Here is a 69469-nt window from a genome sequence, read left to right on the forward strand (position 1 = left end):
ATAATTTTATAACTTGATGTAATTGTAATATTCATATATTAACCTATTGATTTTTTTTATTTATTTATTTAAAAATGATTTAATTTTTTACAATATGTTTTTATGAATTATTATTAATTTTATGATATTTGATTTTCTTGAAAATTGTATTGTAGCAGATTAATATATTCTATATATTACAGTTTATGTTTTTATTTTCAGCAAAAAGAAATAACAATTCATCGTAATTAATTTAATTTTTTGATTTTAAATGAAGTGGCAGATTTGTAAATAAGAAAGAAATAAAATGGCTAAATGTGTAAATAAAAAGAAATATTTAATCTGCTATCCATGTTTCCAAACAATTCTCATTTAATCTGCTATCCAAGTTTCCAAACGACAGAATGTGTAAATGAAAAATAAATACAGTGACTAAATATGTAAATAAAAAAAATATTTAATCTGCTATCCTTGTTTCCAAACAACTTTCATTTAATTTACTATCTAAGTTTTTAAATAGTACCAAAAATACTTCAGTCTATATTAATAATATAGACGTTGACTAATAATATAGACGTTGACTCTTCTAGTGGCAACCACCGCATGGTTCACGACTACGAAGGACTGTCACAATTGCGATAATTGCTTTTGATGAGTCCATACTCCATAACCAGCTGAATAAATATATATTGCTACAATAATAAATATAATTTATTGTATAAATATGAATAAGAACAAAAAAGTTTATATCCACAAAAATCTTAAAAATGAAAAGAAAGAGATGAGAATTTTTTTTTAAGAAGAAAGGGACAAAGGGCTAAGATAAAAAAAATTCTTTGTAATTGTGTGACTTTCGTTGTTGTGTGTTTTAGATTTTCATAATACTTTTTGAAAACCCGTGTTATTGTCTTTTGCTTTTTTCAAACATCTTTATTGCTCTGTTAAAAAGTTTTCTAAAAAAAAATCCAATGAAAACTTATAGTCCATACCAAAAAAGTATAACCACACAATTTTTCTTCTCGAATGATAATGATGTATCGCTTAGATCTTGTAAATGCAAACATCTAATGTTATAGACATGCATACTAAACATAATAGTGGGTAGTGATTCTATCAAATAATAGTGTTGCATTATCGCTTTTGATATCCTTTCTTAATTTGAAAAACAAATACAACGTTGTCATTATAAAAAGAGCTAAAAATAGTTAGCTCCGTTGATCTTATTGAGAGATCGGATCGGATGTGTCAGCTTACTAACCTCAGTTATATATTTTTTTTCTATTTTTTTTTTATAGAGTGCAGAATCAGTATGATTTGAAAATGTGGCCACAAAATTCTGATATTAACCACACTATTAAATAATGATTTCTCGCTCGTTTTTCAACTAATACAATATTTTTTGAGTGATTGATTTTCCCAGAGAAAATGGGTTGTAATATTAAATAATATCTATTTTCGATTGTAATTGCTTTGAATGACATGCATGAGAAATACATGAGAGATGAAGCCAGCTTTCTATGCAGTTTATACAATATCTTTGTAACTCGTAAGGATTAAATAAAGAGAAAATAAATCTTACAGTACATATTAGAAAGAGCGCATGGATCAACCACATGTGGGAGGGAGGACCAGCGGAGTTGCAATACGTCCCCAAACAATATCCTATTTTTTATATTCCCTATACAGATGAAGATAGTAAAGATAATAAAGATAATTATGTAAGTCTAGTTTTTGAATCTTGAAGATGTAAATTTCCAACTTTTATTTTTATTTCTCATTGAACAATCACTACTCAAGTTTTCTCTTCATTCATCTAGCAGAACAGAAAGGAACTTGTAGGGATAAAACAACAATGAAAGTAGCGAAATAAAGAAAACACACACCAGCCTTATTAACAATTTTATTCAATCAATATAACTGGCTGGTTTTGTTTTGTTAAGATAATAGAAGGCCTTTTCACTCGGCGGAGGTGATGGGCACGACATAGACTCCAATACTGTGGAGAACATCACTAGCTTGTCCATAAAACCCAACGATCTTGTTGCCATTTTCCCCGAGAGTGAACTTCTCACCGTAATTCAATTCAGACTCACCTGAGTCCCTTTTGTTTGTCTTGACTGCATCGATATAACGAATGGCTCCGCGACTCTTATCAATGTAGCCTCCCAAGCTCAAGAGATATTCATCATCCTCAAGGACTAACTGAACAAACTCAAGAATAACAAAGATAAAATGTAAATATAATTTAGCGAAGCATAATTTAAACAAGAAAAAATCTTGTTGTTTTCAAAAATGACCTCTGAAGCTTCTGGTAATGTCTCCCCATGTTCATCTCCAGATACCAACTCTGTTCCCTTAATGTAATCAAACTTGACATAAGATACAACGTCGTAACATTGTCCTATAGATATCTTCCTTACACCGTCGAAAACACCATCATCCCATTTAACTCCTCCGTTGCCGCCTACCGACGGTAGTTTCTTGGTTGGAATCAAAGGAGTAGGAGCTTGAATAGGTGCAAAATATGCTCCTAGAGCATCAATAGCGTCACCTTCTTTTCCATGGAATCCAACAAGTCGATGATCCTTTTGCTCAAGAACAAACTTCTTACCCACTTTATACCCAAAGAATGATGTTCTCCCACTTGATGTTTGGAAGGTAAGTGACGTGATGACGGTATTTTGGAAAAGTTTTGGCTCATCATAGGTTACTTCCACCGACTTGATGTATTCATTCGGGCAATCAAGCACAAACTGGAACAAGAATCAAAACTTAAGTAAGTAAATATTTATGGTGTAAATCATCTCTCTCAAATTGGTCTGAGGCAACAAGCAACTAACTTAGTTAATGTGGGCTTCTTAAAAAATGAAAATAGTTATATTTGAGCATGCAATCATATTTAATTATTTTTTACAGAATTAAGAATTAACACATTAACTAAGTGAAACATGGCATATGAGTTTTTTTTTTTATATCAAAAGACTATATAATCTCTACTCTTTTTCTTCCTTTTTTTAATTATTTTTATTTATTTTAATTTTGAGAAACTGTATGATAAATTTTCAGAATCACTAGATCACCAACTATTTGGTACTTAATATTTGTGGTTTTACATTTTCACATATAAATATATAGCTTTTTGAGATTATTGAACCAATCGTGTAAAAGAACTAATAGAAATTACCTCAGATGATGTTCCTCCTTTCACCCCATGGTGAAGTTTCTCTGACTTCCCACCTTTGTCATACTCGAACTCTAAGTAAGTGATACGATGATCATCTTGACAAACGCGCACTGCCCTAACGCCATCGAAAGAGCCATCGTCCCAAACACGTCCCTCTGTACCACCTTGAGCATCCAACTTGTAAAGAGGGAAAGGCGTGGTCAGAGAGTCTAGTACAAGGTAAACTCCTAGAGCGTCAATAGCATTATCCGACCGTCCATGGAAACCTACGATCTTCTTTCCCTCGTCCTCAAACTTGAACTTTGTACCATTAACAACTCCGAACAAGTTTGGACCAAACGTTGGAGACGTTCTACCCTTTGAGGTCTTGAAGACGAGAGACGTGATCACCTCCGTGGCTATAAGAGCCACTTTGTTGTAGCTTCCCTCCACTGCTGTGATGTGTTCATCCGGATACTCAATTATAAACTGCACGTGAAAATGCGTTTATACTATTGTTACTTACTTACTTTCATGTTATAACTCCAGATGCACATTAACTTTAATTGATACTATTTGAGAATTTTTCTCTTTATGTAATATTTTTTAGAATAGAAATATATTTTAGTGCTATTATATGGTATTTCTTTAAAACTATTGATGTAGAAAACTAAGAATGTGAAGAATGAAGAGTAAATGCACTAGAGAACCTCTCTAGGGTCTTGAGTTATTGTCCCATATTCACGTGTTACCACTTCACCGTCTTCCTTCACGTACTCGAATTTGATGTAAGTGATACGTGAGAGATCTTGCCCAACATACACTTTCTTTACACCCTCGTATACATCGTCGTCCCATTCACGCCCCCCTTCACCACCGCGAAGTGCCAGCTTCCGGTACATCTTTCCCATTTCGAATTTTTAAATCCTATAATAAAAAGAGGAAAGTAAATTAATATATTTTTATATATCAATACAATATCTTAAAAGATATTCAATTGATTAAAAAAGTCAAAATTCATCTTAAAATAATATAATTGCTACCAATTTAAATATAAACTAAAGAAATCATAAATGATGAAAAGAAAAACGGTGATAACAAATAAGTCTCAAACATCAGCCTCACAATATATATCCAAATCCAATGAAATGTGTCAAGCTTTATTGGCAGTACACTAATATCATGATAACATTATTGCCTATTTTAATACATAGCAAGAACACCAAAATGGTCCAAGATAATCACATATACCATGATAATGATGAAATTAGAGTGTTAATGGTTAGCAAGAAAGGTCCTTTTTTTGTAAAAATTTAGAAAAGTGTTGCTCAAAAAGAGTTTACAAAAGTAAAAGTGTACTATATATATGTAGATTAGTTTGCAGAAACAAAACAAAACAAATCTTCTTACAATCATACGTGGGCAATTAAAAATGGAAAAAAAAAAAGAGAGAGAGAAAGAGGATGTAAGAAGAACAAAAAGAATGAGCGAGAGAGAGATAACCGGTAAAGTCTTGGGATCTGATTTGAGAATAAAGGCGATGAATCGTATCGTTGGTGACATGTGTGTATTTATGGACTCTGCTCGTTAATTGCAAGTTTGCAACCAACACATGTTTCACGACTCACGAAGGACTGTCAACAATAATTGCTTTTAATAGGAGTCCATAACCAGCTTAAGATATCGTTATAATAATAAATATAATTATAATAGAAATAAATATAAATATAATTATAATAGAAATAAATATAAATATAAATAATAACAAATTTTTATATACACAAAAAATATTGAAAATAAAAAGAAAGAGATGAGAAAGAAAAAAAAATAAAAAAATATTATTTCTGTAAACAAATGATATTTATCTACTTATATGCATTTTATGTGAATTTGTTTTGTTGAATGTTTCTGGTTTTATAATACTCTTCTTTGAAAACAATTGTCTTATTAAAATGTTAATCTGTTTAAATTATTTATTAAAAAACTAGTAAAAATTCAATAAAAAAAACAAAAGAGTATAACTATGCAAATTCTCCTTTTAAGTGATCATGATGTACCTCTTAAATCTCTTGGTGGATAATAATTTGGTGAAAAGATTGGTTGTATTATCATACGATCATGTACATATTACTTTTAAAACTTCAGGAGTACCACCGATCGATGTCTAGGCTAATAGTTAAACGCATGGGTTAATTATATTGTGCTCATAATTTGAGCCATGATATGAAGAATATTTTATGCCATTTTGTATTTAACAAAAGCTAGTTCCAAATCAAAGAGAAGATTATGGTTTAAGGTTCAAACTAGTCTTCTAAAAAAATCTCCAGATCGTATTCGTAGATCTCAATTGTCTGTATATGTAATGCCATCATGAGTTTGTTCCAGGCCGTCTCAATTATTTTTTGGACCATGTTCAAAAATAGTAACGATATATTTAAAGCATAATGAAATAGCTTTAGAAATTAATAGTTCTATTTATATATGTTTAACATTTTTTTTATAAATTATAAACTCTAAATTAGTCTGTACTGTATTTAAATTTTGAAGTTTTAGACTATAATTTATGTATATACTAGATAAGGCCCGTGCGTTGCAACGAGTTTTGTTTGATGTTTTAGTAAAAACATAAAAATAATAAATCATTTTATTATAGATTGAGGATTTTTTTTGTTTGCATAAGCTGTGAGATATTTATTTTATAATTACAAACCCATTTACACACATAAATTCCTATTTGTATTTGTATTTATAATCATGGTGAATAGGTAAATTGTTATCAACTTTGTATTTAAGGCTAGAGAAAACACTCATACCTAAAAATTTAAACCAAACTCAACCAAAGTAAAAATTAAAATGAAAAAAATTGAAAGCTAAATAAGGTCAATCTAGTTAGTGACAATATTATACGGGAAATTACCAAAAATACTTTATTCTTAATTCCACTTTTATTCTCACTTTTAAAAAGAAAAAAAACACTTATAATCCTAAGGTTAACTAATCTAGACTAAGAGTTTAAAATTGAGGAGGTGTGGTAGCTTTTATGAATATGGAATTTAGGACTCTAATAAATATATAAATAAATAATTAATTTTAAAAAAAAATTTATGTTAACTAAATATAGTTAACTCATATAAGTTAACATAAATATATATATGTTAACTAATATCGAGCTTCATAAACTTCATTATTCATTTAAGGATTTTCAATCATATGGCCAAGATTAACCGAGCAATCATCGTCATAGCTGAAACTATTGTATATTAAATTTTTTCAACTAATTAGAGTTAACTATTAAAATAAACATCCAAATTTTTTATTAGAATTTAGTTCAGAAGATGCTGATAAAAAAATTACACCTTGATATCTCTTGATAAAAGACTTTCATGATAATAACAATATTATCACATTTCACAGCGATATATACCTTCAAATAGTTCTACTTGTCCAGCTCACAATGTTGCTTGTATTTCAATTTCACTATATAGAATAGAGTTTTTGTAGAAAAAAAAAAAAAAAAACTGAAATTGCTTAATAGAATTGGATTAATAATTCATAGAGAAAAGTGTTGCAGTTATTTATAGAAAAATACCTCCTTAACAATTAAGTTAGAGTAACTATTTGAACATCAGCTTTTTCATATTATTGATATACTAATTACACATTTGTAACAAAAAAGTTATATATATTTATATAAATGCATGAATATTATCATCTAATTAATAGTTTCTTGTATCTTTAAGTTGAGCAAAATCTTTGTAGTTGAAGTCAAAAAAATTTCACAGAGTATTTGAGGTAATGATTGTTTCACACATATGCAGTTGTTGTTTTCTCAATCACTCTTATTTGAAATTTATGATCAGAGACTTTATAGTTCTTACTGCAATCTTGCACATTATAAATAGAAGATATCGATAATAATTCATTCAGATAGTTCATCTCCAAACTTTTCAAGAAGAGAATGAAGCACACAACTTTGATTGTATTTTCCTATATAATAAAAAATCAATTTGAATAAAAAGTTATAAAAGATTTTTTCACAGAGTATTTGAGGTAATGGTTGTTTCACACATATGCAGTTGTTGTTCTCTCAATCACTCTTATTTGAAATTTATGATCGGAGACTTTATAGTTCTTACTCCAATCTTGCACATTATAAATAGAAGATATCGATAATAATTCATTCAGATAGTTCATCTCCAAACTTTTCAAGAAGAGAATGAAGCACACAACTTTGATTGTATTTTCCTATATAATAAAAAATCAATTTGAATAAAAAGTTATAAAAGATTTTTTTTTAAATTACCTTTATTAAGTATGAGATATTCCTTCCTAAAAGTTCATTATTATTTTTTCAAATTTCTTACCTTTTAATATTTTTAACTGATTTAGTGTTAAATAACCTTCTGAATTCATTGTTTTCTTGATAATGCATGATAGCAAATTAAATAAAAATTTCAGTTATAAAATAGTAAATATATTTTTTTCAAAAATAGTCTTATTGAAAATATTTGAAATACTTATTTTACTTTTTTCAGATTTGAAGAAAAAAAAAGAAAACTACAATTAAGCACTCTTTAACAATTTTCTTTTGTAGAAGATTTTATAAACGGATAATTACTATCAAACCAAATTTTCACAATTATATTTTTTTTTTATTTTAGAAAACGAAAATTAGTATTAAGTAAATTATTATACATATTTTTTTAGGAATTGTAAAAAGGAAAACAAAATTATGAAAATGAAATTATTGTCAACTAAAAAAACTATCAAATAATCTTTTGTTGTTATCTTTATTTAGTATTTTAAAAATGATTTTACAAAACGAAAATTAGTATTAAGTAAATTATTATACATATTTTTTTAGGAATTGTAAAAAGGAAAACAAAATTATGAAAATGAAATTATTGTCAACTAAAAAAACTATCAAATAATCTTTTGTTGTTATCTTTATTTAGTATTTTAAAAATGATTTTACAAAACGAAAATTAGTATTAAGTAAATTATTATACATATTTTTTGTTTAGGAATTGTAAAAAGGGAAAAAAATTAGAAAAAGGAAATTATTGTCAACTAAAAACCATCAAATAATCTTTTGCTATTATTATCTTTGTTTAGTATTTAAAAAAAAGAAAAATTACTATTAAATAATTCTTTTGTGTTATTATCTTATTATATTTATATTATTAGTGTCATCATCTTAAATTTTTAATTGCCATGTGTCATCGTCATGTTAATTAGTAATTTTGAAGAACCAAACTTTATATAATAAGATTGTTGAAAATTTCTTTAAAAATTTTATTCTTATATTCGGACCCTATTCAACCGCTCCACATGCACGTATTAGACGGCCCTGGTTTGTTCTTTAAGATCGTCGAAGGTTAGTTACGTAGAAGACGACCATGGATCTCAATCGTCTACAAGACTCTCTAGCTCTACGAGTTGAAGGGTGGATTCGAGGTTGGTGAATCCTCTCATCAAAAAGTCGTAAAATGTAAGTTTTGATTAGAACACTTTTTTCATTATGAGTTTGAGCTGTTTTTTCATTTAAAGATATAGATTAAATAAATCTTAACAAAGGGCTTTGGGTCTTTCTAAACATAGAGCCGAGAAACTATCGGCTAAAATCTCCTACAAAACAATTTTTTTTAATATCCATTTATCATGTTATTGGTCAGTCTTTCATAAAGCTTATAGGAGATCTAAACACCTCTATAATCTGTTCGTTAGACCTAAAATGAACTATTATATGCACATTAATTAATTTATCTAGACTTAATTAATTAGATGTGTGTTACTACAAGATTCATCATACCCTTAAGTGATTTGTCTAAACTTCATCAGTAATATTTAACCTAACATTTACTAGAAAATCTTATAAAAATATATAAATTAACTGTATACTGTACATCAATATCGTCTATATTCATTGTTTTCTTTTAATAAAAAAATGGCAAAATCATATTTTTTTGACTAATAATGATTTTTTCCCATTTTAAAAAAAGATATACTTCCAAATTTGAGGCATAATAAAAAGACCCGACCCGACCTGACAGCGCTAAGCTATCGTTAAAAATTGATTAACCATCGTCTCTCCAGCAGAAACATATTAATTTTCTTTTCGGCAAGATCCCTCGATTATCTCTCCGTGTTCTGTAATCTCCATAGATTCGAAATCTCATCTCTCTCTCTCTCTTTGCCGTGTGCTCTTGCTTTTTCGTTTTGTTTTTTTTTTCTGGTTCAATTCGTTATCTTGTTTTCGTTTAAATCTCAAATCACCTGCTCTACATATACTCGATTCTTCCCCCGGCGAACGAAGAAGACACAAATCGATTCTTCACTGGTACAAATCGTTCATAAATTAGTTTTTTTTTTTTTTTTTTGTTTGTTGTATGCATGTATTGTGAGTTTGATTGAATGGGGATATGATGCAGGAGGGTTGTGTAATGAATCAAGGAGGGAACACTCAGACCGTGGCTCCACTTGACCCTAACCCCATTGAGGTATTAAAAAAGCTTTACCTTTTTCCAATTAAAGATCATTCCTTTACATGCATTAGGCTACTAATGTTGCTGCCTGAATTGGATTTGGTGATTGTTTGCTACTCTATATAGGCTTTATTGATCCTCCATGTTACATTAGTTTGCGTTTGTTAGTTCTCCATTTAATTGTAACGGTTAGGGCAATCTTTGGCCCTATTAGTATGTTTATGCAATGTGACTTTATTATCAGATTTGAGGCTTTTAACATCTCTGAGTTTTAGATATAGTCTTGAGTCTAAGATGACCTTTCTCTTTGTTGCTTGTCTATGTTTCTTTTCACTAAAGAAACTTAGGTCATGATTAACCCCGGTCTCTTTTTCTTAGTTTTTAACTAAGAATTGTCTGTTAGCCAAAAAGTATCAAATCATGAGTTAAGAACCCCAAATAAGAGACCGGGGTTAATCAGCTCTAACTGCCATATGGAGGATAAATATTTAGTCTTGCCACTATTAATGCTTTTTATTTTTGTTTTTGTTTTCGGCAGAAACGATATGGTGTTGAAGGAAGCCAAGTGCAGACATCGCCATATCAATACTCAACTGGGTCTGACGCTGCCTCATGGACAACACATAGCGTAGATAATCAGGCTGTGCAGCAGAATGGGAACTATTCAAACTCTAGCTATTACCATCCACAGCCTCCAGTGCCTGCTACAGGGAACGTGCAAGAGACATCCTCATCGACGTCTGGGACTGTAAACGTCGCTCAAGATTACAGTGCTTATACGCCTTACCAGACCCCTTCCGACCCGCAAAACTACTCCAACACTGGATATACAAATTACTACAGTGGCGGCTATCAACAGCAGCAACCTAGCCAGCCATACCCTCAGCCTGTAGGGGCGTATCAAAACACAGGTGCTCCTTATTCCTCATTTCAGAATCCAGGATCTTATGCTGGGACTGCAAGTTATTCAGGAACTTACTACAATCCTGCTGATTATCAGACTACTACCGGAGGTTACCAAAGTACAGCTTATAACAGCCAAACAGCTGGAGGTTACGTCAATCAGACTCCTACATCATCAAACCAGGGAAACTATACATCAAACCCTTATCAAAACTATACTCCTGACGCTGCTAACATTCATAGCGCCACTGCTGCAACCGCAACACCTGTACATTATCAACAGAGCTACCAACAGTGGCCAGGCTATTACAGTCAAACAGAAGTCCCATGTGCCCCGGGCACGGAAAAGTTGCCTGCCACTAGTACATTTAGTCAGAGCTTTCCAGTTGCCGGTGGTGCTGCTAATGAAATTCCTGCTTCAAATGGTCAGCCTGCTCCGTCTTATGCCCAAACTTGGAGGCAGGAAACTGACTCGTCCCAGCCACCATCTCAGCAGGTTCAGATTTACTTTCAAAAGGGAGTATAACAAATTTGTGTTCTTAAGCTTATTTTGAGTCGGTTACTAGAAATTTTATGTGCATAGTGTTTTAGATATGGTCACGGATTGCTCTCTTTTTATTAGAATACTAAGCAGTCTTTTTTCTATGCTCTCAGCCTGCTGCAGCGGTTAGTGCCTCTAATAATGCTTACTGGATGCATCAAACACCAAGTCAGCAAGCTCATTATCCTGTTCCTCCACAAAATCATTACCAGAGTCCTCTGGAGACAAAACCCTTATACGAGACCCCTATTCAGGGTCATCAGAGGGCTACATATCCTCAAGACCTGAACTCTCAGTCTTCCCTTCATCAGGCACCGTTAGGCTATCGCCAGCCCACTCAGACTACGCCGTCAGTGGATACTCAAAGGGTAAGCAAAATACAGATTCCAACTAACCCTAGAATTGCTTCAAACTTGCCATCAGGTTATACCAAAATGAACAAAGAGAGATCACCAGCCGTTGCAACCCAAACACCTGCGTATGTTAGTGTTTCAATGTCAAATCCGAAAGGTCATACCACTGCTATGCCTGAGGTAATACCCCCATTTAAATTCTTGAACTTTGATTACCTAGCAGGTGACGTAGATATTAAATGTTGGTCACTGTAAATTGGTGTATTGAGTAAATAATATCATGTTTGCTTGTAGCCTGGAACCTTCCCAAAAGCTCTTTGTGGGTTTGTCGAGAGAGCTTTTTCACGCTGCAAAGATGATAAAGAAAAGGCATCTTGCCAGGCCGCCCTGAAGAAGGTAAATGTAGTATGGTTAAAGATGTTTTCATGAACAAGAATAAATCAATTTGCTATTATTACAATACTATGTTAATTTTGTGTTGCTTTGCATGCTGATACTTCTTTTATATTTCTAGATCATAACCCAAGCTACAAATGATGGTACTATTAATACCCGGGACTGGGATACTGAGCCTCTCTCAACTGTCCTGAACACAGATGTGACTAACACTGAGTATGCCCCTACTTTTCTTCCTTACCTCCAGCCTGCATGATCTTTGTTCTTCTTTATTGTATGTTTGGAACATTTACTTCATATGATTTGCTACTAAGTCTTACACTGCGCTGCAGGTCGAGCTCCGATCCTATATCTTCGTTACAAAATAAGAGCTCAACAAGACGGCCCAAAAGCAGATGGGAGCCGTTAGTGGAATCCAAACCATTTGTGAAGCCAGCTTCAACTTTCACCAGTGGTGTTAAGTTTGGAGGTTGGAATCACCAAAATGAAAATAACAAAAAGGTAAACATACTTTTTTTTGTTATTTGCTAGGCATTCTCTGAATGGTTCTGATAAAAAAAATGCAGAACTCTGAGACTTTTCAAAAGGTGGACGCTGTCACTGGCTCCAAGCCCACTTACTTTGCGCAAAATTCTGCAAAAAAGAGTTTCCAGCGGCCTGTGAAGCGACAGCGTTTTGCTGGTGGTGGCATTGACGATGAGGAATCTAGTGATAGCGAGAAGGAACTGACGCCTTACTATTCCAGCGCAATGTCACTTGCTAGTTCTGCCGATGAAAAGAAGCGGCGTGATAGTCGTTCCAAGCGTTTTGAGAAAGTTCAAGGGCACAGCCGAGGGAATGATATTCCTAAACCTACAATTTCAAATGCTAGAAGGGGAACTGCATTGAGACTTGGCCAAGATTTTGATGAAAGTGGAAGCAGAGCTGTGGAAGACATGGACTGGGATGCACTAACCGTTAAAGGAACTTGCCAGGAGATTGAGAAACGTTATCTCCGTCTTACTTCTGCACCGGATCCTACCACCGTAAGTATCACTATATACCTAGTAATCTTTTTGACACACTGACTGATATTTTTAACTGACTCATTTGTGCTTTGCAGGTAAGACCAGAGGATGTACTGGAGAAAGCTCTGTCAATGGTTCAGGATTCTCCAAAGAATTATCTTTATAAATGTGATCAGCTAAAGTCAATTCGCCAGGACCTCACAGTACAGAGGATACACAATCGTCTAACAGCGAAGGTATACGATTGAGTTTCAAATGATGCTGAGCATTGAGCATGTTTATGATGTTTCTATGATCAATGTTTATTGCAGGTCTATGAAACACATGCTAGATTTGCTTTGGAAGCTGGGGATTTAACTGAGTATAATCAGGTAACCATTCAGATTGTCTAGATCTGATTCGGTATTGTAAACAATTGTATCTATTCTCCTAATCAAAAGATTTCTAATCACTGATGGAATCTAGCCTTGTAGGATACATCTATTGTATATTCCTGATGAGACTTAACATAAATCTCAGGGTATTTGTAGTCTTACTGAATTGTTTTTTTGTTGTTGTTGTTACAGTGCCTGTCACAGCTGAAAATCCTTTATGCGGAAGGCATAGAAGGATGCACTCTGGAATTTGCTGCGTACAGTCTACTCTATATTACCTTACACTCGAACAACAATCGAGAACTGCTATCATCTATGTCCAGGTTAGTGCTTTCACTTTTTCTTTTGCATCTCTCTACCTACCAATGTGAAGAGATTACTCCTTTTAATTGGGTTTGTATGCATGAGATTGAGTGATTATATGATATCTGAATCTGTTTTGTAGATTATCCAAAGAAGCTAAGGGTGATGAAGCAGTTAGACATGCTCTCTCAGTTCGTGCAGCCGTTGCATCGGGAAACTATGTTATGTTCTTCAGACTCTACAAGACTGCGCCAAACATGAACAGTTGCCTCATGGGTAAGGGGACATATCACTTATGAGAACTATTTTGATATGTTTGAACAATTGGATAGATGTATAATTTTTATGTTTTGTTTGCAGATCTCTATGTGGAGAAGATGCGTTATAAGGCAGTGACGTTTATCTCACGGAGTTGTCGTCCTAGTATCCCGGTTTCATACTTAGCCCAAGTGCTGGGCTTTGCTGGTACTTCAAGCGAAGGTACTGGTGAAAAGGAGAATGATGGTATGGAGGAGTGTTCTGAATGGCTAAAAGCTCATGGTGCTAGCCTCATAGCCGACAGTAACGGAGATATGCTTCTTGATACCAAGGTAAGTCTTCTTTTGACTTTGCCATAATGTTGGCCTAGCTCAGAGCCATATTCTCAAGATATGCATGTGGACTGAACTTGTGTTAATTTCCTTGTGCAGGCGTCATCAACGAGTCTCTTCATGCCAGAACCTGAAGATGCAGTTGCTCATGGAGATCGATATCTAGATGTCAATGATTTCTTTACGCGTACATGATGAAAAAAAAATTAATGTCTGTTGTGTAGTCTGATGGGGAAAATGAAGTTCATCACATCTTTTGAGACCAACGAAGATGATTGAAGCATCTCTCACCTCGTCATCTTTTTTGCCAAACATAACCTCAGGTATATGACATTTTAGGTCTTATATTACTTTGATAGAAGAGGACCAAATGTTTTGTAATTCGTTTTTGTGAATATGGAAAATCCTTTGTTATTTTTAAAGACTTTGAAAGGGAATCCAGGAAACAATAATGTAAAACCATTTTACATTTAAAGGAATTACAAACAGAAAAAATACAAGTATGTTTTGATTTGGCTCTCTTTTTATCACTTCCTCTTGTTCTTGCTTCCAAGCAACAAACAGAAGTAAAACAAAACCCTAAAGAAGAATTCAAGTTTTAATGTTCAAAATGCAAACTATAGATTATTCATAGATTGATCTATAGTCAAAATGCCTACTTCGGAAAACAAGAGATCGAGCTTTCGGGAAATAATGTACAAATTTTCCAAACTTGCTACCAATTTAATATTTTCTAGGTTTAAAGTACACATACTAATTACAGGCTCATAGGGGTGGGCATTTTATCTACTCTCCAAAAATGAACTTCAAAACTTCAAATTTAGAGTTTTGAATAGTGAAATTTCATATTTTTATTTGCATTTGGTCCTTATAATTAATTACACATCACATTTATAATTCTTAAATATTTTTTTCATTTATCGTTTTAATCTTTAATACTTTTGTATATCTTAAGTATTTCAAATTTATTTTTATAAATTTAAATTTTACACATAGAATTAAATAAAAAAATTGAAATAAGATTTAAAATATTTTAAAACTAGAATTAGATAACAAGAATATTACAAAATAAACTTAATAATTTTTTTTAAAAAAGATACATGAAAACATAATTATTACACAAATTTGAATATTACAACAACACTAATAATCTAGTAAATTTGTTCTAGAACTTCTAAAATATTGTCCAAACAAATTTATAATATTTTAAAACTAGAATTAGATAACAAGAATATTACAAAATAAACTTAATAATTTAAAAAAAAAGATACATGAAGACATAATTATTACACAAATTTGAATATTACAATAAAACTAATAGTCTGGTAAATTTGCTCTAGAACTTCTAAAATATTTTCCAAATCTTTTTTGTGTAACCAAAGATGGAGCATTACGGAAATAATTTTATGTAATAATGTGGTATTTTTCTTGTAGTTAAATATTTAATTAATTATTTCTATTTTTATTTTTATGTTTTTAGTATAAGATTTTATTAATTAATATTTTATGGTATTTTTATATATGTGCTAGTGATTTATAAAAGTTTTATAGATTTATATTAATTATGATAAATATAAGGACCATAGCATAAATTACAAATAATTTTGAGTTAAATATGAAGTTTTGTTTTTGAAAAAGAACACCTTAAAGCTTCAAATATAGAAACTCTAAAATAGACAATTTTAGAAACTACGAAGCATCATTTTTTTATTAACACATTTTTCAAAGAAAAATAAAAATTAATTATCTAAAAGATTTTTCAGAAAATATTGATATATTATTATTTAGATATCCAATTCAACAATTCTACCTTTCATGATGCTCTTACAACTGGACCATGCATTCATCATGGCCATGTTATAATTTACCTTCACTCCTCTGGATAATTCAGGTTGTAAGTTGACCTATTTCAACAGGTTCTATAGCTAGTGTTCTGTATTTTTTTCTTCTTCTTAATTTAGCTAGTGTTTTTATCTGACTGTTCAACTAATACGCCGATTGATGAAATAAATTATCTTAAATTCACCAAAATTTGAAAGTAAGGCACGGTAGCACACGATCCATGCCTTAATTGATAATATTGCAGCTACACATACCCTAAACACCTACTGAAATACTTGGGTTTCCACAATGTAGTGAAGTTTAAAGCATTTTAAACAAATCACCAAAGAACTGTTATGCAAATAAATAGTATGTAACAATAGAAAGTACAATAATCTGTTTAGGACTTTCCAATGTATACAATTTCATATAACAATGGGTCAGAAAAAAAATAAGTATTGTGGTCTATCCTTCTCCCTCATGTACAAACAACACTATAGTAGTTTCTTTTGATCAAGAAACGGGTCCATGATCTCTTCCACCTTCCCTTTCTTCACATTCTTCATCGCCCATTCAATCAAATTCACTTTCTCTCTCGGAAGAGAATGATCAATGACACCAAAAGAGTAAACATCAGATTTCGCAGTCAGTTGTTGTCTGGTCAAATACTCCGGATCAAGATAACTAGGGATGTCAATTGGTTGGGCCACCCATGGGCTAACCCATTCCAAATAAACATGGGTGGATGATGGTCATACCCAAATAATTAATGGTCCAATTGGGTTAAAGACCCATTTTGCTCATGGGTTAACTGGTCCAAACCAAATGGGTGTTGGGCTGGCCCAAAAACTTAATTTCTAGGGTTTAGAGAATTTGGGAAAAAATCAATCAGAAATAATTTTTCCCGATTCTTTTCTTCTCTCCCGCGATTCTTTCTGCAACCAACGATTTTCTCCTCCCAGATTTCTCTTCGTCTACTGTTCTTGTGTTCATCAATCCATACGATTCTCTCTTCCCTCCCATCGATTCCCTTCTTCATTTCTCTACAATTTCAGGTATGATTCGATTTTAGCTCTGATCTCGCGATTTCTCTACTTTCTGTGTTGTGGGTGTTGTGGGTTTTGTGGGTTTTGTGGATGATAATCTTGTTTCCATTGTTTACTCTAGTTCTGATGATGATGATGAATCGTTTAGAATATTGTTTTGTTTTGGGTTCAGAAACGATGCACACTTGAGATTTGGTTTTGGGTTGACGTGTATTGTATTTCTCTTTAAATGCAGGTTTCGTTTCTGCTCGGAGTCATCCCTGTCTTCATAGCATGGATATACTCAGAGTTTCTGGAGTACAAGAGGTCTTCATTGCACTCTAAAGTGTGTATTTAGGGAATATTCTTTGAATTGTGTACTTATTTATACAGCTCTCTTGTTATGTGTGTAACTTGACAGTTATTCTTTACCTGTTACTTGCAGTCATTCAGATAATAATTTGGTTATGGCTTTTTAACTTTGCTTTGTGATTCTTTGCTGGTTATTTGTGTAGGTTATTGAGTTAGACTGTAGCAAAGCAATACTCTGCTCGGCAAAGGATACATCCACCTCCTGAAACTGCAGAAAAACCCTTCAGATGGCTTTAGATCGGCATCCTTCTTGTCGCAGACATGCTTGCATATTGCTACACTTAAATCATTATGTCAAGATTTCTGCCTACTTACGTTAATAAATTACCCACAAGACTTCTCACAACAACCACTGAACACTCCCAAGGCCAAACTGGTTTCTTCCATGGAATTCATTATGCTTCTCCTAACATTTGAAACCGATCCATTATCCATGTAAACTTCTCTTGAAGTTTCAACATTAGATGTAATTAAGTCCACTTGTGGGTTAAACTTCTCTTGAAGTTTCAACATTTGATATTAAAACTCTCTTGAAGTTTCAACATCAGATGTTCCTCCACTTGTGGGTTAACACTTTTGAAATTACCCATAGATGGTCCTGAGCATAATCAAAGTGAAACATTGGCATAAAACCCTCAAATTTTTTTAAAAAAATTATGGAAAAAATTCTTTCTCTGAGTTTTGTCTTGCTCTTAAAGACTGCATTAATCAAAAGCTTTTATATGTTTAGCCTCTTTGCTGCATCACGTTTTTGCTTTTTTTATATAAAAAAGGTGACATAAAACAGAGAGTTATGAAAAACTGAAGTCTATTAAATTTAATTTACATCACATTTGTATTCAGAAATTTTTAATGACATTAAAATTGAGTTTAGATTGAGTTTATACAAATTTTCTATAATTTTTATTTTCTATAAGTATATAAGTTTGTAAATTGAGTTTACAATAATTGATTATGAACAAAATTGAGCTAATTGTTAAAAAGAATAATAATGGGTGGTCTTGGGTTATTTCCAATGGGTATGGGCTAACTTGGCTGTGGGTGTTTTTGGGTATGAGTATTAAATGAGTGTGGGTGTTTTTGGGTATGGGTGTTAAATGGCTCAACTGTACACACTCATTTGGGTGTGGGCCGCCCAACTTGACATCCCTAAAGATAACCAAAGCTTCCTTTAACCGCGGTACTCACATGTGTCTTGTCAAGATCCGGACCAGTCTTGACAATCCAAAGTCCGCAACTTTGGCTGTGAAATTCTCATCCAAGAGAATGTTAGCTGACTTCACATTGCGGTGTATGACCGCTTTTGTGGAGCCTGTGTGGAGATAATGAAGCCCTCTAGCTGCACCAGCACATCTCAAGCCTCTGTCTCCAACTCAATCTAGGGTTATCAGACTCATACAAATGGTCCTTAAGCGTTCCCTTGTGCATATACTCATACACAATGATCATCTCATCAATCTCTTCGCAATACCTTATCAAAGAAGTTGACAAAAAAAATACCCTATCAAAGAAACCAAATGCATGTGTCTGAACTGAGACAGTGTTTCGATCTCTGTCTTGAACTCCACTAGACCTTGGCGAGATTTGGAGACCCTCGTTTCACAGCTATCTTTGTCTTGTCCCTCAAGGCTCCTTTGTAAACTTGACCAAACCCTCCAACTCCAATCAATAAGCTCTAATCAAAATCATCAGTTGCTTGTTTGATTAAAGCTGATGGAAATCGATAACCGATCTTTTAGCTTGAAAAGATTAAGCTCTCACGGTCTCACCTATGTCATTCTGCTTAACAGCTCTTCTTTTCTTGATGCACAAGTAAAATATAATCACACCAAACACTAAAGCAATACACAGTGCTGCATAACCCGTTAATAAAAGAAACAGGGTAAACATTCTTGACTCCACCAACAGATAGGTTTATGCCCAATCTAACTAGTTGTCTAATGTTTTTTTTTCTTGCTAAAAAGTAGTTGTATAATGTTATCACAGTTATTATCAATAAGGACCCGTGTGTATCTTATATAAAAGGCCGACTACTTGCATTGCCTAGAAATAAAGATTAACTATCGATGAGAAAAGCCTCATCATAAGTCAATTTTTTTTATAAAGAAAAAAAAAATTAAAATATGGCATATTAATTTGAATCAAATCATAAAGGGAAAATTCCATAAAATATCGCAACTAAATTTTCTTAACCTTTTTAATACCCAAACTTTTTTTTCTGCTACATGGTTTAATATTCAAACTAATTATTTTGCACATTTTAATACACTTACCTTTAAAAATGTGTTCATTTTAATATTCTAAGTATGCTTATTTTAATAACTAGTTTAAAAAAAATTAGAAATTTTTTAAATTCAAAAACAAATCTTAAAATTTTCAAATTTTATTTTAACTTTTAAGAATAAAAGTAACTAAATTTGGATAAACTTAAATTTTTAATAATATGAATTTTAGTTTTAATTTAAAATTTAGTTTGTTTTCTGAAATTTATATAATTTATTTATTTTATTCAGAATTATTTTTCCAAATACTAAAATATTATCCAAAATTTTAGTTACTTTTATTTTTAAAAATTAAAATAAAACTTGAAATTTTTAAGATTTTGTTCTGAAGTTAAGAATTTTTTTTAAGTTTCATTTGAAACTAATTAATATATTTGATTAAAATTAGCAAAGTTTGGGTGTTAACGAAATGTAGTTGGATATTTTTTTTTGGAATTTTTCCAATCATAAATACTGATAGTAAGAAGACTGGAATAGAAAATAGCATATTGATTTTCAGGATATAGCTTCTAAGTTAACAATCAGATATTTTAACTAGTTAGAGTGATGCTTGAAATAAATAATTTAAAATAAAAATAAGCAAAATTTTTGAAAAAATAACGAAAATAAATATAATTGTTACTTTGGTCTTTGCAATCAGTTTCAGTTGCTCTGGTTTGCATATCCTCCTACATATTTTGTAATATAAAAATCACAAAACTTTAAAACATGTTAACTATAAAAAAAACAATTTTCAGTAACTATCAGATAGATAAACAAAACATTAATAGTTACAATGTTACATATATTGCATATTTAACATATCTATTTTTCTAATAGTTACGAGGATGATCAGTAGTGTGCACAATCTTTTCAGAGCATATTTCACACAGAGCCGTGCCTACAGAAGGAATTTTGAAGCATTCGCTTCTGTTGAATAATTTTGACAAAAAATTATAGGGCATACATTTATATATTTAATTTTATATATACATAGACAAACTTTGTTGATTCCTTAACTAGAAAATATGTGAAAATAACATTGATTGTGATTTGTTGATCTATGTAATCTAGTTAAGGAATCAACAAAGTTTGTCTATGTATATATAAAATTAAAAATATAAATGTATTCCCTATAATTTTTTGTCAAAATTATTCAACAGAAGCGAATGCTTCAAAAGACAAACTAATAGTATATATAAGTATTATTTTTTTATTGCTTAGTTTACAAATTTTGAAAGAAGCTATGTAATTAAAAGACTAATTTGTATGTTTCAGTTTTTTTTATTTGTTAAATAAACATAAAGTGATAATGAAATACTTTTGTATCTTCTATCAAAACTTTATTTTTTTCAAAATAATAATTACTTATATATACTATTAGTTTGTCATAATACAATATTGTTAAAAATATGTACTGTTTTTTTTTGGCTTACGGCATCGAAAAGCCTTCGGCTCTGATTTCACATATCTAGCTAGGATCATGACCAGTAGATTCACAACCACTAATGAAATATTAAGATAGTTTGTCGCCTATAAAAAAGGACACACTGGCACTTAACACTTACAAATCAACAAAAACTAAACATACAATATGGAGGAGGTTGTGGTAGAAAAAAAAAAGAAGAAGGAGGTTGTGCCTCGCCGCCCCTTGGTATTGATAGTGGAGTCGTTGAAGGTGTTGAAGTCCATCAATGGCCATACGGTAATGGAGGCCGGAGCATGAGCGGATCCAGAAAATAATTTAACATGGAATATAATGTATAATATATATATATATATATATATATATATATATATATATAATTTAATAAATTACATTATATTAATTTTTAAAATATACTATTTTACATCTTACATTTTTGCAAAGTAAGTCATACTAAAAAGGTAAGCAATTTTAAAATTTTAGATACTTAATATAAATAATATTATAAAATCATATATATATTTACTACGCACAATAACTTTATTTTAAAAAATATTCATTTTAGTTGGAAAAAAAAATCTCGAAAGTAAAATTTAAATAAATTTTTTTTTCCAAAACTGATGTTAAAGAAAAAAATAAAAAAATAATAACAAAAGAGAATAATGTTATTTAGCAGAAAAACAAAGGAAAGAAGGAAACAGTCTAAAAAGTGCAAAAGAGAAAAACACAGCTCATTTAAGGCTTCAAACTTGGATGGGGCGGGGCACAATTGAGCTTTTAAAGCCAACAAGCAACACGGTTGAATATGTCCTTAAGTTTGCACATGAAATTTATGCAATTAGTATATGGCACGTGCCACACCCTTCTGATACGTGGGTCTGCCCCTGGCTGGAGGAATGTTATTGGTAGCTACCACATGTTTTCTGGACACCCACTAGAAGAGAGCAAGTTGGATTTGATTGTAAGCCCCAGGTGATGATCCTAAGAGCATCATTATCCCTGTATTTTAAGGGGGTTCTTAAGCATTATTAGGATTAAATGAAAAGAAAAAACAGCAATTAAAAGAAGAGACGTATCTTAAATAGGCAATGGAAGAAACGTATCTTGAAGACACGTGTTGGCAGATCACTTTCTCCTTTCTTTCGTTCGTGCTCTGTCTCTCTCTCGCTCACAATCTCCGACCCGAGAAATCGAGGAAGAAGCGGCAGAGATCGCAACCCGCCGCCGGAAGAAAGGTTCGTCAGTGAAGGATAATCCCAACCAGTCGTCTAATCCTTCATCTCTGCCTCCTCCTTCGCCGATCAACGCAGGAGAATCGGTCGTGGCGGGTACGACGGGGAAGGCGAAGAAGAAAGCCGGAGGAGCGAGGGATTTGAGGATTCTCAGCCCTGTCTTGTGGAGTGCGATAAGAGCACAATCATCAAACTGTGAGATACATCTTTTCTCTCCAAATCACGTACATTGATTTTGTCTTTAATATATGGCTTGTGTAATCTTTTTGATCGTGTGATTTATGGTCCATCTGAAGCAGGTGTTGACGAAGTTGGAGCCATGGCTGACCTCAAAGACAAAGTGGTTCTTGTGACAGGAGCTTCCTCTGGTATAGGAAAAGAGATCTGTCTTGATTTGGTCAAAGCTGGCTGTAAGATTATCGCAGCAGCACGTCGTGTCGACCGCCTCAACTCTCTCTGCTCCAACATCAACAGCTTCGGTTCAACCGGAACCCAAGCCACAGCTCTCGAGCTAGACGTCGCATCGGTGCAGCCACCATTCGAAAAGCGGTTAAGGAAGCTTGGGAAGTATTTGGCCTATCTTCAGTCTGATGTTGGCCTTATCATTACTTTAGTACATTGTGAAACATTGTTTTATTTAAAGAAGTTGGCAAGGAATCTCATTGGGTTTGTTACTTCCAGATTCTACTACGGGCATATCACAATCATCTGTTTCCTCAAGTAAGGTATCTTACCTCCTGCCTTTGTGTGGCTAACTATGATAGGTTATAGTTTTCACGGAAACATGAATTGCTGAAGTTATAGAGTTGATTTGGTGAGAAATAAAAATGGTTTTTGAATCATTTGATCACACTGTGGCGTGGAGGAGTTGAGAAGTAAATCGTTTCTCTCCTTGGCAAATTTTTTTTTTTTTAAGAACCCTTAAATAAGAGACTTGCAATGGAGCATGTAAATTTTCAGGTTTTTTAATCCAGTCTCTTAATTCACTTTTACAATTAAAAAGTATTAAAAAAAAATAAGAGACCCATTTAGGGTCTCTAGGATAATGGTGTAAGTGATGATAGTAGCCTTAATCCAAACATGAGATGGGCCTAAGAGATTGACAAAAGTTTGATGTGTGAGGGATGTAAGAAACATCTTTCTCTTCAAAAGTTTGATCTTATGGGTAATCTTCCCTAATAAAATGGCGATCTTTTTAGTGGACAATCAGAATGAGTATGTCCGCATGATGCGCTAAGAGTTCCTTTTTCATTGTCTTGTTCTTCTTTTGTTTTATATATAAGCCACAAACAAAAGTTTAAAAGAGAAAGAATAGCTTTGGACAAGGTAATCTTATTTTAAGGCTTTGAAAGTTTAAATTGATGCACACGCTCTAAATCAAACACGCCAAAAGCTATTAAAAAGTAGTACACAGCTTTGGGTTCTCTTGTCCCTTCCCGTCCTCCCAAGCTGCCTTTTAGAGTTGATTATATTGTTTAAGCCTTATATGATTATATTTATAATGATGTGATACCATAATTCTTTCCATTTGGCCTTGGACTGATTTTCTAAAATTCACGAGTGTCCCTTAATTCTTGCAAGAGACATACACTAGAGAATTTTTTTTGTGTATATTATTATCTATCTAATCTAACAATTCGAGTTTACTGCACATGAATTAGATAAACTCCAGGTTTACAAAAGCCATAACGAGTGAGTGGCTAAAATCATAGTGACAACCAATGTGTAATATAATGGAGGATAATAAACCATATAAAAATAATTTAGATGAAACTACAATGTGTGGAACAGTCAAACCTTACAAAAGAAAATAAGATATAAAAGAATCAAAACTTTAATCTTAACCATATAAAGAATTCAAATAAAACTTTGTTAAAATCTCTTTCTAATAATATATGAATTTTCGAAGAAGACGTTTTCGTAGGGATTAAGTATGGATGGTTTATGTTAGTTGAGCTGAAGGGGCTCGAGAAAAAGATGGCTCGAGAAAAAGATGATCAAGTTTAAAGAACTTTATGTTATTCGATTTAGTCGATGCTAATTACATTTTAAAGTAACTGTAATTTTGTTTTACATCTTCTTTTTTGGATTTTTTTTTGTTTTACATCTTGTACCAACTGTAATTTTGTTTTACATCTTGTACCAATACTAATAACATAAACCAAGATTATATCAACTCTAACCAATATTATACACTAATAGTTTGCCATTTACAGATTATTATGTCTAAAGGTTGATAGAGATTAACATAAAAGCGGACGCTGGATAAGATACTTAATTAACATTAGAAAATGGGTTAATTAGACTTCGGATTTCAACCTAACCCCTAGGTTGCTGTGTACGTCATCATGTCTTGTAATGATGCTTTTATGTACACGTAGACATAATTTCTTCATTGACATATAAATGATTTGTTTTCACAAATTACACTTAAATATTAAAAAATAACTATGGAGCGAAGTAGCGATCAGCTTTCTGGAAGCAAGGATCCATGTTTCCAGATTTTCAACTTTACGAGAAGTGAACCTTTCTAGCGACCGTCTGACTCTGAACACTCGTGTTTAGGGAATCATCATTTCAGTCTCTCAATCAATCTCCAATAATTTATGTGTTTTCTCTTTTGTCCTTTGAGAATTTTTTTTTCCTGCTAATATCACTACATGTGGTGATTTTATGCAATATTTAAGTTCAAAAGATGTGTCAAATTAGAGACAATCCACGTTTTCACAAGAATTAGTGTAAATTAAATTATTCATATGATATTTTTTAGTTACAATTATATAAAATCAATTATGAACAACCATAGCAAAAAAAAATATTAATTCATAACTGTTATGCGGTGTAATGTACTTAATTAGAGTCTGATTTAGTTATATTTGTCAATATTAAGAAAAACCAATATGAGAAAAATAAAGATAAACAAGCTAAACAACATCAAACATATGTGTTACAAATGAATGATTTTAAACACATACGTTGGGAGAAAAAGTTAGCATTCTACCACTGAATAATAAAATCCGTACTCTCAGATTCTGGTAGACATTTGAATTAATTTATATTTCGAAACTGGAATCGAATAAAAATTTTCAAATCACATGTAATTGAATCTCAAGCAAATATTTATATTCATATTTATTTATTTTTTACACGGAAATGGCCTTAAGGATTTATGAAATTTCATAGAAAAACAAAGAAGCAAAATAAGAGTAAAAATCAAAAGAAAACAAAGAATTTAATCTTTAGTTCTCTCACTCTCACTCATTTTTTTATCTTGTCATCATCCTCATGCCCAATTTAATTATTTAGTCAACCCCTAAACATCTGAGCCCGTTCTTGATCATATTCTCCCGCAATTTTTGAAGCTGACAACGAACAGAATCCGACCTCATTAACACTATACTGCTTCTTCTGTTGCTGAGATTGCTTGCAATGCAAGATAGCTCCTTGAATAGAGTTCTCTACCTCTGAGCTCGAACTCGTACTTCTCTTCAAAAACTGCAACGGACGAAACCCTAAGCTAGCCGATGACTTGTTGTTCAAACTCTTTGCAGCTTGTCTCCTCATGGAAACCGAAAACGATCTCCTATGGCTCCTAGGAACAGAACCGTTACTCTGCTTTTTAGGTCTCTCTGCTCGAGAATACCTCAACATAGATCCTTCATCAGCAACTCTTGACTCATCAGAACAACTTGACTTCCCAAAGAACGATCTTAGATAAGCTCTCGAAGCTTTAATCTTCGTTCCAAAACTCAATTGTTTGATCAATCTTAGCTTCTTGCCCCAAGATTTCTTCTTCTCATCATCCTCCAATGAACTTGAATATTCAAGAAAATAGTCTTTAGGGTTAAGCTCTTTACTCACTTGACAAGAATCTGCCGGAGAGACGGTGCAAGACTCGAACGGGGTGTTGCTAGTCACCGGAGTAGTAACCGTTCCGGTGGCTAAAGGTGTGCTGTAGAATTCTTCATCAAAGGTGTACTCTTCTAGAAGCTTTTGAACCATTTGGAGACGTGGAGGTAAGTGAAGAGGGAGGAGCTTGCCTTTGTAGAAGAGTTCATCTGCTGGAGAAGTGGTTTTGTCTATCTCGAGAGGACATAAATGAGACATTTGGAACTCAAACTCTCTAGGCTTGTTGTTGTTGTTGTTGAGAGCTTTGCGTACGAGGTTAGTGAAAGAAGTGACTTCCATGTCTATGTAATCTTCTTCTACATCACTGTCACACCACTCTAGATTAGCTGCCATTTTGTTAATGTGTGTTTCTTCTTTTTGTATTATGTTTTGGTGATTAGTGATATGAGTTAAGAGTAGAGGAGGTGTGTTTTTATATATGCAAGAGAAAGTTTAGTGTTAGGTTTTTGATTTGGTAAAGATGGTACAACTGTGGAGTGTGGACCAAATTGTGTTTTTATTTTACGTACATCTATGATAAAAATATTAGGAAATAAATAATAAAATTAGGAAGATTTATTTGATTGGGTTTAGAAAGTTAACGGGTTCATCATCTTCACTAATGGTGATTAAACCTTAAACAATGAAAGAACGAATAGCAAGACAAAGTTTTAGAATAAAAACAAAAATATCTCATACATAATTAACTTTAAGTATTGGTATAATAGCCTATCTGATAATTATTTTACTTATGGTGTTTTATTATGTGTATTTGGATTTCTTTAAATTTAGACAAGGACGACGATTAGCGACAATATTCTTGGTAGAAAGCCCACGTGTTTGCTAATTTTCTGTCTTATTGGTTAGTGGTTAATAAATACATCAACACTAACCAAATAGTATGATACAACGATATGATTGTGTCGTGACCCGTATATTGTAATGCTAACACAAAGACATTTAATCTACAGATAAGGTGATATGTTTGCTTCTTCCCAAATTTACAAAACATTAGCAGATACAACCAGAACATAAAATTTTAAGATCAAAAGTATATATAATGTATTTAAAGAAAAAAATGAATGATTTATATAAAACATAACATTTTATTTTATTAAAAACATTCAAATGATTCTGTTAAAAGAAAACTTTGACACGCGCTTGGTTTGGTTAATATTCTCAAATCTTAATATTTATAGTACAAACTCCAGAAAATACAACATAGTATAGTATTTGGATTTTTAAGAATCAATATATTATAATAATTTTGATTTTATTCACCAAACACAAATTTTCAATACGCTTCATAGCATAATTTTTTATATTATGTATTTATCGTTTTCTGTATAGATGTTTAATTTGTAATATAGTGTGGAACTCTTTTATTTAGGTATCGGCAAGGTCACATCCCATTGTAGCATGTTTCAGACATATTACTTGATTCCAGGGTTTAATTGCCCCATTTTCAAATGCCATCTCCCTCATATATGAATGATATTATAAAAATATATATGAATTACATTTTTTTTTTTTTTTGAAACACCTGTATGAATTTCGTAGTATGCTGTTTTGAGTAAATTCGCTTGAGTTTATTTTATTCCAATGCCTTGAGGGATGATTGTAAAATATTAAAATGTGTTTGCATCTCGGGTAGGGAATTAAACCATAATTTATAATCAAACTAAAGACTCACCCGGTCGGACCGGTTTCCATGACATTAAAAAATACGGTTTGATTATACAAAACTGAAATTTTACATCCATTTGAGTGAAAGATGCTAAGACAATGCTCTGTGAATTTTTCATCCACATCCAAGTGAGATACACATGGAAGAAGAAGAAGAAGCAGAAGAAGAGTCACTAAGCATTGGTGTTCCATGGAAAAGATCGGAGAGATAGTTCTCCAAGTTATCAGGTTTAAGCCTCACCAGCATCTCTATGTTTATCTCCTCTCTAAGCATTGGCAAGTACTTTTGGTAAAACTCTTTGTACTCCGGTACGAGTTTCCTTGCTATAGAAACCTTAAACTCGTCCCTCAGTTTCGCATCAAGTATAACACATGATGATTGTTTCATGTACGCTTCTTCGAATGCCACGTGAAACCTCTTGAAATGTGTTTTGGCCTGGTCTGGTGATAGTGTGGTACTGGTTTTCGCCGGTACGGTTTGGTAAACTTTGGCCCATGCTGCGTTCTCGTAGTTTGTAGTGTAGCTTCTGAGTTTTGTTTCGTGCTTGGTGAGCCAATCGTCTCCAAGGAGGTTCCGGAGGTGATGAGTTGAACGAACGGTATCAACCACAAACTGAATGTTGTTGACAAGGAAGAGGTAAGAGAGAGACACATCCTTGTAACTCTCTGCCTTAATGTCTAGTTTGCATAAGAGAACCAGTATGAGCCAGGCTATATGGACCGAGGTTGCATGGTGGTTGATGTGTTCATCTTCCAAGATTGGAGCCGTGAAGTAAGATTCTAGCAAACGAGTGTTTCTCTTGATAGCGTGTTCCGCAAGGATCTCAGACAAGACACGGCTGTATTCAGACAGTGATGATATAAAACTCATTGTTGTTCGAGTCAGCCTGTGAATCCCTCCTCCAGAAGTAAGTGCTTTCGATGAATCATTTTTTATTTTCAATTCAAACTCCGTGAGACACGTGTGGATTGAGTTCTTGAGTTTCTTGAGTGATGAAATAGCCAGTGTCTTGACAGGAGCTACTGAATCAAAGTGAATCAGTTCCATGTCTGGCTTAAGGTCAGAGATAGCTGCATAGAGATCCATGAGCTTGAAGATCCTCTCAGGGAGTTTTTTCTTCTCCTTATTGGAGACAAGCTCTGGTAGACTGAAGAGATTGAGTCCTGCTTCGTTGGCTATCTCGTAGAAGCAAGTGTGTCTTATTGTAGTGGAAGCAGAGAAGACATGATCACATAGAAGTTTCTCTCCTCTGAAGAGTGTTGTGACTCCAATCTTTGCAGCTTTGATCCAGTTCTTGATCATAGGCTCAAGCACGCTCCAATCAGTTCTGTTAAACAAGGAGATCTTGCACTTTTGGATCCTAAGTAAGTGTAGCCCTTCATCAACAATTGACTTTCTGATCATCTTATAACTCTTTATGCACTCTTTACCATAACCACAGCTGATCATAGTCTCTGCTATGACCTTTAAGTCAGACATCACCAGAGCAGAAGCTTTCTCAACCTCAGAGATGGATTCACTAGCCTTCTCCATCTCATCATCAGATTGCATAACATATTCAAACTCTGAATAGCTAGATATTGAGGAGTGACCAGAGACTGATTCAGGATCAAGCTGGTCTAGGTTGGAAGATAGTATCATGAAGAACTCTTTTTCAAGCCTGGACATAGCAATCTCCATCAGGCTATGTGCAAGAACAAGGTTGGGAGATTGAGAGTGTTGAGAGACGAGAAAGTGCATGGCTCTGCGTAAGTCACGGACGCATCTGATGAACTCTTTGGCTTGTTTTCTGCTGTGAATGAACAGAGAGATGGTCTTTGTGTTTGGATCCCATTTCTTGATGATTGGTTCCGTGGAATCCAAGGTTTCCTCCACCATGGACAGAGAAAAAGTCTGGTTGAGAGGGGATTGTGAGAAAGAAGTGGATGAAGAAAGAGAAGACATGATTGATTTAGGAGAAGGGGTAGAGAAAGTAACACACTTGGCTTGTTTTGCCATTGGTGAGAGTTACTTGGGTGATACTCTATTCGTCGTCTTTGTAAGGTCAATGAACATTTTATAGAGAGAGAGAGAGATGGTTTCTCAATGTTTTGATTGTAACCAAAGACCAAAACAAACATTTCTATTACTTAATAGTATATTTGAACGAATAATTAAAAGTATAATGGTATAATTCTCTAGGTAAATACAAGTAAGTTGCCAAATACTGTATTACTTAATACAAATATCTCATCAAGTCTTTATTTAGATGGATGCATTATAGCCTATAGGTAGTGATTTTGAGTCTTTTGACTTAACAAATTTTGGATTACTTAATACAAATATAAGGGGTGTGTTTTATGTGATACCTTGTTAAAATATAGGATTTGGTGACAAAGTCAACTTTAATTTTGAGGTGAGAACAATGAGACTTTTGAAGATTTCACATTGTCGACTTTGAGTTTTCTAATGAAGGTTAATATATGGTTCTATCTTCGTTAATTAATTCCACGGATTCTATAGTTTTTATTAGAGTTGTGTTTACATTTAAAGACTTATCAATTTTAATTTATGACGGTACCTATTTAAAACTTCATTATGTAAATCTATGAAACTACATACTTATTGTTAGTTTTTGTGTTTATGAATCCATAAGATACAGACAAGTTGAGAGGTTAGTATGAATGTGAAACTACAACTTGTATAATTCAATTGTAAATACTGAAACCAAAGATATAATATAGATTTTTATCACTTTCAGATCATTGTTTGTTCACTATATAAGCCTATTAACCTATTTATTTGACTAGCCGAACAAAGGTACGCGTGATCTCTCATGTTATGTATTTTACATGCCTTATAAAGTTATAATATACAAAAATACAAATACATACACGAGTTGAATTAATGAAAAAAAGAAGAAGATAATTTGCTTAACAAAGTCAACGGCTTATAGATGTAGGTCTGCATCAGAGCTGACAAAGCAAATCTAGACCAGCGGTTCTACATATAGCAAGTTAACAACACAAAACTTATAACAAACCGGTTAGAGATTTAGAGGTGGTTCGGTAGAGAGATTGAAGAATCGGTTATGATGTTATTTTAAAGTTACTTTGGTTCTGTCAACCGAGTACTAGTTGTTTGAATTAAACTGAACAACGAGACAATATGAAAACAAATTGGCTGCACTGATCTGATCCTCCAAAATTCTCTATATATAATTCAAACAAACAACATTATTAAAAATGATGTGATTAATAAAAGATTACACCTTAATTGGGACGAAGATCAAGAGGCAAAAACTTCTTCGTCTTGTACGCCTCTCTCAGAGCAAGTTTCTGTTTCTGTGATATCACTGTCAACACCTGAGTTATCGACTTCCTCACCACCTCACTTTAAAAAAACATAAACACAAACAAGATCAGTCACTGTCGGAACGGATCAAGAACTTGAAGTCCTGCAGCTGAGCCGAAAGGTCAGTTTTTGATTTCTCCCTCAGCTCATGAACCTTGATACTCGCTGTTTACATTACAAAACAACAATGTCAAACGTCCGAACGTAAAGAAAGAGAACATGGAACGATGTTAAGGTAAGAAAAGTTTCAGAATTTGAGGCTGGCTCTCTCACCCATTGCGTCTCCTCCTTGGTATGGTGTTGTCAGAGAGATGAAGACGATGATGGCTTGGGACTTGTATCGGATTTTAGGTTTTATGTTTAGTTGGGCTTTCAGTATGGGCATTGTCAATGGGCCAGTTTTGATATTATATGGGCCAAGTTCTAATATTTTCACAAGTCATGTAACTGGGGATATGGAACCCTATTTTCTTAAACATTTATAAATTGTGCTGTACTTTATTTCTTAAGTTAGATGACACCAACTTTTTGGTAGAAGTATATTTCTTTCTTTACATTTTTAGAAGAATTTGGATACTAATTCCAAAATTTTAGCGTGTTTGTGGTGTTTAGGACCAACCACTGCGTTTTAAAAGAAAATCATTACTCCTAAATTAGATTGAACTATAGCGATGTTAGAACTACCATTTGATACTCTTCACATGATTTTGTCGGTTAACTCGCTAAAGTAACAACTGATATATGTTAACCCTACAGCTATATATAAATATTCACCATTCATGAATCATGTGTGGTATTCCACTCAAATAAATAATAAACATGGTTGAGCCACTGGTAGACGAATATTAATTAATTTTAAAATTAAAGTCTTAACCTAGAAGGATTTAGTGCAAGTTTCTTTTTATATATCTTGTATTTTATATCTCACAAACAATTATTGGAAAGAACTAATCATAGAAAGATAAAACTTAGCTATAGGCTACAGCACTTGCATGTATTTGGGTGGTTGGTTTACATACACGGTTGAGATCAAGTCTAACTGGACTGATTTTTCTTCTTTTCTTGACACATTGAATCAGATTGAATGAAATACTAAACGTAAAATAATTTTTAATTGAAGACGCCATCGTTATAAATAATGAGATAGAAAATTCAAAATTGTAATTATGAGTAGGGTTATGACAATTACCTCTAATAAATAGGATGATACATAAAAAAGTTTACACAAAGACATAAATACATGTATATCCATCCCTTAATTTAAAAAAAAAAAAATTCAAAAGACAACTTGATGTTGGCATGCCAACTAAACAATTACTCAATTGGAGTATTTGCTATTTTGTCAAATGAAAATAAACAAAACTACACCGGTCAAGCACTAACTAACAACTAAAAGCATTCATTCAAGAAGAAAAAAACGTAGGAGTTATTATTCAGAGTCTCTTCTAACGTCATCTACAACGAAAAAAAATCCCACAAAGACTTGACACGTTTAAACGCTCTAAATATTCATAACGCAGCGTCTTACGCGGCTTCCCTATATTCTGGCTCATCACTTGATTCCTGTTTAAAATTTTAAATATATTTGTAGTTTACACTTGATTCCTCGACTCTTCTCTATAAATTGGACACCACTCTCTCTCTTGGTTTTGAGCATAAGCCCTTTTAAACAAAACCAACAAGAATATCTTAATATTTGTATGAAAACAGAGCATCATGGTTATGTATGAAGAGGTTAGTGACTCTATATATATATATATATATAACAGTGGGAAATGGATTAAATCATTTATGTATGAAGAGGTAGTCTAAATGTCCAATTTATTTGTTGTTTTTCTTTGTTTTGTAGAATTTCGTGTTGAACTCACGAGGCATGAAGTTGTTCACTTGTGTATGGAAACCGGTCAAGCAAGAACCAAAGGCCTTGCTCTTCTTGTGCCATGGCTACGCTGCGGAGACCAGCATCACTATGAACAGTTTCGTCTTCTTATTATCACTTTTTTTTGTTAAGTATGTCATATCGAATTTAGATATTTACTATCACATAACTTAATAATTAAATGGGAATAATCAGGTACAGCGACGAGGCTAGCCAAGGCCGGGTTTGCAGTCTATGGAATGGACTATGAAGGACACGGTAAATCCGAGGGACTAAGTGGTTACATTAGTAACTTCGATGATCTCGTTGATGATGTCTCTATTCATTACTCTACAATTTGTGGTAATTTTTCGACAAAAAATGCCTTAATTATTTGTTTAGATTTTCATTAACTTAGTGAAAGAAAAAGAAATGGTTGATTGAATTGAAGAGAAAGAAGAGAATAAAGGGAAGATGAGGTTTCTACTTGGAGAATCCATGGGAGGAGCAGTTGTGTTGCTCTTAGCTAGAAAGAAGCCTGATTTTTGGGACGGTGCCGTTTTAGTCGCACCCATGTGTAAGGTTTGTGATTATCCTATCCTTTCATTTTGTTTCTTAGTGTTATCTTTTATTTTCAGTTGTTTCTTCATAATTATTAGTTTTTGTTAGTGATCATTTTTTATGAAAAAATAGTATCTTTAGAAGTTGTTACTAAAAAGTAATAAAACAATTAAAAGGTTAAACAAAGTTGTTACAAAAAAGGTAATTATTTGTTTGTTTTTTTTTGCTAAGAGAATTAATTATTTTAGAATTAATTATTTGTTTTCGTTAGTGATCATATCTTAGAAAATAATATCCTTCGAAGTTGTTACTAAGAAAAGGTTGTTTTCTTGATAATGATGTGACGAAAATTGTACTTTAATTCAGACGATATAAAAACGCCAATTTATTTTTCTTGTTCCATTAAGTTCTGAATGATGCTTTAACGATTATGTATAAAATTGATATTGATTCCTAAGGTGAGCATAAACCACAAACTTTCAACAATCTAGTCTGATTATTGGATTAGCAATAAATATCCTTGAAATAGCGAGATCACCCTCCAATATCTTATCTCCTAGTTTGTAATCCACCTACTCCGCTACTTGCTACGGTAATCCTTATTGTCAATAGTTGTTACTATAATTTAAGTAGAAAGGTTTTTATGTACAGTTAGCTGAAGAGGTAAAGCCACATCCAGTAGTGATCTCAATTCTCATAAAGCTTTGCTCGTTTATTCCAACGTGGAAAATAGTTCCAGGCAGTGATATTCTTGACATTGCGATTAAAGAACCCCACATCAGAACTCAGGTGATTGATTATGATGATCTAAGAAGCCAAGTTTTACTATAAAGCTTGATATTACTTATACGTATGATTCTTATTGATTTTTACAGGTGAGGAAGAACGAATTTTGCTACAAAGGCCGGCCTCGCCTAAATACCGCCTACCAACTTTTGCTGGTTAGCTTGGATCTCGAGAAGAATCTTCAGGAGGTTCTAATTTTATTTAGTTATTATGGACATATGTATTTAGTAATGGTTACAATACATCAGAACCTTTTTTTTTTTGATAATTAATTACTTGACTATCGCTTTTGAACTAGGTATCGATTCCTTTCATTGTTCTTCACGGAGAAGATGATAAAGTGACGGACAAAAGCGTCAGCAAAATGCTATATGAAGTGGCTTCAAGCTCGGACAAAACAGTCAAGCTTTACCCTAACATGTGGCATGCTTTATTGTATGGAGAAACTCCTGAAAATTCAGAAATCGTATTTACTGATGTCATAAAGTGGCTGGTGGATAGAGCCTCTGAATCTAACGGACGATTAGAGAGCGAGTTAAAACATAAGCATGATGGAGTGTTGAAGCATAAATAAGTACTGAGTAATACATGGTGACTTATGTTATATATTCCGTATATGTAATTTGCTCCTAAAAAAGAAACATCCTATCTGTGCAGAGATACTTGCTAAATAAGATGAAGCATTTCATATTTACTGAAAATCTCACAAGTATGCAGCATAAAAACTAGTTAACAAACCCTCAACCAGACATATTTGTAGATAACACAGTTGAATCCAGATGATAATTCAGATTTTTGTTATATGCATAGAATTAATCAGTTTTGGTGACTTTTGTGCTGAAAACTCAATATGTAAATGTATAGAAGAAATTCAACGCCGTGGCTTTTATACCATATGCAAAATTTAAAAAGTCTCTAACAATTAAAAATAAGTTTGCCATTTTCAAATATTTTTGGCTCTTAAGTGTTTTAAGACGTATTTACTAAAGTCAGAAATAATTCGTTAGACATCATGACTAGTAGGGACATTAATTTCAAAAAGAAACACTATATAATTAACAATTTGGGGCAGACAGTGATCAAACTCCGCTAATGGTATAAGTAAAAACTAAACCCCGTTAATATTATGAGGATTTGTGTAGGTTAAGTACATTGTTAGGTAAGTGCATTATGTTAACCAATTATAAACGTTAGGGTGGTCTTCGAAAGTATAGGAATTATTTAAAATTTTACAAAAAAAAATTAAAATAATTTTATTTTAAGAATTTTATTTAACCAATAAATTTTATTTTAAGAATTTTATTTAACCAATAAACGTTAATTAACATTAATTTCTCTTTGCAATATGTTAACCAATAAACGTTAGGGTGGTCTTCGAAAGTATAGGAATTATTTAAAATTTTACAAAAATTGGGGGTATCTTTGTATTATTTTGAACGTTGAAGGGGTGAGATACAAAACAAAAGGAAGGGACGTTGTTATAGTCAGACGAGGAAGCAGAGCTCTATATTTCTTCCATTTACCTTTTCTCAATTCTTGACTCCAAGAAACAAAAAAAGGAGAAAACAAGAGAATCAAATTCATCTTATTTTACGTTATGGTCGGTTGATTTAATAATCTCTTGTTTCTTCTATCTGAAAGTGTCTTGTTCTTTCATCTCTAATTCTACTGATTTGGTTTTGGTGTGCAGGCGAGTGAGACAGACGACATCAAGTACGAAGAGGTATCTGATGATTGATTGAGAACATATAGATAGATAAATCTGATGATTGATTGTTGATTATATATATATTACATATATGTAGAGTTTCATAAGGAACAGTCGAGGATTGAAGTTGTTCACGTGCAAATGGCTACCAACAAACCAAGAGCCAAGGGCTATAGTTTTCCTTTGCCATGGATACGGCATGGAATGCAGCATCACCATGAACAGTTGAGATCAACCTTTTCCTTTTTGTATATGTAGATAACTAGATATGTTTTCATAAAAAATTAAAGCGTTTACCATCCACGAGAGACGACTAATATATACCATTCTCTAGTCTCTTGTCCAGAAACATTCCGAGTTAAGGTTCAAAAGTTCTTCGTTACCACAAACTTATATGGAAACTGTATTAATGTTTTTGAGATCAATATGATTGGATCAGGTACTGCGAGGAGGATTGTGAAGGCTGGATTTGGGGTATATGGAATGGATTATGAAGGACATGGCAAATCCGATTGCCTTAGCGGTTATATCCCAAACTTTGACCACCTCGTTGATGATGTCTCAACTCACTATACAACTATTTGCGGTAACATTGACTTTCTGAAAATAAAAGCCAATTTATTGATTGATATTTTTGAGTGACAAAAAGGTTGTAATAAATAAAACTATACTAGACCCTGATCCGCGCGCCAGCGCGGATATGAATTTTCAGTTTTTAATTATTTATTTTATTAAATAATGTATTTGTAATATTCGTTCATATTATATTCATTAAGTAAATATTTTTTTTCATCTTAAACTATCTATTTTTTTACGAATGTGTGATATCATATAAAAAAAATGAGTATAGAATTAATTAGATAATTTTAAAAACATAAATTTTTATTTCGTGTGCAATATATATCATATAAATAATGATCCGCCCAGTTAACAAAAATCATGATTATTTTATGTGTAATTTTTTTTATTTTGATCATTTCTTTAAAACTATATTAAATTTTACATATTTTAATTAGAATATTTTTAATATCTTTACCTTTTTATTTGAAATGCAACTCAATATTTTTTTAACAATTATAACAAAATATTTAAAAAATATTTTTAGAATTTGTTTGAAAAATATGAAAATTACAATTTAAATTAAAATTATCCTAAAATATGATAAGTTTTGATGTAAACGAAAACTCAAATTATGTCAAAAATAATGATATTCAATGATAATAACAATTTTAATTGATTATTTTTAAAAAAATACATTTACAAAAATATTGTTTGAAATAAAATTCATTTATCTTTCAAATACAAATGAAAATATTATAATTAAATAATAAAAAATATAAATAAAAACCATAAATTTAGCAAATGACAACTGAGTTATATTATGCTAAAAATTTCTTTCTAACAATTTATCAAATGACAAATGAGTTATGAGCAAATAATACCATATAATTTTTAAAAACATCGCCATTCTTAAATATTTTTTGAATAAATAATTATTTTTAAATTTAATCAACTGAAAATAATATCCGTACAATTGTGTGAGTCAAATTCTAGTTTTATTGATGCATGTTCTATATTAGTGCTGCATGTTTTAGATAACATTTTAATGATGCACGTTTTTAAAAATCTCTATTATTAAAATTATGTACGTAAGGATAACTCATGAGTTTTTTTAGTTGATTAAATGACATTATGTCCAAATTTATTTAAGGATATTTCAATAAGTTAACTGAAAAAGATAAACAATAAAATAGGAAGTTTAAATTCATTTAAACATATTTTATTAATGTAACTGAAAAGACAAGTAATAAATTAGACAGTTTTATTCGTTTTAGGATATTTCATAAATGAAACTGAAAAAGAGAAGCAAAAAAAAAAGAATTTAATTAATGAAGTAAGAACATTTTCAAATGTGTACTTCTCTTTTAATAATATAGATACGTGTATTCGATTTGAATTATTCTCCGTTGAACGTGCGATGATATAAGGAAACAACTTATGAATGAACAACTTGAAGGTTTTTTAAATTTATTTATTTGATATTATCAGATAAATTTAAGAACTAATTTGGTATTTAAATTTCTTTGGATTGTAAAAATTAAATAGAGAGGGAAGAGAACAAAGGGAAGATGCGGTTTATGTTAGGAGAGTCAATGGGAGGAGCAGTGGTTTTGTTGCTAAGCAGGAAGAAACCTGAGTTTTGGGATGGAGCTCTCTTGGTCGCTCCAATGTGTAAGGTACCTTTTAGTTGCCTATTACTCATCTTTTTGTACCTTTTAGTTGCCTATTATTATTGGTCAGCATTATGGACCATATATATATATATATATATATATATATATATATATTATTAGATACCTTTCCATTAAAGTATGTGAAATAATCACACATATTGATCCAAGTGACTAGATTTTTAAAAGTATAGTTTTTCTTTAATTGATTTTCATGTATGTAGTTGTAGATTGATGCAAGTTAAATGCATATAAATTAAATGAAATTGTATGAATGTGGTATATACATATTTTTTCACAGATTGCAGAAGAAATGAAGCCAAGTCCTTTTGTTATTTCGATATTAACGAAGCTTATTTCGGTTATACCCAAATGGAAAATCATTCCTACTCAAGATATCATTGATATTTCATATAAAGAGCCAGAAATCAGAAAACAGGTATGTTTATATATATCATTGTAACCAAAGTAAATAGTATATAAAACTCTGTACGAAAGGAAACTGATTAAAATACTTGATTTAACTTTTGTTCAACATGGTATGAGTTAAGGTTAGAGAAAATCCTTTATGTTACAAAGGAAGACCACGCTTGAAAACTGCGTATGAGCTCTTACGGATCAGCATCGACTTGGAGAAGAGACTTCAAGAGGTATTTATAAATTGTACATATATTCAAGATTCTCTTAATGCATTGATACTCAGATTAGGCTCAAAGAGTAATATATTAGTGGTATAAATTGTAATAGAGTATAGTTTGTATAAAGAAAACTGGATAAGTATCAGTTTGGTTATAACTTACAACTAATGCATATGATGATTATAGGTTTTATTACCGTTTATGGTATTGCACGGAGATGATGATAAAGTAACAGATAAAGCAGTGAGCCAAGAACTATACAGGGTTGCGGTGAGTTCGGACAAGACCTTAAAGTTGTACTCTGGGATGTGGCACGGTTTGCTCAATGGCGAGACACAAGAGAACATTGAGATTGTCTTTGCTGACGTTATCGGATGGTTGGAAAAAAGAACTGAACTTGGAAATGACAGGTTTGAGTCGGAGCTTAAACATAACAATGATGGTTTTCATTTGAAGGAATAGTCCTTTAACTTACTACAATAGTGTTTGACTTGACACATGAAATTGTTGTGGTGAAGTGGTGTTTTGCATTTTGATTTTTTTTTGTGTGCTGCTATTGTGTATATACATGCAATAAAAACTCTATAAATTAATAATGTTGAAATTGTAATATTTTATTGATTTTTTAAATTATAAAAAATTATTTATTTAAAAGTTCATAAATTTTAATTTTTTTGTTTCAAATAAGAAGACTATGAAAATGTGATATTTTGATTAAAAATTATATAAGAAAAACATTTTATTAAATTCTTGAGATTTTTGGTGTGTTAAAAATATGTATCCTAATATGTAAATGCATTTTATATACAACGATCTACAAATAACATTTAAATAATAACCAAAAATTAGAAAAACTTTTCTGAAACTGTATATTAATATAATGCTTATAATTATTATATATAATTTATAGAAATTAATTATTAATTTATGATATTTTGGGATCATATATTTATATAAGATTCTTTTAAAAAAAAAAATTATACCGTTTCAGTTTGAAATATTTTTTTGTTGTGTTTATGAAGATATGAATAAAAATAAAAGAGAGCTTTAGGTTCCATTAAAAATTGTTGGGCGTTTGTGAAAGAGAAAGATTATTGATCATAAAGCCCTTTCTCAAAAAAAAAAAGATTATTGATCATATCAACCAATGATTTAGCTCTGAATATCATGTTAATTATCAACATAATCCTGTCTCATAATAATTGAGGAAATATCCTATAACATCTACTGAGGTGATTTAATTTGACATGATCATAATCATTGATAAACACGATCTGTATCGTCTAATAATATAAAATACATCATACTTCAAGTTGTAGAAAACTCTGTAATGATTTCTTTTTTTTAAAAAATTCCATCGTTTGCTATCGGGGGCATATCTTTCTTGGTCCCCATTGTTAACATTTAAAGTATTAACAGTAGACGTATTTAATAATAGTTCACCTTTAACGTAAGAGCTAAGTCAACTTATGCATTATAATAAAATTCAGAGTTTTTCGACCTTTTACAACTTCTGCCACTAAAACGAATACGCAATACATTATACATACGACATACAATAGGAAAAAATGTCAATCAAAAACACATAGTTGAAGAAGATTCTTGAAAATAACTTTATTTAGTATAAGCTTAACATTTTACCAAAAAAACACTTTGTTAACCGCATTGTGCCGGGGCCTAGTGCTTTCCACTGAAACAAGAGTTGTCATGTTGGTCTAAGCCAAAGATCTACTCTCTTCTAGTGCGAAATTATTAGTTTTATATATGGTCAAGCGGATATGAGTTCATGTTTACGGTTCATTTGAATATACGAGAAAGAATCCATCTGTGGGTTACACCTCTCACATAGAGATTATGTCTTAATACGTCCGAGTTTAACCCTTTTTTAGAAAAAAAAAAAAAAACACTTAGTTTAGTATAACTATAATATCACATGGCTTTTTTTAAACAGTGTGTATTTTATAGTAAACACGTGGTCTACTAAAAGGTAGGCACGTTTAACGGTTTGAGAGTTCCTAAATGAAAAACCGACCACAATTTTGAGATATTTTATTATATTTCAGTCGTCGCTTAAATCTCGATCAACGCTTTCTACATACGACAGAGTAAAAACTAAAATAACCTCCATTCATCAAAGGCTGCTGCATATTTATTTATTGCCAGTGATATGACATGTTGAAATGATGTATCAAAAAGAAAAATATTCATTGGCGTAAAACTTTGCAATATTGAACATACAAATCTAAACTTCTCTCATTGTATCAAGTAGTTAACAAACGGATTTTATATCTAAATTTAGAATCAAAGTTTTTAATTTAATGATACGTAAATAGTAGAAATAGTAGATCAGAGGTTTAGAAGTTTTGCATGCTTTAGTTTCCGGAACTAATCGCATGTGTTACTGTTGTAGATCTCCCATTTTTATGGTTAACTCGTTGATTATGATCATCTTCATCCGTTTAAAATTTTATTATTCAGAGATAACAAATAACATTATTAGTAATCGTAAAGTGATAAGTTTTTTTGGCGTCTAACTTAAAATCAATTGGCAATTAGTGGATTGATCCAAGTCTCTTATATATTACTCAAGTCCCTTTCATATTTTCGATATGGGATCTTTTCTCCAATACTCTCCCTCGAAATAATGGTGTGTATAACCATTAATCTCGCAGAATCTATCATACCCTCTCCGAAATTATGTTTTATTTTCTAGCGATTTCGACGGAACTGAACATTTATAGACCATCAGCTAATGGGATGATCGGGCCATTGTCCGGGTCGGATTAATAGATCAGGGTACTAGGCCCGCTCTGATACTATGATAAGTTTCTTGGGCTTCCAATTTAAAACCAATTGGCAATTAGTGGATTGAACCAAAGTTTTTTATATATTAATGAAGTTAAAGATAAAAATAATGGTTAGAGTAACGACAGTGCATGTGTTAGTGTTAACATATTATAATGTCATGTAGACGGTATAAGTTTGATTTAGCCGACAAAAATCTCTAAAAATATGTCGAAGTTGTACAACATAACTCTCTTTTCCTGGAACTCGAAACCACGCAAGATTCTTTACCCATATTTCATTAACTTTTCTTATCCACAAAAAAAATTGAGGCATGGGGTTACTGGATTATTTGAAGAAAAAGAAAACATTTATGAAATTTACAGAAAAATGAGGTATTCATTGTGCTATTTTGAAAGTTGAGGGGGCTGTTTACAAACGTTGCCACTTGGCAACGAAACTTTCAAAGAGTTTTTTTTTCTTTTCAAGAAGCAAAAAAACGTGTTGGAGTACGAAGAGAGGAAAATAGTCCGTTATTTCGTCACTATCAAACCAAACGGCGTCGCATTACCATACAGTCGTCTTCCTTTAAAACTGCTCAATATAAACAGAGCCTTGCAACAATCTCTTATCATAAAACTTCTCTGTCTCCAACAAAACTGAAAGGATAGAAAGAGAGAGATTTCGATCAACCTCTTCTTGAAAATGGTCAGTGACGTTAAAGTTTAATATTCTATGGTCTATATCTCTTTCATACCACATCTGAAAATGCATTATAGTTTTCTGTTCTTGTAATGTAGTTTGGGTTTACCTTGTTTTTGTATGCAGGCAAGTGAAACAGAGAACATAAAGTACGAAGAGGTATGTGTTATGTTAGTTGTTACATACTAATAAATTTATGTATTAAGATCTCTACATAGATAGAGGAATGTGGGGTTTAAATGACGATGGTTATTTTTTTTATAAATGCAGAGTTTCATTAAGAACTCTCGAGGAACGAAGTTATTCACGTGCAAGTGGTTACCAGCAAATAAAGAGCCAAAGGCTTTGATCTTCATCTGCCATGGATATGCAATGGAATGCAGTATCACCATGAACAGTTGAGATTAGCCCACTTCATGATGTATATGTTATCATTATATTATCGAGACTTTATTTAATGTTAGTGATGAATATGATTGGACTAGGTACTGCGAGAAGGCTTGTGAAGGCAGGATATGGGGTGTATGGGATGGACTATGAAGGACATGGTAAATCTGATGGGCTTAGTGCGTATGTCCCAAACTTCGACCATCTCGTTGATGATGTCTCTGCCCACTACACATCCATTTGCGGTAACTTAAAAGTGATATTGATTTTATGAACATTTATCCTTTGAAGTCACGGTCAAAGCCACCTTTTATATTTACCATTCACTAGTTATGGGGTAATGTAGACAGAAAAAATCAAGTACCCAATAATTTTGATGAACAAAAAACTTTCTCGTTTTTTGGATGAAAGAATGTTAAACAAAACATTTTTGTCGTCCCACGTTATCAGAAAATGATTTTGATGTCTTTTTGTTTGTGGTTGAAATAATTAGAGAGAGAAGAGAACAAAGAGAAGATGAGGTATTTGTTAGGAGAATCAATGGGTGGGGCTGTGCTTTTGTTGTTACACAGAAAGAAGCCTGAGTTTTGGGATGGGGCCGTCTTGGTTGCTCCTATGTGTAAGGTAATATTCTTATTCATTCTCTCATGCATCTATTCTTTAGGAAAAATATGGTCATATATATTGTCTATGTATTTAGTCATCTAAAATATATAGAAAGGAGAACAAATAAACATAAGCTAGCGGCACATATTCTTTAAAGAGAGTATTAAATATATTATTTTTGGGAATTGAAGATATTCTGAAGACTTTATTTGCACTATTTTACGTAACATATATTCACATATAGTAGCCACCAGCCAGCCTGCTTTATATTTTACAAGGTTAATTGAACATATCTTTAAAACAATGTATTGTTATGATGTTGTGCAACTTTTTGCCCACCCAAATCCAAAAGATATGCAGATGGCAAAATCTTGATTGTCAGTTTTCGACGTGGTATGATGATGTGCAGGATGCTGAATTATTAGGTTAATATTAATCTAATATTATTAAGACAAGCGTGTGAAACTCAACCTCTTAAAGCAAGATTACAATGAGGGAGTTTTTTGTCCAATAATTAGAGAGTTAAGTTGCTGAAGAAATCATACATTAGCACATGCACACAAATCTTGAGTTTTTTTTTTTTTTTTTTTTTTTTTAACTGAACACAAATCTTGAGTTGATATCTAATTTGTAGTCGTTGCATCTAGCTATGCAGCATGTAGAATATTATAAATTTATAACATTAGTTTACTGATTAAATTAGTTTTCGATGTGTCATGGTATGTAGCTATGTGCTTAAATGTTACAAACACATAGAACCACCGCTAATGATCGCTTATTTTTATTTTGTCACAGATCGCAGAAGAAATGAAACCAAACCCTGTGGTAATTTCTGTATTGTCCAAACTTAGTGGAGTCATTCCTACGTGGAAGATTATCCCTGGCCAGGATATCATTGAGACTGCTTTTAAGCAGCCAGAAGTCAGGAAACAGGTATTTTTACCTTTATTTAGTGGAAACAATATAGGAAGTTATACGTATATGTGTAATGACATTGTGAAATGATTAAAGGTCAGAGAAAACCCTTACTGCTACAAAGGTCGTCCACGCTTGAAGACTGCTAATGAGCTATTGAGGATTAGCACCGATCTTGAGAAGAGGCTTGATGAGGTATTTTTATACAATTTTCGTTGATGAGAATGTTATAAGTAGGAAGATATGGTTTATGCTTATTTTTTTATGTAATTGTAATATAGGTTTCATTACCGTTCATGGTACTGCACGGTGAAGATGATAAAGTCACGGACAAAGCGGTTAGCGGACAACTCTATGAAGTTGCGTCGAGTTCGGACAAGACTTTTAAATTGTATCCTGGGATGTGGCATGGTTTACTCTATGGCGAGACACCAGAAAACATTGAGATTGTTTTTGCTGACATCATTGGTTGGTTGGACAAGAGAGCTTCTGATGGAAACGGAGGGTTTGAGTCTGAGCTCAACCGTAAAGAAGATGGCTTCACTTTGAAAGAGTAGCTCTGATTCAAATGCTATTAATTGTTGAAATGAGATTTCATATATTGATTATGACACTGCGACATGTCTTTGTAAGTGCAGTGACATTTATAAACTACATTATGCGTCCTTCCTCAGTCTCTAATTCTTTATATATAAACCTAATTAATTATGTTTCCAAATATATAAAAGTAGATACTTTTCTCAAGTTGACTTGTAGGCAGAAAATATTACTTAATTCAAATACAAGAACAGTGTTTTAGTTGTCACACAAGCTCAACAAAAGCATATCAACAACAACAACAACTCCATTCTAATGACTCCAACAATCATATAAACCAAATTCTCCTATGCATCTTCATATAAATATATACATTAGTCCATCCATCACTAAACATCGATCATAAGCAACTTGGGTATCCAAACGTTAGACTAAAATGGTCAAAGCACTTCACATAACCATCATGCTCTTCCTCGTAGCCTCCAATCTCCTCGCATTTATCAATTCCGCTAGACTTCTCGACCAGATTCAACCTCAGCCTGAAGAAGTTGACGAAACGGGCGATATCCCACCACCAGCAACCACAACTACATCAGCATTCACGGTCCCGGCCGGTCCAGCAGGAGCTACTACAACGAGTGAACATGAGCCATCACTAGAGTTCTTTATGCATGACGTGCTAGGAGGGTCACACCCATCAGCTCGTGTAGTGACCGGCATAGTAGCTCAAACCGAGGTGAACGGCATACCATTCTCAAAGGCCAGCAACAGCATCTTCCCAGTAGACAACGGAGTCCCACTGGTCAACTCAAACAACATCAACAGTGTCATCAACCCAAACACAGCTCCACTTCTCACCGGACTTAGCGGCGCTCAAACCAGCACCGTGATCCAAAACACCAACGGAAATACCAACGATGCCCTCAGCTCCAACAGCCTCCCCTTCGTAACCGCAGGAAACCTCCCTCCCGGTGCTGCACTCCAGCATCTTATGTTCGGAACCATAACCGTTGTGGACGATGAGCTAACCGAAAGCCACGAGCTCGGCTCAGGTGTTATAGGGAAAGCTCAGGGGTTTTACCTAGCCAGTTCCTTGGATGGGACTAGCCAGACTCTTTCTTTAACCGTGTTGTTAGACAGAGAGCATGACCATCATGACACTTTAGACGATGCCATTAGCTTCTTTGGGGTTCACAGGACCGCCTCTCACGCCTCTCAGATAGCGGTTATTGGCGGGACAGGGAAGTTTGAGCATGCTAAAGGGTATGCCATAGTGGAAACTCTGCATAACCAGAACAACCAGCATATCACTGATGGTCAAGACACCATCCTCCATTTCAGTGTATACCTCACCTACAAAGCTTGAAATATATTGAGTGTTAAACAAGAGATGATTGCTTTGGTATATGTTCTTGCTCACTAGCTTCCTATTGTGGCCTTTTTTCATTTGTTGTGAAAATCTGATTACAAAAGAAATTTATTTAAATGAGATTACAAGTCATAGTAACCTTTTGAAACAATGTGACTAACTTGATAAAAGGCCAATCTTAGACCTGATAAAATGAATATTTGTATGCATGCCAAATGCAACAACTACTCTCCTCTCACTATATTCTCAATCAAAATGCAGAGGAGGAAGCATAGTCAGGGCCAGTCATGGAAATAAACAAGTGAAACATTGGCTTATCACCCCCAAAAATTCAAAAAATAATGTTCATAAATATATATTTCCAAAATTGTAAAAAACTACAAAAAATTGTCCATAGCCCCCAAAATCTACTATCAGCATAGTGAAACCAAAACAATGAAAAGCTATATACTACATCATGTAGGCTACATGAAATCACTTGAACTGAACATGACATCACTGATACTTGTAATATCAATGTCAGAGGTTGGACCTATAGGCCTCTCATCCTCTTCCTCCATCTGAGGATCAAACTCCCCAAGTTCTCGGCTGTACTCATCTGCCATTATAGCAAACAAACAGTTAGAGTGTCGCCAAAGATTATCATCATTGCAAGCCAAACTTTAAAAAAAATCACACAACATGCACACATTGAACATTCATAGAGATATATCTTCATTTCCCAACAACTGACTATGAACTATGCAAGCCTCAATAGAGAGAGATGCTGCGGACACTCACCAAACAAGGTATTGAGAGAGGTTGGGTGTGGAGTGGTGGTGAAGTTGAGACCAATATAAAACGCCAAACCTAACAGCAAAGTCATCATCAGATACGTCGGCGTAGCCAATGCCCAATACCTGCTTGGGTAGTAACGGATCCGTATAGACTCCAACAGTTTATCTGGTACATATGCCCATATCAAGAAGATCACTGTGGCTACAACAGTGGATATGGACCCAACAAAACCATACACCTCAGAGTGTTTAGGTCCATGCACTTGTGATGTTCTGAACGGAGATGACCTTATCATGTCTGAATCCTGAAAATCAGGCTTTTGCTTCTTTCTCTTGGAGAAGGTTAGAACTAGTCTTGGACTATTAACTAAATGAGCTTCCTCCATGTCTTATGTTTAGAAGACAAAGGAAGCCACTGAAAAATCACTAGATAGACAACCAACACAATGATCAAATCTCTTAAAAATCTAACTTATTCACTCAAGCTCTGGTTACATCATATACTTCTGTTTTAATGATCTAATAATCAAATAAAAAATCAAATCTCTTAAAAATCTAACTTATTCACTCAAGCTCTGGTTACATCATATACTTCTGTTTTGAAAATACTAGGGTTAAACCAGCCCTACGGGCGGGAACACAAATATACAAATAATTTAAATATATTTAAAATGTTTTTAATTCATTTTTAGCTAAACGTTAACTTAATTTTTATATATTTATCACATCAAATTTGTCTGTTTATTTTACAATTTATAAATTTAATTAAATGTTAAAATCATAAAATAGATTTTTTTTTTAAGTTTGTTATAATTGAGCTTATAAGGATATGTGACCTCAATTATTTTTAACAAAAAACATCTTTTTTTTAAACAACAACAAAAAATATCGTAAATATAATGTTAAATTTTCTAAGTTGCCCTTCACTTTTATACACAGTTACACACAAAAAGTATTATCGTAAACTAAGCTTGTCATCATCTACCTTTATTGTGGAAAATCATCATCTGTCGGCTTACAAGCCAAATTATTTTATCTTCTCTTATGTGTTTGCCTCTTAAAATTTTCCGACGAACAATAATGTTTATTTTGATTTTAATATATATAAAGATGTTTATTTATTATATATTGTATATTTACTTATTCTTATATACAATATAAGAAACAATAATGTTTACCTTATTCTCTAAATTAACACATCTCATTTAATTTTCGATGATCCTGGATTGATTTTGTTACAATGAAAACAATAATGTGGTAAAGAGCAAGCGAATATTATTAAAATTAGTTATATTTTTTGACCGAACTACGATTCATTAAAGTAAAAGCAAGTTTTCCCACCACAAATAAATGTCAAATTTAGAGATAAGAGAGTTCATTTTGCCACTGCATCAGCTTTTTCATTACATAATCTAGGCATATGATGGAAAGAGCAAGCTTTAAAGAAGCTGCTGAAAAGGTCAATATCAAAGAGAATGTCGTTACTCTCCTTGATGAGTCTGTAGCTTGGAGCATTCTAACTAACACCTGCAAATTAGACAATATGGATGCCTTAAAATCGAAATAAAAATATGAACAATACTTTGTCATATACTTGTGTAATAAGTTGATCATGCTAATCGTTATCCATATAGTCTCAATATACTTGTAGATATTATATATTAAAATTTGTATTAATTTATATATAATTTGATAGTAAATGTGACGATAACGTTTTACAATAATAAAATGTTTTCTAAATTATATTATTATCCTAAAAATGTGTAAATAAGAATTATGATGTTAATATCTGAATGATGAAAATCAACTGATAATATAAATCTTTATTAGTAAAGAAGAGTAAGCCAAACCGGTGGTTACGTTTTTTTATACATGCAACAAAAACAAATTATAAAAGTAAAGAAAAGAAAAACATATTTATGGATATTAATTATTAAGTAATCGATTGAAGTTGAACTTGTGATTACTCTAATGCCATTGTACTCCCTCCGTTACCAAAAGTAAAAAAAATTAGATTTTTTTTTTGTTCCACAAAAATAGATTTTCTATATTGTTAAGGTACTTTTTTATACTTTTGAGGAACATTAATTGAGAATATTTGAATTGGTTAAATTTTATTGGTAGAAAGTTATTGGAAAGTGTATAATAAAGTAAAAAATAAATTAAACTATAAACATTTATTAAATTCTTAATAAGCGTGCATACTCTAGAAAATCTTACTTTCGGGAATGAAATAAAAGAAAAGAAAAATATATGTCCATATTAATTATTAAGAAGTGCCATTGTGATCACTCTAATTAAAAGGATGGTATATATTTTACATTCAGAAATGTCTTACTCACCTTTGTGAATAGTAACATATTTTGTAATTATTAGTGGTTGTGATAATGCTTATTAAAACGTCGGCTGCTATTCCGGGGGAGTTTTAGTTTTGATTTACTTGCATGAGAAGTAAGGTAGAATATGTGTTTTAATTTTGTAACCATATAATGAACCATATGTAAATAAAATTTTGTAACCATATATGAGAGTGAGTAAAATAACATTAGAGAGGATGAGTTTGACATTTTCACCGAAGCAACATATAAACTATCCCCCTGCAGATTTAATGAACCATATGTAACTTGATTGAGATGTTAATGATGGTAACGGGAAGTTTGTCATTTAGATAGTAATGCCTTCGATGTGCTGACGATTTGAAGTGAAATGTGGTGCTTATTTCTTAACAAATAGAGCTAAAGAAATAGATATGCTGACGATTTGAAGTCATATGACTTTGTTGTAATTTGAAATTAAATTAAAAACTATAAGGCGTTGTGAGTGTAAGCCGGTAAGGTAAAATGCATAAGGCCAGTCTGGGTGGAAGTGCAAATTTATGAACTTGAAATGTCTGAGCGGTGCAAATTTAGAAAATATAAAGCAACACAACATAATCTATGAAAGACTTCAAGTGCTCTGACTTTGTTGAGCTTGGAAATAAAATTTTTAAAAAAACTAATGCAACAGACAAGTCCACATGTCTTGCAACTTCAGCTTTCTTTCCAGAGGACTCAGCTTCCTTCTCTTGTCATCATCGCTTCTGTTCCTATAAAGACAATGCTTTAATTAGATAACAACTAGCTTTTGAAATCGACGATATCAGACGAACAAAAGATCATAGAATGAGAGAACCACACAAAAATCGATTCCTAGAATGAGAGTTTAGAAGACTGAAGTTTTTTAAAAGTGACTCTTGGCTACCGAAAAAGTTTTGCAGAGAAGGTGAAAAAAAGAAACATCAATCAATTGAGCGGACTCATGGAAAAGAAAACACTTCAGAAGACGTTTTGCAGAGAGAAAACAGAATCGATTAAGCTGAATAAATTTGATGTTGTTCAGAATGTTAATGTGTTGATCAAAGGAAGCTATTCTAATTTAAAACCATATACATGCCATCATTGTCGTGATCAAAAAAAATCTCCACAAAGTAAAGAGAAGTTCTTTGTAAAAAAAAATGTAAGTGGATATTGATTACCTTCTTGGTCCTTTGTTCAAGCATGCCTTTGAGACCAAACTTCCACGATGCTGACCATCTAGCTTCTTGTCACTTTGATCTTCACCTTCAAAGTACCTGAGTCTCCTAATAATAAGTTAAGAAAAAAACATTTCGTATGATCTTTTACTGAAGATGTATGACTTTCTGAAGAGGAACCATGTTAGTCTTAGGGTACGTTGAAGAAAGTCTCCATTTAGCATGAGGCTAATCTTTTGCGTCATTCCTCTCCACCTTCAAAATCAAATAACCTATAAACACAGTTTCTTCCATCTCAAAGAAGAGAAGGGAAGGTAAGATTAAAGGTTTAAGAAAGCCTCTACGAGATTGGTTGCGAGGAGCAGCGCGTGGGAGTCCTCCTCGGCGAAGAACTCGAAGCCTCTCCACAATCTGATTACATACAAAACCGCCTTCAAAATGAGAATTGGAACGGAGACTTAAACGAAGCCATAAATCTGGCTCTTATGTGTTACAGGGGAAGCTAGGAGGCGGGTATAGTACGTATTAATTGGAGCCGACGACGTTACGGTGAGCTTGACGGTTTGCTTACGGCTGCAACTCTGAAAACATATAAGGGTAGGAGACAACTAAACCTAATCTGTCTAGGCCTCTAATCTCTAAAGCCCACCAAAACGCAAAGAAACCAGATGTGGGCCTTTCCACACCTTTCTACTATCGATGACATAGAGCCTCAAAATGTTCCTTAAGGATTGGAGACTTTTAATTGGGGGATGGTGGAGGCCCCCGCACGAATCGAGTTCTGCAAAAGTAAGCAGCGTCAACGGTTCGGCCAGCCTATTTCCCTTCCATAAATTCTTGCGCCACTTTCTATGTTTTACTGTCAGCGCTGCGACCGGCTCTCACCGCTCGCTTTGTTTTCCTTACTCATTAGTTTAAGGCAAGTTTTTAATACCAGACCACCCTCAACACTTTATACTAGCATCCACAAGACCCATCCGTCTCAATTTCCCGATGTGGGAGAAACAAAAATGGTTACTTTATTCCAAACCGATATTGATTCGGTTCGGTTTCATCTAGTTTAATACAAACCGATTCATTGAAATGAACCAGACCAGAACATTTTAATTGTAAGCCTTGTTGACTCAAAGTAGTAAGAATAGTAAAAAAAATCCTGATTTTAAAAATTATCATTTAAAAAAAATAATAATAATTCTACACAGTTTTTTCTCATTCCTCTATTTTTTTTTTTTAAAAAAAGTAATACAATAAAAAAATTCTCATTGAATTAGAGAATAAAAATAAATAATAAATATTTTTAAGTTAACTTTTATTATTTTGTTCCTAATTTTTTTTTTGTTCATATTATTTATTTAGTGATCACCAGTTAGAGCTACAGTTTTTACCATACACCCAAACAAAATCAGTCATTACTGAAATGAACTTTTTAATTTAGAAATTTATAAGTTTTACTAGTAGAACAACAAAGGTACACTTGTCTACTAAACAATACGATTGAAGATTCTTAAATCTGTAAGAATTTTGTAGACGTAGAGACACCTTCACCGCAAGCTAACAGTGGGAACTAGCGTGCTCCGGTTTGTGAGTGTACTCATAATCAAGATGCACAAAAGCCCTTTCAATCTCCTGCAACTGCTCCAGCTTCTCTTGCAGCGCTTCTCCAATATCATGAGCCACTTGCAGAGGCATATCAGCTGGAAGAACAATATCAACCTCCACAAAGTAATGTGACCCAAACGTATACGCCCTCACCGTATCAATATGCCTGATCTCTCTATGGTGGTTCCAACACAGGTAAGTCAGCTTCTGAAGATACTCCGGCGTGGCTGATTTCCCGACGAGTGAGTTCACGTTCTCCAGAACCGTCATTGACCATGTCCGTATTGTGTACAACGCAAGCTATACATGAATAAAAAAAAACACCTGAAGGGACAAGTAGAAAGAGAATCTTTTGGTTTTTTTTTTTAATGGTTTTAACTTACAATGATGGCTCCAACTGGATCCATCCAGTTATCGATGTAGTTAGCGAGGATCACTGCAATGAGTCCAATGATGTTTGTGATGACGTCGAAGAAGTGGTCTTGAGCATAAGCTTTAACAATCTCGTTGCTGAATGATCTGCAGTAAAGAACGAGAAGGAGTTTGACTAATGTGACGGAGAGCATGATCCCAACCACCCAGCTCTCTTGCTCTTTTGTCAAGCTGAACTCCTTTTGCTGTAATAAAACATGTGAAAGTTAATGTCTGAATAATCTAGACCAAAACTACAAGTTTCAGAAACTTACACTGGATACCATCGTGCGAAGAGACTCCAAGATGATCTGCAGCCCAAGCGTGGCCATCACCGATGCAAAGACGAGGATTCCCAGCGGCTGCATCCGTTTCTTGCCGATGGGATACTGATACGGGTTCGGCGTCTGCATCGAAAAGGCGGTGAACCAGAGGATGAAACCAGAAAGGAGATCGAGAAGAGAGTCCAACGTGGAAGCAACGATTGCTAAGGAGCCGCTCGTGACGGAGGCATAGACTTTAGCAGCAAATAGAACCATGTTCGCGATGTTTGATATTCTGATGGCTAACGTCTCGCTTTTAGCTAGATTGTCTTGCTCTTCCTGTGTTGATAACACACAACACGGAGAGATAAGTATCAACCGACAAAGAAGAGACGAGTCAAGGATCATATCTAATTCTAACCTTTGACATTCCAGGGACAAAGCCACGTACTGCAAGCTCGTCCATTTCGGTAAAGCCTTCGAGCATCTCTACTTGCTGCTGGTAGTAATCTGCCACATTGTCTTCTGGACCTGCAACAACCACCAAGACACATAGCCTAATAAATCATGATTATGACTAAATTAATCACAAGGATTAAACTTGATTCAGACTTATCAACTAAAATAATTATTGATAATATGTTTTGAAGAATCAACAAAGCTAAAAATAGCAAAAAAGTCAGCCGAACTAAAAAAAAGTCAAATCATTCCCAAACACAAAGTCTTGTCCTAATCAGACCAAAAAGAAAATGTCGAGAGGAGAAGATATTTACCCAAGCAGCCAAGACAGTTATGGAGCTTGCTCGGAGATTTCTTCTCCTTGTGCTCAGGAGAAACCTGGAAATCGTCGAAGTTCAGCTGCCACGAGCGGTCGCCGTCACCGTCACCGTTAAACACGAGGAGAGAGATCTCTTCGTCGCCGTCTTGGATAGCTGGCCTAGCCATTAGATTGAGATTCGTACGGCTGCTGATGCTGGCATTAACGGTGAAGGTGAGGAGAAGGAACTTGAAGAGACGACGAGGGTAGTTTCGTAATTAAAGGTAAGAGGCGTATTGGTGTATAGATACACTAAACTACGACTGGTGTGGTAGATGTAACAGCAGCCACAGAGATACTTTGAGTCGTGTCTTTATCAAATGTCTTACGTGGCGTGTTCTCAGTGGGTTTGTTATCTCGCACGTGATTGGCGGCGGTATCCTGGACAGGTGTATATGAAACTCCGTGTCTGTACGCACGTGACGCGGCAAGAAACGGTGTCGTTTTCTAAAGCGGGTAAAATTGCAATTTGGGCCTACTAAAATATTAAAGGCCCAAGTAATCTAGGGTTTTTGGTTTCTCTTTATCATTCTCGTTACTTCCGCAATAAAAGCGTCTGCGGCTACATTTTTAGTTTAGGGTTTCAGCTTCTTAGTTAGCATCTCTCCAGGTTTGTTCGTCTTCCTCCATATTCTCCACTGCTTCGTTAGCGTTAAGCTCGTTGTATAGATATTCGATTCTCGTTTTGTACGCTGTGTTACATTTCATTTGAACTTTTTGAGTTGTCTTGGGTTCTATTACAGGTTTTGAGTGGGAAGAATCATCTTGAGCTATGTCTCCAGCTAAAGGTACAATCTTTTTACATTTGGTTACCAGATTCCACGTGGGTCTTTGTTGAATCTTTGCTAGAGTCTCAGGATGTCAAATTTTTACTTAGGCTTGAGTGTTACGTAAACGCTAATCACTTACCTTTGATTCATGTTTTGTAATAACGTTTAGTTAGGTGTAGTAAGTGTAATCAGCTGAGATAGTGTTCGAATAGTTGTTAAAGCTCTCTTGTGGTGGTGTCTTATGCAGTTGATACCACGAAGAAGGCTGACCCTAAGGCCAAGGCCTTGAAGGCTGCGAAGGCAGTTAAGTCTGGCCAAGCCTTCAAGAAGAAGGACAAAAAGATCAGGACTAAGGTCACCTTCCACAGGCCAAAGACTTTGACCAAGGCTAGAGATCCCAAGTACCCAAGAATCAGTGCTACTCCAAGGAACAAGTTGGATCACTATGGGATCCTTAAGTACCCACTCACCACTGAGTCAGCGATGAAGAAGATTGAAGACAACAACACTCTTGTCTTCATTGTTGACATTCGTGCCGACAAGAAGAAGATCAAGGATGCTGTTAAAAAGATGTATGACATCCAGACGAAGAAGGTCAACACCCTCATCAGGTAGGTCAAACAGAGATAGTTTGTATTTCGTGGCTTGCAAGTTTGAGTGTGTTTATTTAACACAGTGTATTTGTTTTTTTGTTGTAGGCCTGATGGAACGAAGAAGGCTTACGTTAGGCTTACACCAGACTACGATGCTCTAGATGTTGCTAACAAGATTGGCATCATCTAAGTTTATCTTACCTCTGCTATTATAAAAAGGACTTGTGGTTGTTTTGTTTCAAGTAGTCAAAACGTTGTTTTACAATACATTCGTGTTGCACTTAATTGTTGAATTCAAGTTCTATGTCTTTTTGGCTTCTTAACAGTCTTATCATATACCACTTTATAAACCTCTATAGTACAAATTATACAAATGCAATTCCAGGAATTGACTTGTCTGTCACCACATCCACATGTAAATGAGTGGAGAAAACTGAGAAATTACAAAACTGAAATTGATCATCAAAAACCTTGTCAGGTGTAGCCATTATGGCAGTGTCTTCACCCTCAATCTGCTATTGTGTATTACCACTAATCTCCAAACAAGGTTACTAACATTGATCTGATTCATCTCTATCATTCTTGGCCGCTGATACACATTTTCTTACCAGACAGATTCTATGTCCAAATTTATCATTAAAGCTTCTAGTATCTTTCCAACCGGCAACAACCTTAACTACTTGGAGAATAGCAAGAAACCAAACTCTTCTGGGCATTTTCTTATGATTTTGCATTTATCTCTTAATTGATGGATAATACTAATACGCTGCTTTATATTTATTAACACTTGAATTAGCTAACCAAAGCAATTGGAAGAGAAGGCAAAGCTCTTGTGTGAGTAGGAAGGAACCTTACTTGCAACTTCAGCTCCAGAAACTTTGCTTCTTGCTGTAGGTAATGTGACCAAACATGACTTCGTTGATCATGCTCATGTTGTTGTTAGACACATTTCTTTAATTTATTCCCTTTTTTTAAACACTGAAATTTTATGAACAAAGGAGGAATACAAGGGTGGAATGCATTTTTGGAATACAAAGTTGCCGGCAAGTCTCATGACTTCCGGAGACGAAGCTCCACAAACCGAGAGTCAAAATCCCAAACATGGGAAAGCTAAAGAGACAAGTACATGACACAAAGTACAAACTAACTACTTTTTTTTATAACAAGCTTTCTTAGGGGATGATTGGTAAGGGCTGTACCTTTATATTTTTTGCTGTATAATTTAATATGTAAATTTATTTGTTGTAATTTTCACTGCTGTAACTTTCTAAAACACTATTTTTTGCTCTGAAAATAAAGCTTTCTATGGTCATATTTTGATTTTACATAGATTTTTTTTGTGCTGTGAGGTTTTTAAGAAAAGAAAATTTCGATTGGTTGACATATATAGCTCTGTACTAAATTTTGGCTATTTAGAACATCTACGGCCACAACCAATCAGCCCTGCAGAAAACCGCAACAAAAGCATCGGCCAAAACTTTAATTTATTCCTATTTTTTTATATAAAAGTTCAAACCTATACATACGTACATCCTAAGATGTCGTGTTTAGATCAACTCCGATTCACTTCTCTATTAAATCAAGGTCACAAGTATTCGTTTTTATCGTACAATCAGTTCATGGAAATTAGGACTTCGAATCTTCATCGTTGAGCTTTTACGTCTAAATACAATCTGCAGTATACAACTTTCTTTAATAAAACCCATCAAGATGTACCTGTATAAAAAGTAGTGGAGGTAAATAATATAAGTAAAATATATCAACAATTGTATATTATGTATAATATTGATCAAACCATCTATACAAATCTATCTTTGCTAATTATTCTAAACAAACCAAATCATCTAAACTATTAAAACTGATGTACAAATAGTACTTACCCCTAAGTTTTCCTCAATAATAACAAAGAAATGCAACTGACCTTATCTCTATACTTTTAGTCTAACTAAAAAGCTTACACGAATTTAATCATGAACATTAAAAGCCCATTACATTAGATTTGTGGGACTATTATCGTTGTTTGAACCTTACAACAAAGCTCGGTTTAATAACTTATATAACACGGTTTGATCTAAAGTATCAGTAAACCGGATATTATTTTAAATTGAAATTTTAAAATTCTATCAAATAACTTATATTAACAAAGAAGATATCAACTTGCAAATCGATGCCAAAAAAATATATCAACTTGCAAATCACAGTTGGTATATTCTATGTTATAAAGTGTTTACAGATATTTATGATATTACTATTGTAAATCTTGCAAATCATTCTATTTATTTTAGTCAAAATGTAAATATGTACACATAATATTCCTATATATTCACCGTCTTAATATCTTGCCTTAACAACAACCTAAATCATAGCTATCATATTAACCACAAAGATTTCAAACTTTTAAATCACGCTTTAGTATAATCTTATATGTAAAGTTTATTCTTATTCTACAACTTGCAAATCAAGCTTTCAAATATTTAGTTTAGATTTCTTCTCTCTTATTTCCTGCACCAACAATATATATATACAGTATACCATTCCTAGAACGATAACCTATTCATATTCCGAAAAAGTAACGTAAAAATTGTTTCCCACTTCACGTTTTATACTTCTCGAACGTCAAACCATTTAAAACTTGATGGTGATCTCAAGTCAAACTACTGCATTCCCAGAAACAAAACAAGAGAGACTCTTTTTTTTTTTTAATCAAATCAAGAGAGACTCTTGATATGGTTCTCGCCAATGAAAACTATAAGCATTTTGCAATTTTTTTTTTCTTTCACATACTATTGATCTATAAGTAATGACAAAACCACATGTTGTAGGGTGTTAAAATCGGTTATTGATCTAAGAAAGTTACGGCCCGTTATTTTATTAAGGTGATTTTCATTGTGCTTGGTTACTATGTTTTTTTATTATCATAAAACAATTTAAATAGATAATATAAATATGTTATACATATATATATTCATGTTATATTTGTTTTTTGTAGAATAAGTGGTATAGTATAAATATTAAAATGTAGTTTTTCTCATCTATCTAGCTATCATACATATTCATTTGCAAAAATCTAATATTAAATTATTTACCAAAAAGTCTTTGGTTTTGGAAAAACCATACTAATATAAATACAAAAAAATATAATATATATATGATCCATGCGGATGATATACCGAATAAGAAGTAATGTATGTAACATTAGCTTACATACAAACTATCAAAATTTGATACTAAATGAACAAGGTCACACATATATAAATTGTGAAAAATAATTAAACATTTATAAATATTTAAAAATTACAAAACGAAAATAAATCTGCGCGGGTCAAAGTCTAGTGTGTTATTAACAAGAATGTAATTTCCTATGTGGCAACACTACATTCACTCTCACACCTATTAATTAATTGTCCTCACTAGACTATTTACATAGTTTGCCATTATACACTAGACTAGCATTGCTCTCATATATTATGCTTTATATCTCTACATAAGCATTATATCCGATTACTCACTTAAACCATTCGCGAGATACATGTTTGGTTAAGTCTTGGTTTTTTGACGATTATGGTTCTTTGACTATTATGGTTCATATAATCATGCCGAACCAAATTACTAACATCTTATATGTTTAACATATAATCATTTTTGGTTATGCATGTGACTATACTTCGATAGCAACCTTACATATATATTTATTTTTGCTTGATAAGAACACATTCGTTGATGAAACCAGCAGTTTTATTTGGTCTGGCCGTGATTAGCTGACTTGGACGAACCTTTGGGTCTATTGAGTTGGTCATTTAATTGGTGCAGCCATCACAGCTATTGCATATTTACGTAGGTTTTCTACTTCGATATCAACCTCAATTGTATATTTATGTATTACGTATTATGCTTTAGAACTATAATGTTAATTGTAGTCGAATATAGATTAAATTATGTAGAAAATGTATTCATAGCTAATGTGAGGTTTTGGGTTTTAATATATACAGACATACCTAGCATCAGTAATATACTATACGTCATTGACATCTCCAAGTCATTTGTCTAACATAAACTAATGTTGATAGTATTAACATAATCAAACGTAAAATATGTATTTTGAGCTAACTTAACTGGGTATCTACGTCAAATTGAGTCCTTACATAATTAGTGGTTGTATATATATGAAAGTTTGATCACGTTTCTAAAATTGATCTAACCTCAGCTACGTCAAATTGATTGTATATAACTGAAAGTTTATCAAAATTTCAAAATTTGAAAACTACAGCACACGGTTAATAAATAGATATAATAACAATTTTTAAAATAGAAAGTGAAATGATATGACAAAATCGAGATACATAAAATGATACGACAATTATGTTTGTAAAAAATGGAAAGTTTGATTATTTTCCAAAATTTTAAAATTTGGCACACGGTTATGAAAGCTGGGGTTATCGTCCCAGTTTTGTGTGACAACCCGTTCCGTGGGAACTACCTGCCCCGTGGGCCCCAGGCTCACTGCAGATCAATTGGTGACAGCTTGTCCAGTGGGAATGTTGTTAAAGGGTGAGGTCCTGGGTTCGAGGTTCACCAACAACCTAATTATGGAGTTAGAGAGAACTCATAATGGAGGGGTTGTGGTCGGTGCGCTGCAGCGCTGTGAGCCTGGGGCCCACGGGACAGGTAGTTCCCACGGAGCGGGTTGTCACATTTTGTTTTTAATTTTCTTTACCTTATTTGATATGGTTTGATTTTAATATATTTTGTGTTAAAGCAAGTTATAATTCTTAACTGGAGCGCAAGTAAAGTTACTGTAATTAGTGAAAATTCTCTATAATCAGGGAGATTTGATTTTATCACATTAACTCTAAAGATTACCGTCAGCGATAATCATACATATATAAATACCAAACCTTGGACACATCTCCTCATCACATTCTTATTCCGACATCAAACTATCAAAAACCATTCTTTCAAGCAAAACACAAATGGCAGGCTTCAACTTCGTTGCTGATTTTAAATCTTTTAAGACGATGTGAAGAGTGAGGGTGAGCACCATTCGTAATGATGTGCCAGAAATTGATGCTTTCAAAAAGAGTTATATCATTTTGTCTTTATAATTCTTTGTTATTTCTCTATATAGGACTAAAAACCAGGAGTTCTGAAGAAACTTTTCACACCAGTTGTGCTTTTATCAGTTTTTTTGTTGTTTCTTTTATATTTTATTATTCTATTACTTATGTTACATTTCATATTTTAATCATATTTTTATGAATTAAATAATAATTATATTGCCTATGTTTTGTTTTATCTTAAACTCATAATAAATTTATATTAAGTATTTGCTTATTCTTAAAGAATATTTTCGATTATCTAAAATTTGATATTGGGTAAAAGTCACTGGTTCACAAATAATTAGCATGTATTTATTTATTTATTTATTTTATTTTTTAAGAAAAAACATGTATTTATTTTTAATATAATTTAACATAACACAAAATTCACGACGAAAAATGAAAAGTTTCAAAATCAGAATTGATTATTGATTTGAGATTGATTGATTTTTTCAATCAAGCCGCAATCTTTGTTTTCTTATATTAAAAATAAGAATAAAATGTTTTCTGATTTTGAAAGATCAATTCGCAAATGGAGTAATAAGGCGAGTTTCAAAATAGAATTGTAGCAATATTAATTATTGAATATTACTTATATTTAAGGCGATTTCGAATAAAAATAGCAAACCCTAGACCCAGAACTTCTTGTATATAAATATTTAGCCGATGATAACATCTCCTCACCACAGTCTATATCTCAAAACATTGTTACCAAAACATTAGGTTTTTCTGATTTTACCTAGGTGGTAACATTGTGATTTTACCTAGGTGATAACATCGTGATACTATGTTTTTATGATTATAGTAACGTCATCATTAAGTGTGTGTTTCTTATGGTGTCCTTGCTCATGTTTTTCAAGAATTTTTTTAGTCTATTACTTATGTTTCGTTTTATCTTATATGTATATTTTATTATATGAAAACAATAATTCTATTGCATGTGTTTTTCTTTGCTTCATAATTTAGTTTATATAAGTTTTTGATTACTCTTATAGATTAGCTTTCATGATATATACTTAAATTAAACAAAACAAATACACAACTTAATAAAAAAACTTACTTTATATAGACATATGCAATTTCAATGAATCCTTTATTACATAAAATGTAATTTTTTCTATGACTTTTACCATTCTAATACCTATCCATTAAAAGTTATAATCTTCTTTGAATATATTCACTCTGCGTAAGGCGCGGGTTAAACCCTATTAATTATTATTACTATATATTTATCAGAGTAAATTTTAATCTACCTATCACAATCTATAAACTTCAAAACACACAAAGACTATGGCTTGAAGCCAAGTTACATCTCTAACACGTAAACTTTGTTCGACTATCACTTTGTGTGTATTATATCTATTAAATTAAACAATATAACTTTTTAGTTTATTCATCCTACTACGCAGGTTAGCACCTAGTATAAACTAAAATGTGTATTTTCAAATTACAAATATGTATTTTAGTAATATATATTTTCAAATATGCATCTTGGATTCGTTAGAAAATGTTGCATGGTCAAGTTCCTCGCACTGAAAAAGAAGCTATGATTCTAAAGTAATAAGTACACACTTATTAAGAAGGAAGACATGCTCAATGACAAGATGATCTCAAGTTCTGGAAACAAAGGGGGAAAACTAAGACAACAGAACACAAAATGTCTAAGAAGCTCGAGACATCAAACAACATCATCGAACGATGGAGGAGTTTTGGTCTCCGCCAACTCTGCCTTCAGATGTGAACACTTTTGCTTCAAGTTTAGTAAACTTTACTCTGTTTCTTGTAGGATGGCCAAACAAGACATCTCTTTCTCCTTCTTTTCTTGTACTTGGTCCAGCTTCTTCTCCAACCAATCCAACTCAAAACCTGAATCTTTCAGATAATACAGTGCAACGTCTGCTTGCATAAGATCCTCTCTGGAGAGCTCTAGAAGTGATTGGCACATCGTCTTCAATTAGAACTTAGCACGAGACACAATCTATTTCAATTTTGCTCATTCAACGTAAACACTTTTTCATAACCATTTTCATTCACATGACGTGATAAAGAAACTATCTTCCACAGTAAACAAAAGTCATGGCTAGGTTTCAAGCTATTTGAACACAACAAAAAAAACCCTAAACTTGTTAGCTTTGCTTCTTCAGTAACGAAGCCACAAGTTGACTAAGCAAATTAAAGCAAAAAAACAATAACAATAACCTGAGACATTCACAAGAAGTGAAAAAGGAAAAAAACAAACACCTGATCAAGAGAAACATGACGCATATCTGCATACTTTTTAGCAACTTCTAGGCACCACTCCTTCCTTTGCAAATACCATGAAACATCTACATGGATCGAAGGTTTGTAAAGAGTTAAAAATCAAACAAAGAAACACAAACACACATGGTCATAATTGTTACAAAAAAAAAACAAGTTACTCGATATGAGTTCCCCTCGTACACACCTGATTCAGATAAATCAGACTCGAGGTTGCTTGCCTTGTTACCGTATTCAGCAGCGCTGTCCAGGATATATTTCTCAGATTTTGCAATGGCGTGAATCGTCTGAGATGATGAAGTTAGCAAGAGTTAAAGCTTCGTCTCCAGTGAACAAAAATTAGCTTTGAAATTGTCAAAAAGAAAAAAAACAGAGAACCGTTACCAAGTTTATCTTGTCTGTTGCTTTCTGAAGACGAAGCAAATTCCTCTTGTGTTTCCTGGACATAGTAACCTGCGGATGAAGGAACCCACTCTGAATCTCCTCTAAACAATCAAATCTCGTAAAATCAAAACTTTATTCCTAATCTAAAAGAAACAGACTAGGGTTTATAAGATTCCATAGAGAGAGAGAGTTTCTACAACATAAATTTAAGGTTTATCAATCAGTTTAATGATCCTAAGGTAACGTAATGCGATATGGAGACAAGCCTTACGGATGCAAATCGAAGCAGCTTGCTTGGAAATTAAGTTGAGAGGGCTGAGGAACGACGAAGAAACGGGAGAAACTTTGGGGTTTTATTTAGTTCTCCATAACCGTTTTTCCAATTATAATTTGTACAAATTTCTATTTAAGTTTGACTCGATTTTGGAAAATGCACTATTTTATATTTGAGAACTTTTACATTTTTGATAATTAAAATTATTTTAGATATAATTTCATTATTAGATATTTACGTTTTTTTTTTAAGAAACTTTGTACCTTTTGGAAATTTGTTTTTTTTTTTTTTTTTAAGTCAGTTTAAATTATACTATTAAAGCAAGATCTTATATATTTTTAACTCCTACAATACTCTTTTATTTACTAAATATGCCACTCATTTTCAATAGAAATCGCCAACTTCATTATGAGCATTTACACTATTTTATACTTTTGCGATTTATCCCTGTTATATAGGCTAATATTAACGTTTGGGTTTTTTTACTGTAGGCCCAAACATGGTTGAACATTGCATATTGGATGTTTTCTTCAGAGGTCCGGTCAACGCATAATTTTTTTAACGTAAACCCACTTTTAGACACCGAATTTGTCTATACCTAAACCCCAACAATCCAACCCCTAACCCTAAAATTTTTATATCATTTACCAATTAGTATTATTACTGCAAAAATGCTATCAAAAATATTTTTGATAATATCTTATTCTTATAGTATATTCCAAAATTCAGATAGTATTTAAATCTAAAAACATTTAAATGTTTATTTTTACCTTTTTTACTAACACTTCATGGATAATTTAAAATTTTGATTCACACGGTATATTCCACATTTGTTACGCATAAAAAAACAATATCTAACTATTCTTTAAAATCCTTGATAATGCATTAAATCCTTTAGCTTGGCCATGAAGAATATAAAATAGCTGCTCGAAAATATTGTTTTTATTAAGTCGTTGATTCTATAAAAATATATGTACCAACCGAATTGTAAATATTCCTAAGATATGTAAATTATCGCTAACGGTATCAATACTATTAAAAGATAAGTACAATTTTATCTACTATAAGAAAGTCATAGCTAGACCATCTAATTAGTAGCCTAATAAACAAAATTAATATTAACATATCCTTCCTATTAACAATGAAACCATATTACGTGGCTAACAAATCTAAACAACTTCCCTATTCATCATATTTAATAGAAAGTTTATTTTTTTTATTTAATTTGATTCTAAAATATATTGGCTAGATTTGATAATCGATTTATTATACATATACATATTTATATGATTCATATACTTATTCATTTACTACTTTTTTAAACTAAAATGTATACAAGTGAAATATAAATATCTCTAAAATTTTATTTAGTCTCATTAACTTCATATACTTTGTACCTCTATGTTTACTTAATTGTAAATATATCTCAATATTATAATATTTAAATGATATTAATATCAACTAATAAGTATATATCAGCAAACATGAAAATATTTATAAATTTTTATGCAAATATAAATATAAAAATGCTCTAAAAGTAATTTTTGTTTCTAAATATGATACTCAAATATAAATATTAATTTTAGTTTAGATAACACAATTATTTATTTGTATACAAATTTAAATTTATTACTAAATTGATACAACACCCGCACGGATGTGCGGGTCCGAGTCTAGTTTAATTTAGAATCAAAACAGAACATCTTTATTCGTCTATCCGAACCTCCAAACAATGTAAAATACTAATTATACCCTATAAAATATTAGATATTACTAAATCAACTAATATGTTTCCGAATAAAATTTCTCCTTCAATTCAGGAACTGTTTATACTAAATGAGTGATATTGTAAATATTTAGCATCCAAACTATATCCATGATTTTCGTTAGCTATTATATTTAAGAAAATAATATATTATCTATATTTTGTTTCCTAATAATAATTTTCATCTCTAATTAAATATATATGTTTAATTTGTTTATATGATATGAAATATTGGTCATACAATATATGGTTTAACACACACAAAAAGCATGACTTAGTCAATGTAAAATAGTCAAATATTACAAATACATCATTTAATACAAAAAAAAAAACTTAAAACAGAAAATTAATATCCGCGCAGCCGCGCGGAATCAAGATCTAGTTTCTCTTGATATACACATTTCATTGATAAATCCAGATTTGGTTGTAACAAGCGATAGAAAATCGCTAAAAATAATATGAGGGTTATGAAAATCATGCTTATATATGTGATCAATATAAATATTATTCAAGACTTGAAGATGATAGATATCTTAACCTATAACAAATGATACATATATATATATATATATATAATCATTATAAACCATCTTGAGACAACATGAACTTGAACTATTTAAGTATTTCAATCCAACTAATAGAATTTTGGAGAATAACATAAGCCTTAACTGTACACCTAAAATGTAGACAAGTTTTTAACATGAGCCATGAGTCTATACTACTCAAATTGTATTTCCTAAAAAAATTGAAACTATACTCTAAAAGACCCGTTACAAATCCATGGAATAAACTTGAGAATTGAGCGAGTTTTTCACATTGGAACCATGGAAAATCTTGAACTATTTTAGTACTTTCAAGTGTTTTCCAGCGATGGACTGGAGATTAACGTTAGGCATCTTGCCGAGAGAGAGAGAGAGAGAGAGAGAGAGAGAGAGAGAGAGAGAGATGGAAAACAATATTTTTCAAAAGACTATATATTTAGCCGAGCCTATAAATGCAAATAAACGTGGCTACATATTATTTGTTGATAATGTATCTGGGGGTATTATTCAATAATGCTTAAATAACAATTGCCAATGTTTTGTAATCTATTAAATTTTAAATTCTAAAATAGCTTTTAGTTGTTGAATTCTAAAATATTTGTAGTATTCCTTGGATTTTGATTTCAATAATTGTTGAGACTCCACATGAAATCAATTTTAAATACAAAGAGTTTTTAAACCATATGAAGTTGAATAATACTGGATTATAAAATTTGGTTTAAATCATTCATTGAATAACAAAATATTTTGAATTCTAAAATTTTTGTAGTATTCATTGGATTTTGATTTCAATAATTGTTCATGAGACTCCACATGAAATCAATTTTAAATACAAAGAGTTTTTAAACCATATGAAGTTGAATAAAACTGGATTATAAAAATTGGTTTAAATCATTCATTGAATAACAAAATATTTTAAATAAGATTTATAAATACCATATCAAATGACAGTAGATATTAAAATAAAATTTAGAATCATCATTTGGTGAATTTTGTTTAGATTTAAACTCGGTTAAACTACATGCGTAGCAACCCTTAGTATGTTGAATATTATTATGTAAAACAGATTTATTTCATTTTTTATTTATTAAGCTATAAGATAACTGGATGCACTAGTTATGTTCCAACTACGGTAACATTAGTTGGAAAGCAACTCATAAGTTCCAAGAATTGAGTGCACTAGACTAAATCATAGAAAGTCTTGAAAATCACACAAGTTGCTTATTGTTCTCCTGAGCAACGCTAGGCTCTGCGTGAATGAGTAATTGAAATTGACAAATCGGTAGATTACTCCGGATCGCATACGTCACCCGTTAGAAAAGTTCACCCATTCATGATCGTCGATGAATCTTGGAGTCTGGAAGAGGTACAACCTTGGAACCGGCACAGTGAAATCCGAAACCGGAAACATATGGCGGTTTTCGAACAAAACCAGCATTTCATCGGTGCTTAGCCAATCGTCATGAGAAGCCTCCAAGACTTTTTGAACAGTACTGCATGATTATGAAACAGAACATCTAGTTCTTGAGCATTGAGCCACCTCTCGTGTGAGAGGTTTAAGACTTCTTGAACCTCTGCAAAAGATAATACAATAGAAAATGTGAGTATACATACATAATTTGCCAACGCATAAATCTCATCAAGGGTATGAGTTTCGATTCACATTCCAAACAATGGGTTTCAAAAGACAGAGAAAATATGGTAGAATAAAAGAGTATTCTTATGAACAGTATAGTCGACTAAATCAAGAAATCAACCTAGAAAACTAGAAAACAAGAACAGTTGCAGTTTGAAACCTAGAAACTAACAATCCTTCGAATCCAAGAAACAGAGTTACCAAACAAATGGTACAAGAACATAATATTGCTACGATCCTCATGAACAGTATAACTCGTCTGAAGATTTCTTGATGTTTAAGAACAATTACAAATAGTGTTTTGATATCTAGAAAACTAACAATCAGTCGAATCCAAGAAGCTTACGTAACTTGGTTCAAAACTACGATCACTTGAAGATTGACTGATGCCATTGTCGATATGCGTGAGGGAGAGAGAAGAGCGAGCGAGAGAGATTGATGCGTGAAGAAACAGATTTATATGAATCATTATTTAACCTATAAGAGGTAATTGGATGTATAGCGCCTAAAAACGTAACAAGAAACTAGATAGTTAATTTAGTGGCGCCATACTATGATATTTGTTTAAAATATGGAAAATAAAAGTAAATCAAAATAATTGTTTTTTGATTATAGGTAGGAATAAAAAAACATATTAAGCAATGACCTTAATTTTAACCAGCGGGGTTAGCCTAGTGGTCTTGAGAGAGCTTCAGCTCCAATACGGACCCGGGTTCAATTCCCACTGGCCACTGGGGTATTCACATGCGCCCCCCAGCGCCCGAGACCGAAGACCTTTGTCAGGGTGATGAACCCGCTAATGGCTCGGTCTCTAGTCTGGACCACCACGGTGGAGCCAGTACACTCGGTTATCAAAAAAAACAATAAATAAATAACCTTAATTTTAGTTGCATGCTTATGTGAAAGTCGGATGAATTGGTTAACTCACCTTTTTGGGTTTTGAGTTTATCTATATCTGAGATAATCACAAATCTCTTAAATTTTAGAAAGACCATTCCATCCATCTATACTATTGAGTAGAATCTCTATTATGATTCTGTCATTAGCTTTCTGAGTTATTTAGTCACTGCTATATTAATTTTAACTATTTCAAATATTTCCATAACTGAAATTTATATATGAGCTATTTTTAATTACGTAAACGAAAACAACACTCTTGTCTTCATTGTTGACATTCGTGCCGACAAGAAGAAAATCAAGGATGCTGTTAAGAATGTGTATGATATCCAGACAAATAAGGTCAACACTCTCAACAGTTAGGTCAAAAGAGAGAGTTTGTATTTCGTGGCTTGCAAGTTTGATTGTTGTTTATTTGACACAATGGTGTTTTTGGGTTTTGTTGTAGGCCTGATGGAACGAAGAAGGCATACGTTAGGCTTACACCAGACTACGATGCTCTAGATGTTGCTAACAAGATTGGCATCATCTACCTCTGGAGTAATGAAACAGACTTGTGGTTTTTGTCTCTGTTGTCAAATCGTTTCTTATAATACCTTTTTGTTGCAGTTCTTGTTGAATTCAAGTTCTCTATGTTTTTGGCTTCTCAAAAATTTTATAAACCTCGAAAATGCAAACATACAAATGCATCCTCTAACCTGTGAATGTTCTTAATTGTCTTTTGCCACTTCCACATGTTAATAAATGGAGAAAACTTGGAAATTACAAAACAGAAATCACTTATCCAAAGAGACAAAACTAAGGCAGTAACAATTGCCCTGATTCATCTCTATCATTCTTGTACACATCTCTGTCATTCTTTTGGAACCAAAAGTATAACTATGTTTGGTCATGAAATGTTTCTGCAGAGATATTAACTAAGACGACATTTTTTATAAAACAGATGTAATAGATTTTTGTTGTAAAATAAAAGACATGGATATTATCTTTGTTACCTCGAACATCCATTTGCAAAGTGTAAAGAGATTGAGAGTTCTTGATGATCAGCAAGAGAGGACCGATGTCTAAAGCCTTATTGCAATAGCTTGGGCCTTGTTTTACGTCAAAAATCGCTTTAGTCAAGTTAAAATGTCATGGATCTTGATCAAAGGTAGAAAGCCCCGGTAATGAAGAGTTTTAAGCTTAGATGATCTCATATCGACATATCTCAGCTTCAGGCAATCCAAGATCGACAAGTGAATAAGCCTAGTTGGTGAATCAATAGTGAGAGAAGTCAAACCCTTGCAACCACAAATCTTAAGATTCTCAAGCAAAGAACAATCCAACACCATGGAGGAAACTAAACGAATCAACCGACTCTAACCAAAGCGTCTTCACCAAGAAACCCTTTGACTCGACACGTCGATCTTTGATCTCAATTTGCCAGCAAAAGTCCTCTTCCTTTTTAGAACCCTTAGAGAAGAAGTTCATATGCATGGTGTTATGAGGTCCGAGAATAGTTGACACGGAGGTCGACTTGTTCAAATGTAACTCCATCTTTCGAGTGCTTTTAGACGGATCGTGTTCGTTGAAGTTGTTGATGAAGCTAGATAATGTGTGAGAAGTTTCCTCGATGGAGCCGTTGTGGCTGTGAGGGACGACTATGGCTTGGCTCC

General features: G+C 32.7%; 12 protein-coding genes, 1 long non-coding RNA gene and 1 pseudogene across 17 annotated transcripts; 8 read left to right on the top strand and 6 right to left on the bottom strand.

The window, feature by feature from the left end:
• Positions 1 to 1764: 1764 nt before the first annotated feature.
• On the bottom strand, positions 1765 to 4822 carry LOC106342118 (jacalin-related lectin 22-like). The gene is made up of 5 exons (XM_013780958.1): positions 4646 to 4822; positions 3853 to 4069; positions 3164 to 3631; positions 2277 to 2732; positions 1765 to 2181 (listed from the first exon to the last, which is right to left on the bottom strand). Exons 2-5 carry the CDS (start codon positions 4051 to 4053, stop codon positions 1936 to 1938), a joined length of 1371 nt encoding a protein of 456 aa, XP_013636412.1. The 5' UTR covers positions 4054 to 4069; positions 4646 to 4822; the 3' UTR covers positions 1765 to 1935.
• Positions 4823 to 9193: 4371 nt separating this feature from the next.
• LOC106342138 (leukocyte receptor cluster member 8 homolog) lies at positions 9194 to 14599 on the top strand. Its single transcript, XM_013780987.1, has 14 exons — positions 9194 to 9482; positions 9574 to 9642; positions 10166 to 11026; positions 11185 to 11604; positions 11719 to 11820; positions 11939 to 12036; positions 12153 to 12321; positions 12387 to 12845; positions 12923 to 13063; positions 13139 to 13198; positions 13394 to 13524; positions 13647 to 13780; positions 13865 to 14094; positions 14194 to 14599. Exons 2-14 carry the CDS (start codon positions 9586 to 9588, stop codon positions 14287 to 14289), a joined length of 2958 nt encoding a protein of 985 aa, XP_013636441.1. The 5' UTR covers positions 9194 to 9482; positions 9574 to 9585; the 3' UTR covers positions 14290 to 14599.
• Positions 14600 to 16859: 2260 nt separating this feature from the next.
• Positions 16860 to 17540, top strand: LOC106341306. Its single transcript, XR_001269599.1, has 3 exons — positions 16860 to 16970; positions 17197 to 17288; positions 17456 to 17540. It is a non-coding gene; the product is annotated as an uncharacterized LOC106341306 (long non-coding RNA).
• Positions 17541 to 21717: 4177 nt separating this feature from the next.
• Positions 21718 to 24397, top strand: LOC106340169 (peroxisomal trans-2-enoyl-CoA reductase-like). Of its 3 annotated transcripts, none has more exons than XM_013779032.1 (3): positions 21718 to 22426; positions 22528 to 22951; positions 24144 to 24397. In XM_013779032.1, the coding sequence occupies exons 2-3, from the start codon at positions 22551 to 22553 to the stop codon at positions 24160 to 24162; spliced, it is 420 nt and encodes a 139-aa protein (XP_013634486.1). In that variant the 5' UTR covers positions 21718 to 22426; positions 22528 to 22550; the 3' UTR covers positions 24163 to 24397. The 3 variants fall into 3 exon arrangements, with proteins under 3 accessions (XP_013634486.1, XP_013634484.1, XP_013634485.1); XM_013779030.1 differs by having other exon boundaries at positions 21723 to 22426; positions 22531 to 22951; XM_013779031.1 differs by lacking the exon at positions 21718 to 22426 and having other exon boundaries at positions 22437 to 22951.
• A 993-nt stretch (positions 24398 to 25390) lies between these two features.
• Positions 25391 to 26508, bottom strand: LOC106340903 (probable membrane-associated kinase regulator 4). Its single transcript, XM_013779737.1, has one exon. The coding sequence runs from the start codon at positions 26471 to 26473 to the stop codon at positions 25538 to 25540; it is 936 nt and encodes a 311-aa protein (XP_013635191.1). The 5' UTR covers positions 26474 to 26508; the 3' UTR covers positions 25391 to 25537.
• A 1412-nt stretch (positions 26509 to 27920) lies between these two features.
• Positions 27921 to 29804, bottom strand: LOC106339169 (exocyst complex component EXO70B1-like). The gene has a single exon (XM_013777969.1). The coding sequence runs from the start codon at positions 29802 to 29804 to the stop codon at positions 27921 to 27923; it is 1884 nt and encodes a 627-aa protein (XP_013633423.1).
• A 2796-nt stretch (positions 29805 to 32600) lies between these two features.
• LOC106337495 (caffeoylshikimate esterase) lies at positions 32601 to 35038 on the top strand. 2 transcript variants are annotated; one of them, XM_013776604.1, is made up of 7 exons: positions 32601 to 32873; positions 32989 to 33115; positions 33214 to 33360; positions 33449 to 33579; positions 34192 to 34347; positions 34434 to 34532; positions 34643 to 35038. In XM_013776604.1, the coding sequence occupies exons 1-7, from the start codon at positions 32856 to 32858 to the stop codon at positions 34916 to 34918; spliced, it is 954 nt and encodes a 317-aa protein (XP_013632058.1). In that variant the 5' UTR covers positions 32601 to 32855; the 3' UTR covers positions 34919 to 35038. The 2 variants fall into 2 exon arrangements, with proteins under 2 accessions (XP_013632058.1, XP_013632060.1); XM_013776606.1 differs by having other exon boundaries at positions 32603 to 32873; positions 34210 to 34347.
• A 799-nt stretch (positions 35039 to 35837) lies between these two features.
• LOC106340452 (caffeoylshikimate esterase-like) lies at positions 35838 to 39486 on the top strand. The gene is made up of 8 exons (XM_013779331.1): positions 35838 to 35944; positions 36035 to 36067; positions 36150 to 36276; positions 36492 to 36638; positions 38159 to 38289; positions 38585 to 38722; positions 38835 to 38933; positions 39108 to 39486. The coding sequence occupies exons 1-8, from the start codon at positions 35942 to 35944 to the stop codon at positions 39381 to 39383; spliced, it is 954 nt and encodes a 317-aa protein (XP_013634785.1). The 5' UTR covers positions 35838 to 35941; the 3' UTR covers positions 39384 to 39486.
• Positions 39487 to 42332: 2846 nt separating this feature from the next.
• LOC106340370 (caffeoylshikimate esterase-like) lies at positions 42333 to 44980 on the top strand. 2 transcript variants are annotated; one of them, XM_013779252.1, is made up of 8 exons: positions 42333 to 42413; positions 42534 to 42566; positions 42678 to 42804; positions 42893 to 43039; positions 43288 to 43418; positions 44196 to 44333; positions 44412 to 44510; positions 44597 to 44980. In XM_013779252.1, the coding sequence occupies exons 1-8, from the start codon at positions 42411 to 42413 to the stop codon at positions 44870 to 44872; spliced, it is 954 nt and encodes a 317-aa protein (XP_013634706.1). In that variant the 5' UTR covers positions 42333 to 42410; the 3' UTR covers positions 44873 to 44980. The 2 variants fall into 2 exon arrangements, with proteins under 2 accessions (XP_013634706.1, XP_013634705.1); XM_013779251.1 differs by lacking the exon at positions 42333 to 42413 and having other exon boundaries at positions 42528 to 42566.
• A 285-nt stretch (positions 44981 to 45265) lies between these two features.
• On the top strand, positions 45266 to 46218 carry LOC106341279 (dirigent protein 9-like). Its single transcript, XM_013780081.1, has one exon. The coding sequence runs from the start codon at positions 45289 to 45291 to the stop codon at positions 46216 to 46218; it is 930 nt and encodes a 309-aa protein (XP_013635535.1). The 5' UTR covers positions 45266 to 45288.
• Positions 46219 to 46685: 467 nt separating this feature from the next.
• LOC106337453 (phosphatidylinositol N-acetylglucosaminyltransferase subunit P-like) lies at positions 46686 to 50393 on the bottom strand. Its single transcript, XM_013776560.1, has 3 exons — positions 50385 to 50393; positions 47002 to 47383; positions 46686 to 46819 (listed from the first exon to the last, which is right to left on the bottom strand). The coding sequence occupies exons 2-3, from the start codon at positions 47381 to 47383 to the stop codon at positions 46686 to 46688; spliced, it is 516 nt and encodes a 171-aa protein (XP_013632014.1). The 5' UTR covers positions 50385 to 50393.
• A 1502-nt stretch (positions 50394 to 51895) lies between these two features.
• LOC106342594 (metal tolerance protein 11-like) lies at positions 51896 to 53726 on the bottom strand. The gene is made up of 5 exons (XM_013781569.1): positions 53555 to 53726; positions 53203 to 53312; positions 52794 to 53120; positions 52491 to 52724; positions 51896 to 52407 (listed from the first exon to the last, which is right to left on the bottom strand). The coding sequence occupies exons 1-5, from the start codon at positions 53724 to 53726 to the stop codon at positions 52060 to 52062; spliced, it is 1191 nt and encodes a 396-aa protein (XP_013637023.1). The 3' UTR covers positions 51896 to 52059.
• Positions 53727 to 54121: 395 nt separating this feature from the next.
• Positions 54122 to 55300, top strand: LOC106342595 (60S ribosomal protein L23a-1). The gene is made up of 4 exons (XM_013781570.1): positions 54122 to 54208; positions 54342 to 54386; positions 54616 to 54979; positions 55067 to 55300. The coding sequence occupies exons 2-4, from the start codon at positions 54371 to 54373 to the stop codon at positions 55149 to 55151; spliced, it is 465 nt and encodes a 154-aa protein (XP_013637024.1). The 5' UTR covers positions 54122 to 54208; positions 54342 to 54370; the 3' UTR covers positions 55152 to 55300.
• An 11287-nt stretch (positions 55301 to 66587) lies between these two features.
• LOC106339170 overlaps positions 66588 to 69469 on the bottom strand; it is a 3011-nt pseudogene continuing 129 nt past the window's right edge.

The sequence above is a fragment of the Brassica oleracea genome, chromosome C4 (assembly GCF_000695525.1).
Source record: "Brassica oleracea var. oleracea cultivar TO1000 chromosome C4, BOL, whole genome shotgun sequence".
In the NCBI taxonomy this organism is placed as follows: Eukaryota; Viridiplantae; Streptophyta; class Magnoliopsida; order Brassicales; family Brassicaceae; genus Brassica; species Brassica oleracea.

Bases quoted from the DNA above. Each gene is read 5' to 3' on its own strand.
- LOC106340452 (XM_013779331.1), top strand. The intron at 36,068-36,149 runs GTATCTGATGAT...ACATATATGTAG, and splicing joins ACGACATCAAGTACGAAGAG to AGTTTCATAAGGAACAGTCG. The intron at 36,277-36,491 runs GTTGAGATCAAC...TGATTGGATCAG, and splicing joins ATGCAGCATCACCATGAACA to GTACTGCGAGGAGGATTGTG.
- LOC106340169 (XM_013779032.1), top strand. From the start codon at position 22,551: ATGGCTGACCTCAAAGACAAAGTGGTTCTTGTGACAGGAGCTTCCTCT.
- LOC106337495 (XM_013776604.1), top strand. The intron at 34,348-34,433 runs GTGATTGATTAT...TGATTTTTACAG, and splicing joins AACCCCACATCAGAACTCAG to GTGAGGAAGAACGAATTTTG. The intron at 34,533-34,642 runs GTTCTAATTTTA...CTTTTGAACTAG, and splicing joins TCGAGAAGAATCTTCAGGAG to GTATCGATTCCTTTCATTGT.
- LOC106340370 (XM_013779251.1), top strand. From the start codon at position 42,528: ATGCAGGCAAGTGAAACAGAGAACATAAAGTACGAAGAG. The intron at 43,040-43,287 runs GTAACTTAAAAG...TGAAATAATTAG, and splicing joins CCACTACACATCCATTTGCG to AGAGAGAAGAGAACAAAGAG. The intron at 43,419-44,195 runs GTAATATTCTTA...ATTTTGTCACAG, and splicing joins TGGTTGCTCCTATGTGTAAG to ATCGCAGAAGAAATGAAACC.
- LOC106342118 (XM_013780958.1), bottom strand. From the start codon at position 4,053: ATGGGAAAGATGTACCGGAAGCTGGCACTTCGCGGTGGTGAAGGGGGG. The intron at 3,632-3,852 runs GTTCTCTAGTGC...TTTCACGTGCAG, and splicing joins TAACTCAAGACCCTAGAGAG to TTTATAATTGAGTATCCGGA. The intron at 2,733-3,163 runs GTAATTTCTATT...TTCTTGTTCCAG, and splicing joins AAGGAGGAACATCATCTGAG to TTTGTGCTTGATTGCCCGAA.
- LOC106342138 (XM_013780987.1), top strand. From the start codon at position 9,586: ATGAATCAAGGAGGGAACACTCAGACCGTGGCTCCACTTGACCCTAAC. The intron at 11,027-11,184 runs GTTCAGATTTAC...CTATGCTCTCAG, and splicing joins CCCAGCCACCATCTCAGCAG to CCTGCTGCAGCGGTTAGTGC. The intron at 13,199-13,393 runs GTAACCATTCAG...TTGTTGTTACAG, and splicing joins ATTTAACTGAGTATAATCAG to TGCCTGTCACAGCTGAAAAT.
- LOC106342594 (XM_013781569.1), bottom strand. From the start codon at position 53,726: ATGGCTAGGCCAGCTATCCAAGACGGCGACGAAGAGATCTCTCTCCTC. The intron at 53,313-53,554 runs GTAAATATCTTC...TGGTTGTTGCAG, and splicing joins TAACTGTCTTGGCTGCTTGG to GTCCAGAAGACAATGTGGCA. The intron at 52,408-52,490 runs GTAAGTTAAAAC...ATTCATGTATAG, and splicing joins ATCCAGTTGGAGCCATCATT to CTTGCGTTGTACACAATACG.
- LOC106341279 (XM_013780081.1), top strand. From the start codon at position 45,289: ATGGTCAAAGCACTTCACATAACCATCATGCTCTTCCTCGTAGCCTCC.
- LOC106339169 (XM_013777969.1), bottom strand. From the start codon at position 29,804: ATGGCAAAACAAGCCAAGTGTGTTACTTTCTCTACCCCTTCTCCTAAA.
- LOC106337453 (XM_013776560.1), bottom strand. From the start codon at position 47,383: ATGGAGGAAGCTCATTTAGTTAATAGTCCAAGACTAGTTCTAACCTTC. The intron at 46,820-47,001 runs GTGAGTGTCCGC...CTATAATGGCAG, and splicing joins CTCTCTCAATACCTTGTTTG to ATGAGTACAGCCGAGAACTT.
- LOC106340903 (XM_013779737.1), bottom strand. From the start codon at position 26,473: ATGGCAGCTAATCTAGAGTGGTGTGACAGTGATGTAGAAGAAGATTAC.
- LOC106342595 (XM_013781570.1), top strand. The intron at 54,980-55,066 runs GTAGGTCAAACA...TTTTTGTTGTAG, and splicing joins AAGGTCAACACCCTCATCAG to GCCTGATGGAACGAAGAAGG.